General features: G+C 41.1%; 1 protein-coding gene and 1 pseudogene across 1 annotated transcript; one reads left to right on the top strand and one right to left on the bottom strand.

Annotated features, from left to right (window-relative positions):
• Positions 1 to 13,381: 13,381 nt before the first annotated feature.
• On the top strand, positions 13,382 to 16,436 carry LOC129060981 (ribosomal biogenesis factor). The gene is made up of 3 exons (XM_054561562.2): positions 13,382 to 13,517; positions 15,878 to 15,994; positions 16,286 to 16,436. Exons 1-3 carry the CDS (start codon positions 13,404 to 13,406, stop codon positions 16,355 to 16,357), a joined length of 303 nt encoding a protein of 100 aa, XP_054417537.1. The 5' UTR covers positions 13,382 to 13,403; the 3' UTR covers positions 16,358 to 16,436.
• Positions 16,437 to 17,048: 612 nt separating this feature from the next.
• Positions 17,049 to 33,484, bottom strand: LOC129060839 (transcription factor E2F5-like; annotated as a pseudogene).
• Between the last annotated feature and the right edge of the window lie 27,464 nt (positions 33,485 to 60,948).

The raw sequence follows: 60,948 nt of genomic DNA, 5'->3' as shown, positions 1-60,948 counted from the left end.
GCTGCCTGAGAAAATATTAAGAGATTCTGTCAAAGATTATTCAAAAGGATGTTAATTACAGTGTATTTATAACAGAAAAAAGCTCTAGAAACAACAAAAATGATAATGACAAGAAAAGGGTTGAAACAACTTATGTATATCAAAATGATATAATTTTTGAAAGACATTAAATGCCATATTTCCAAACTACTTATTAAACTGTATATATATAGATATATAGATTATAAAATTGTATCTACACAGAAATTTTAATAAGCAATATAGTATATATGCCTAGAAAAAAAAGATTGTAAAGAAATATATCAAAAAAGCTGGGTGCAGTGGCTCACACCTGTAATCTCAGCACTTTGGGAGGCCAAGGCAGGTGGATCACCCGAGGTCTGGAGTTCGAGACCAACCTGGCCAACATGAAGGAATTCCATCTCTACTAAAAATACAAAGTTAGTAGACATGGTGGTGCATGCCTGTAGTCCCAGCTACACAGGAGGCTGAGGCAGGAGAATCACTTGAACCTGGGAGGTGGAGGTTGCAGTGGGTCAAGATCGCACCACTGCACTCCAGCCTGGGCTACAGAGTGAGACTCTGTCTCAAAAATTAATAATAATAATAATAATTAAAGAAAGAAATAATGGGCCTGGTGCAGTGGCTCATGCCTGTAATCTCAGCACTTTGGGAGGCCAAGGCGTGGGGATCATGAGGTCAGGAGATCGAGACCTTCCTGGCTAACGTGGTGAAACCTGTCTCTACTAAAATACAAAAAAATTAGCCGGGTGTGGTGGCAGTCGCCTGTAGTCCCAGCTACTCTGGAGGCTGAGGCAGAGGAATGGCATGAACCCAGGAGGCGGAGCTTGCAGTGAGCCTAGATTGCACCACTGCACTCCAACCTGGGCGACAGAGCAACACTCCATCTCAAAAACAAAAACAAAAAGAAAATAAAAGAAAAGAAATAATGAATTAATGAAAGCAAAGTACTTGCAATGACCTGCAGAACCCTATGTGACCCCCTTCAGCCATGTGCTCTCTGTTCATTAATCATGCATGCTCTCTCCTGCTCTTGGCCTTTCTGCCTGGAGCATCCTCCCCCTAAATATCTGCAAGACACTCTCCTTCACCTCTTTCAAGCATTCTCTCAGTTTTTGACTGTCTGCTTTGGTCTGCGGAAACTCTGAAAATAACACTTTAAACTGAAACACAAAATCATAGTTGAGACTTAGATAGCTGAGAGTTTACATTATCAATTAAACTTGATAATTACAAAGCACTGCATCCTTTCATTTTTTTAAATTTAATAGCACACTGCCTTCTTTGCCTTTGCCAACTTTCTGCATTTTAAATATGCACCTGCTAAATATTTCACAGTTCCTCTAATTTTTAACCATTACTTGCATTTTAACCAAGTATCATAAAGCGTGAAAAAGTATGACGCAAGCCCTTGGAATATTTTTATTCTGTTTGTGACATGTATTTGACCATTCTTAACCCTCGAGTATTTCAACTGCAAGCCCTTCTTTGTGACTATAATTAGTTCAGGTTCAAGATCCCTAGGCATTTGGCCAGGAGATTATTCTAAATCAAATTTGCTTAATTAAATTAATAGTGTACTTGTGGAGCACCTATCACATCCAAGAAGCAGTGCTACAGGAAGACAAAAAGTGTTCTAAGTATATCTTGGCCGTGCTAACAGTGATAGTGCTTTACAATAATTTTTAGTGTAGGGCTACAAACCCTTGCCTATTTTTACATTTCAGGAAGTTTTATTTCATTCAGCAAATGCTTCTTTCACTCCTATGTCACAGAAGTATGTATTCATGAATGGAAATCCAAGGTGACTTTTTTTTCTGGGCCCTGAAAAGAGCATGAGAGAAAAGCGTGCATAAAAGTAACATGGTATTTGAATACAGAAACCATACCATGAAAAGCTAAAGCCTGTGACTCACCTCTTGCAGCTTCAAAGTAATCTACTGATGCGAGTCACTTTTCCTTCACCGCAAAGCATTAACCATCTCTTTTCATTAACAGGTTCTTACCGTCCAGATATTTCCAGGAATATGACCTAGACAGATCATATCTAGGATCCTGTTTATTCTGATGCATTTTCTTATATAGGCTGTGTCACAAATTTTCATTTATAGTCTAGAAATAAATGCTCCTGTCAATAGGGGGTTAAAAAAAATGATTCTCTATTTCCACAGTCAATCATGAAAATGTTCATCTGATTGGTTCCTCATAAGAAATGTAGACTTCTTTTCCTTCTCTCCTTCCTTCCTTCCTTCCTTCCTTCCTTCCTTCCTTCCTTCCTTCCTTCCTTCCCTCCCTCCCTTCCTTCCTTTTTTTCCTTTCATTATTTTGAGGCAGGGTCTTGCTCTGTCACCCACATTGGAGTGCAGTGACACAATCATGGCTTGCTGCTGCCTTGACCTCCCAAGCTCAGCTTCCTCCCACCTCAGCTTCCTGAGGAGCTGAGACTACAGGTGCACACTACCGTGTCCAACTAATTTTGTATTTTTGGTAGAAACAAGGTGTTGATATGTTGCCCAGGCTGGTCTCAAACTCCTGGGCTCAAGTGATCCTCCTGCCTTGGCCTCCAAAATTGCTGGGAATACAGGCATGAGCCACTCTTCCTGGCCAAGAAATAAAAATTTCATTGGAAAGTAGCTCTAATATTTATTTGACCCATGAAGAAACTACACAGAAATGCAGACTGCATATAATTTTTATTGACTGTTTTTCATGCATTGGCTGCTCAGAGGAGCCATAGTGGCTGCACAGTCATCTAAGGATCTCTATCTGCTCGTTAGGCTTCATCACTTATTTCCTGAACCACTGCTCCCCTGCCTGCAACCATTCCTTCTTCTAAGCTACTTTCATGCAGCTAACAAAATTATTCCCTATAATAAGCAATCTCCTGTGTGTTTTGGGGGGGGTGGGGTGTGGAGAGGCGAACAAGTCCTTCATTGCCTATAGAATAAAATTTCAAACTCTGCTATCTGCTTGTCTGCCTCCCTCCCTCTCTCTATTCCTTTTTCCTTCCTTCCTTCTTCAGTCTAAAAGACATTAGGTCTTATAAGGAGGAGAGAGTAGTGCTGTGATCACTTTCTCCCCATCACCCAAAATAGTGTATACTAAATCTAATCATGAGGAAACAATAGAAAGAGAAACATTCTAAAACATTTCAAAAAATGATTGAACAGTTATTTTCAAAAGCATCAAGCCAGGAAAGCCAAGGAAAGATTGAGGTTCTATTCAGGTAAGAGGTACCTAAAGAGACATGACAACCTGATGCAACACTTTATCCTGAATAGGATTCTTTTGTTATAAAAGATGTTATTGGGATAACTGATGGAATCCGAATGACAATTATGGATTAGACAGCAGTAATGTGTCAGTATCCATTTTTTTGAGTTTTGATGGCTGCATTGTGTTTATGAGGGAGAATATCCTTATTTTTTGGAAATACTAAAGTATTTTAAAATACTAAAGTGAAATGAACCCTTCCTGGTTAAGGCCCTTCATTAGTTTATCTTACAGTCTCATCTTCAATAGCATCTCCACAACCCCATCCTCCACCCATATTAGACCTTTCCCACAATCATAGCATGTCCATCTCTGGGTCTAGGGCTTGCTTATGTTATGCTGTATGTATATGTGTATGTACACAGATATATGTATATATCATTTTATTTTTATTTATTTATTGAGATAGAGTTTTGCTCTTGTTGCCCAGGTTGGAGTGCAATGGCATGATCTCAGCTCACTGCAGCCTCTGTCTCCCGGATTCAAGTAATTCTCCTGCCTCAGCCTCCTGAGTAGCTGGGATTACAGTCATGCGCCACCAAGCCTGGCTAATTTTGTATTTTTAGTAGAGATGGGGTTTCTCCATGTTGGTCAGGCTGGTCTTGAACTCCTGACCTCAGGTGATCCGACCGCCTCGGCCTCGGCCTCCCAAGATACTGGGATTACAGGTGTGAGCCACCATGCCCGGCCATATGTATGTATATATACAAAGCCTTACAGCTCCATTTTTGCCAGTTAAAATGCTTGAGTTTAAGAAACATCATTGTGGGGCATGATGTCATGTAATCTCAGCACTTTGGGAGATCAAGGCAGGAGGATTGCTTGAGCCCAGAAGTTCCAGGCCAGCCTGGGCAACATAGTGAGACCTCATCTCTCAAAAAATAAAATTAGCTGGGCATGGTGGCATGCGCCTATAATCTGAGCTACTCAGGAGGAGGGGTGGGAGGATCGCCTGAGCCCAGGAGGCGGAGGTTGCAGTAAGCCTTTGTGTCTCCAAAAAGAGGATCACCATAACACTTCAATACTTGAGTATAAGTATGCTAGAAACATCATAAAACTTAAAATTTTACATAAAATTAAATCTGACTTCGACTCTCCCTTCTTAATTTGGCATAAAAATGTGATCTCAGTCTCAAGTATATGGAAGTGGGTGGCTTACCCATTGCCCAGAAAATAGGAAACTTTCTCTCATCTTCAATTCATCACAGTGGCTGCTGAGATGCTCAATGCCAAAGTCCAGATTACATTTAAAGGCAGAAAGCTCCATCCCTTCTGTGACATTTATTGGTACAAGGATCTTATGCTATTGTTCCTAGGGCTGTGGTAGGGGGTGCCACAGGGATAGTCTCAAGCACTTGCAGAAAGCCCTTAACTGCCCTTTCCCCGATAATTTCTCCAGTCTTATCATCTCCTCTAGGATTAAGCCATTTCCTCTTTCCACTTTCTAAGATGGATCCAGGTGGAAATATCTTCTACATAACTGGGAGCTTCCATTTTTAGCCCGGAAGAATGAAAATTATTGATAACCATCAGATGAAAGGGAACCCAAAGTCGTGACATTAAGATTTTTCTACCTTCTTGAAATGCCGGGAGGAAATATTCATTTAAGCTGCCTGTGTATTTGAGTATAAAACAGCAATATTCTGAATAACACCACCATGCTGCTCAACTCTAATATAGGGATTGGCAATGTTTTAAAATTTTAAATTGGTGGCTGGGTGCAGTGGCTTACACCTGTAACCCCAGAATCTGGGATGCGAAGGAGGGTGGATCACATGATCTCAGGAATGCAAGGCCAGCCTGGGCAACATGGTGAAACCATGTCTCTGCAAAAAATACAAAAATTATCCAAGCATGGTGGTGTGCACCTGTAGTCCCAGCTACTTGGGGGGTTGAGGTGGGAGGATCGCTTGAGTCCGGGAGGTGGAGGCTGCAGTGAGAAGTGCTCGCACCATTGCACTCCAGCATAGGCAACAGAATGAGACCCTGTTTAAAAAAAAAAAAAAATTAGGGCTGGGCGCGGTGGCTCACGCCTGTAATCCCAGCACTTTGGGAGGCTGAGGCGGGTGGATCACATGGGATCGGGAGTTCGAGACCAGCCTGACCAACATGGAGAAACCCCATCTCTACTAAAAATACAAAATTAGCTGGGCATGGTGGCGCATGCCTGTAATCCCAGCTACTCAGGAGGCTGAGGCAGGAGAATCGCTTGATCCAGGGAGGCACAGGTTGTGGTGAGCCAAGATTGAGCCACTGCACTCCAGCCTGGGCAACAAGAGCAAAATTCCGTCTCAAAAAAAAAAAAAATTAAATTGGTCAAGGCCTAGGTAATAAATGTTTTAGGCTTTCCAGGCTATGCGGTTTCTGTCGCAAGTACTCAGCATTATCGTTACAACATGACAGCAGACAGACAAGATGTAAACAAATGAGCATGGCTGTGCTGCAGTGACACTTTGTGGATATAGAAACATGAATTTAATAGAATATGCATGTGTTGCTATGTATCATTCTTATGTTGAGTTTCTCCCCATCTTAAGATGTAACTTCATTCTTAGCTCGTGGGCTATACAAAAATAAGTCGTGGGCTGGATCTGGCCTTTGGACTGAAGTCTGCTGATTTCTGCTCTGAGACAATCAAATAAGAGCTTTAACATGAATGTTTCCGGAATTCGGAATTATCTCCACCCATAAATAGCATATTTTGTGCATTTATCATAGTTCTTACCACTTTCTGTCAAGAATCATTGTTCCCTGTGCATTTACAATCCAGACGATTGCGCCCTGAGAGATAGAAATGTGGTATGTGTTTCCTTTGAGCACCTACAGAGCCTAGGTGTCCAAACTATTTTGACTTAATGAAACTGTGTGGTGGAGAGAAGAGACGGAGGTTGACTAAGCAAGAGAAATTATGGAGTATCATCTATACAAGGCTGGCTGTGTTCCCTTAGAGGACTATAAGTTTTGTTATAGATGGCTTGTAATTTATGTGGTGTTCTCATTTTCTTCTTCTCCTTAATTATCTTTGTTTACTTGTTGAATTGCCTCCAAGACAATTATTTGAGGTCCAGGTCTGTATAAATAACTCTGCATTGCTGAGTCTATCACAGGAAAACCAAGGTTTCTGAAAGATTAGTTTTCTATTTATGATTTTATTCATCTTTAAGATGGTTAGAAAAACTGGAAATTTAATTTTTGCATGTATTTTTAAAGATGAAAAATCTTTAAGCTATTTTCTTTATGTATGATTCATTTGGAACATGTGTAAATATGGCTCTTAGAAAATTAACATAATCCTTTATTTTGTTTTAGTTATACTTTATGCTTTCATGTTTTATATTTCACTAACTCTGCACAATAATCCTGTGAAGTAGGTAGGACAGGAGTGGAGTCAAGACTCTTTCAGGTAAAAGTGACTAAAAAATAAAATAAAAACAACCCAAAGTAGTTTAAGCTCAAAGAAGGTAATATTTTAGCTCAGGTACTTGAAAAATGAAGGGATGGATCTTTCTCCCATCTATGGCTGAATCCAAGGACTCAAATGATCGCATCAGCGTCCTCTGGTCTGTTCAATTCTGTCTTCTTGTGTGTGTTGCTCTCATTGTAGGAAGACTTCTTCCAAGTTGCTGGGGAGATGGCCACTAGTAGCTTTGATTGTATATCATCCCAGCACAAAGACACCAAATGCAAGAGACAGCATTTTCCACCAGCTCTAGCTGGAAAATTCTTAGAGGGGGACTGTAGTTATCAGCCCAACCAGGACCACTTGATGGGAGAAGAGTGGTTATCCAGAAAGGGATGCAGAGCAGATAATCAATGTTCTCTGAAGAGGTTATAATGACCATCTACATGCATATGGGAAAGGGAGGCAGAGAAATGAAGTAATTTTTCCAAGGTCAAACTGTTTGTTGGTGGCAGAGGTAAACCAAAAACCGAGGCCTCCTCACTCAGACCTCTGCTCTTGCCTGAATAACCATGTTATTTCGCCACTTCAAAATAAAAGTGAGACCTACCAGTTTTCATAAACACTGTAATGTCATTCTGTTACATCTATTTCTTTGCCTTCTGTATATACATCAATAGCCTCACATTCAAAGAACCAAATAATTATACCCAACTTATTCACCTCAGTATATGTGAATAACTCTGGCCTATAAAAAAGTCTAACGGTTTTCTGTTTTTGTTTTGCTCTTACACTTTATGGGCATTTTATACCAGCATTTTTAGGTGTTTTTAACAGGTGGATCTTCAGAAAGAATGTAAAAGTTTGAATAAACATACATTGGCAAGCAATTATTCCTCTTCCCTTAGTATATTCTACTCCTTAATTTTTTGTGTGTGATGGGCATAAACATAATTAAGTGATTTATTGCAAAAATTGCTAATCTTTCTGTAAGCAGGCAAGAGCCTGGTTTGTTGGAAAGAGGACTTGACCAAGTGCTAACCAATGTGGATTTGCGAATTATTAAGTTTACAAAAACTTTTTAAAAACTGTTTTAAAAAAATGCTTAGTTTTACAAAACTGTCTGGCTTTGTCAATTTCTAGTTAGTTGTGTGGCTGCCAGCAAATGGCTTAAACTTTGAACCTTAGTAGTATCATCACTTGCAAAAGAGGAGTGGTTTTATCACCCTATTTTGAGCATAGTATAGGCTGAAATCTTTTGTAAGCTACAAAATGGCATATAAATGACAGTTTTACTGACAGAGCAGGAGCACCGTCATCTCGGACAAACACTGCCACTTTTAATTTCCAGCTCCCTTTCTAGCCTCATGAATCTCAAGGAAATCACTTCTCTTCTAATTACAAGCAGATAGAAAGAGCAGTCAGTAAAACACAGATAAGACAGCTCAGGCACAGTGTGAAGTAGGGGGAAAGTCTCTTGGGTAACTACCAAACCTCACCCTCATACAATGGGCCCCAGTGAAACAGTGGGCCTTAATAAGCACATTCCTTTCCCTTCAGGTGTACTAAGATAGGGAAGCTAAAAGCAGACTTTTAGCTGCTGGTATGCCTGCAGCTGCAGAAAGATGTATGGCAATAGACACACAACTCTCCCTCCCAGATAAGCACAGCAAAGAGACACAGAAGCAGTCCAAGCCTCTGTTAAACTCTCCCACCCTGAATCCTTAAAAACTCTTAGTCTGTAAGAGAGTGTGGCTCTGACCTAACTTGGCCAGCCACCAGTCTCAGGTTTATTTAAAATAAACCTGTCCCTGTTGACTATAAAACCACCCTTCGTGCTTCTCTCCTCTATTTAATTCTTACATCTACGTTTGTTTGAAATCCAGTTTTTCCTATGACCTCAACAAAATAAATAGAGGTGAAGGGGTGGGTCGCCCCTCCACACCTGTGGGTGTTTCTCGTTAGGTGGAACGAGAGACTTGGAAAAGAAAAAGACACAGAGACAAAGTATAGAGAAAGAAATAAGGGGACCCAGGGGACCAGCATTCAGCATATGGAGGATCCCTCTGGCTTCTGAGTTCCCTTAGTATTTATTGATTATTTGTCGCTGTTTCTCAGAGAGGGGGATGTGTCATGGTCACAAGACAATAGTGGGGAGAGGGTCAGCAGACAAACACATGAACAAAGGTCTTTGCATCATAGACAAGGTAAAGAATCAAGTGCTGTGCTTTAGATATGCATACACATAAACATCTCAATGCTTTGCTAAGCAGTATTGCTGCCCGCATGTCTCACCTCTAGCCCTAAGGCGGTTTTTCCCTATCTCAGTAGATGGAACGTACAATCGGGTTTTATACCAAAACATTCCATTGTCCAGGGACAGGCAGGAGACAGATGCCTTCCTCTTGTCTCAACTGCAAGAGGCATGCCTTCCTCTTATACTAATCCTCCTCAGCACAGACCCTTTACGGATGTCGGGCTGGGGGACGGTCAGGTCTTTCCCTTCCCACGAGGCCATATTTCAGACTATCACATGGGGAGAAACCTTGGACAATACCTGGCTTTCCTAGGCAGAGATCCCTGTGGCCTTCGCAGTTTTTGTGTCCCTGGGTACTTGAGATTAGAGAGTGGTGATGACTCTTAAGGAGCATGCTGCCTTCAAGCATTTGTTTAACAAAGCACATCTTGCACAATCCTTAATCCATTTAACCCTGAGTATGACACAGCACATGTTTCAGAGAGCATGGGGTTGGGGGTAAGGTCACAGATTAACAGCATCTCAAGGCAGAAGAATTTTTCTTAGTACAGAACAAAATGGAGTCTCTTATGTCCACTTCTTTCTACACAGACATATTAACAACCTGATCTCTCTTGCTTTTCCCCACATTTCCCCCTTCATCTGGTGCCCAACGTGGAGGCTTTTCTCTAGGGTGAAGGTACGCTCGAGCGTGGTCATTGAGGACAAGTCGACGAGAGATCCCGAGTATGTCTACAGTCAGCCTTACGTCTCTCATTCCACCTAACGAGAAACACCCACAGGTGTGGAGGGGCGACCCACCGCTTCACAGAGGCACATGTGAAAATTTAGCTTAAGTAGGGTTTTTCTCTTGGAAGAATTGAGTCAATTTTCTTAAAGCAGAAAAACCTAGATGATGTTATGGGTTGAATGTTTTAAGTTCCTGGTACCTGTTTTATTTGTATGTTTTATACTGTGCCTGGTTTCTTGTGCCTTTGCAGTGCTGTCAAAAATTCTCTTTTTGAAACGTGGAGGCTGCAATGAGAAAAGCATTTCTAACTCGCAGTGCATTACAAATCTTCCTTTCGGAGATTATAGCTCTAGATCTTTTCCAACCTCAAGGTTCCCTCTACCACCAGCCGAACCCAGGAAACCACCCAGAGGTGCACAGCGCCTCCTCCTGGGAGAGTAGCAGAGTTAACCGGGAGTCCGCGGCGGAGCGCTGACCTCCAGTGCCTCGGTCTTCACTGTGCAGTCTCAGAAGCACCTCGGGCAGTTTCTGCACAAGTACCCACGCCAGGAAGTAGAGACTTGGCTGGCTCTATAGCCCCAAACTCGCTTGAGCTGAGGATAAGTCTGCAACACCGCGGAAGACAAGGGATGCTAATGAGACTGAACTTCCGAACCTCGCTCTATGAGTTGGGCTTCGCTTTCTCACTGCACCTTGCTCCTTAGAGTTGGCTCTATGGGCGGGACAATGCCAGGTGGGTGGGAACTCGCCCTATGGGCGGGACTTCCGCCTGTGGACGGGGCTCCATTCAGTGGGTGGAGCTACGGCTCGTGAGTGGAATCCTGACTGGTTCATTCTCCCCGGAACTTCCTAGACGGCGTACGTGCCAGATGGTGTCACCTGGAGCTTAAAAAGCTACACGCAAGTATTAAATTGCTGGTGAGAGTTTAATAAATTAAGTTTTCTGGAGGGCTGGCGTGAAGTTTGCAGGGGTCGGGGTTGGATTGGGCTGGTCTCATACCGCTGTGGCCTGTAGGCACGGTTCCATCGCGCTCTACCTCGGGCAGCCCTACTGGGTAGCAGGCCGGAAACCCCGGTGCTTGTTGGCCTTTCATCTCCTGACGCGGTCCCAGTTTCGGACTGTGTCTTTCATGATCAGTTTCTACGTGGTTTTCAGAGAATTTCCTTCCACTCGCACACCGCCACTGGTGTATTACTTTCTCCAGGAACCTTCCTCAGGTCTACAGCCCTAGTAAACCTCTCCTTCACTTGTAGACTGTCTGTTCATGGTCCATGTGTATATATTATAGGTAGTGTCATGTACAATATACCTATCAAGTTTGTGTATGTTTCGTATATATACTGTCATTATTTATGTTCCATATATATTTTTTGTGTATACCAGGTTTGTGACTACCACACCTGGCATATAGCAATTGATTAATATATACTAGATGAATGATTGGATTTTGGTTACTATTGTAATAATTTAATTTTAATTTTTATTTTTATTGAGACTGAGTCTCAGTCTGTCGCCCAGGCTGGTGTGCAGTGGCGCGGTCTCGGCTCACTGAAACCTCCGCCTCCTCGTGTCTCAGCCTCCCGAGTAGCTGGGATTACAGGCGCGCGTCACCACGCCCGGGTAATTTTTTTTTTTTCGTGGAAACGGGGTTTCATCATGTTGGCCAGGGTGGTCTCGAACTCCTGACCTCAAGTGATCCGTCCGCCTCGGCCTCCGAATGTGCTGGGATTACAGGTATCAGCCACCGCTCCCGGCCTGGAATGATTTTAGATTACTTCATTTGAGGGGTTTTATTATGCATATTTTATTTCTTGCATCTTCTGTAATAACCATGTATTTTCTACTGCATTATTTTTTAAGTAGGAGGAATACTGTTGGGGTTCAAAAGCATTGCTGTTTCGGTTAAGTAGTTCCTTAATTACTTAAAATGTAGTAAGGCTACATTGAAGGAAGATATAAATTTCAGTCAAGGCTACGACTGAGCAAAGGAAAAAAAGGAAGAATGTTCAAGGTGTCTGTGCAGGAGAACAGTTAGACCAGGCTGGCTAGAGCAGAGTTTATAGAGACGTAACAGGAGATATATGTGGCAGATTTAGGGTAGATTCAGCGTGCCAGTAATATGCCAAGCCAAGGCACGTTGCCCCTTATACATTGGGAAAACTGTTGGTTTTTAACAATGGGAAGGTCGATCGCATAGCTTGGTGCCAGATAGCCACTGTGCAGATGGCTTAAGCCAGGGGTTGGCAGACTTTCTGTTAAAGGTCGGACACTAAATATTTTGGACTTTGTGGGTCATAGTTATAGCAGGAAAGCAGCCATATCAGCCCATGATTGAATGGACATAACTGTATTCCAATTAAACTTTATTTTTTAATTAATTAATTTTTTTGAGACAGAGTCTTGCTCTGTCATTCAGGCTGGAGTGCACTGGTGCAGTCTTGGCTCACTGCAACCTCCGCCTTCTGGATTCAAGTGATTCTCCTTCCTCAGTCTCCCGAGTAGCTGGGATCATAGGCATGTGCCGCTACGCCCAGCTAATTTTTGTATTTGTAGTAGAGACAGGGTTTCACCATGGTGAGGCTGGTCTCTGCCTTCGCCTCCCAAAGTGCTAGGATTATAGGTGTGAGCCACCGTGCCTGCACTTGGCTTCCAATGAAACTTTACTTACAAGGAGAGGTGCTTGGCCTGATTTGGTCCATGGGCATAGTTTGACAAACAGTGGTTTGAACAAATGGACCTAGGGACTTCAACAGGAACCCAGTCCTGAACTAAGCAATATTACACCATGTTTTTGTATAGCTTTTATATTTATACATGAAGTGCAATACAACATAACGTTAGCTCTGATCTAGTCTTCCTGGCTGTAAGTCCTGGCATCTCCTGGTTAATGACAGTGTGACATTGGGCAAATTAACTTCTCTTTGTGTCAGTTTTTTAATTTTAATCTTTAAAATGGGGATAATAGTACTTATTACAAAGGGTTGTTGTAAGGAGTAAATGAGTTAAAGCACATTAGTGTAGTGCTTGTACATACAATAAAAGCTCAATACATGTTAACTTAATATTTTAAAAATTATTCCTCATATACATTATTAAAGACAGATCTGAGAGATGTTTTAAGGTAGAATTTACTGGCTTAATTCATCTCTAGCTACGGAGGAAAGACAATATCCAACATTTCAAGGCAAGGGCCATTGACGTAGAGGTAATATGGAAGTCATAAAAGTAAATTAAGGGAGAGAGGGAGGTAGGAAATGGAGGATTAAGGACTGATTTTGATGGGATGCACAGGAGAGAAAGTGGGGAGAGTAAAAAGGAATAAAAAAGAAGTCAAGAAGGAGGCAGAATCAGTCTCTAAAGTATGATAGGAACCAGAATAGCATAGTAGTATATAGACTAACAGAAGGATGGGTGGTGAGGTACTGCTGAGAATAACAGTTATTGTGTTGATGATATTAGTGAATTCAACCAGCAGATATTAATTGGATGCCTCCTATGGGCCCATTACTGGGGATACAGGGAAGAATTAGCTACTCTGTACTCAAAGAGCAGAAAATCTACTAGGAGTGAAAGACATGGAAATAATATATGCACCAACTTTAAAAATAATCAAGAGTAAGATGGAATTTTTTAGATTTAATTGGTACCTTTAAAAAGTTAAAATTGACTTACGGTTCATAAATGTGGGCAATTTAATTGAATTTATTTTCTTTTCTACACAATGGCCAAGAACAAATTAAGAGGGCCGAAGTCCAGGAATGTATTTCACATAGCCAGCCAAAAAAACTTTAAGGCTAAAAACAAAGCAAAACCAGTTACCACTAATCTTAAGAAGGTGAGTATTAGTTAAGTACTCTGACTTTATTGTTTACAAGCAAAGTGTCATTTTAAGCTACTGAACAACTGTGGGCTATGACTTTTTAAAAAGGTTCTTCATTTTTCCTAGAAAGGTAAGGATGGTTTCAAGCATTTGTCTAAAAAAATATATAAAAAAAGGAAGAAAAACAACCTCCCTTTCTTGAAAACAAATGTTGAAAAGAAATAAACATTTTAACTACAAATGTGTGAAGCTTCAATTTAATAATTTACTGAAGCATAGAACTCATTTAAAAACCATAGTATGGGAAACAGTTCTTATCTCTAAACTCAAATACAAGAATGTATTAATAGAGGCAAGACATGGGATGTCAGTGAGCACCCATTCTTTTTCTCCTCAGTAATTCTTGTCTCTTTGAAGACATCTGCAATTCAAACAAAAACTTGTAAAATGAAGATAAAAAATATTTATTGAAATGCACAATTTGAAAGGGGTTTCTTTCTTTTCTTTGTCTATATTTCAAAATACCTGAGAAATTTCTTCAAGATTAACTAGATTCTTTTAAGAAAAATTTTTAAGAAAATGTTTTCAAGTTTCAGTAGTAGATGGAGTCAGCTCTCCAGGACTCAGTTTAATTATAATAATCCTTAGAATTCTAACATTTCATCTTTCAACTTTCATGAGCTAGCTGAGTTAAGCTTTTTGGTTGAATAGTTTTATGATTTTATAAATGCTAGGAATGAAATTAAGCAGATGGTGGGGGTTTTGGGGATGACAGTTTATATAGGACAGTCTTCATAGTTGAAACATTGAAACCAACACTAGAATGATAAAGAGCTAGCAATGCAAAGAGCCAGGAAGTGTTGGGAGTGGTGGGTTCGAGGCAAAGAAAAATAGCCAGTGCAGAGGCCCTGAGCTAGGGAAAAGCTTGGTGTATTTGAGGAAGATTATTTTATTTGGACAGGAGGTACTAGAACTTTTATATATGCCACCAGGTAGAATCTAAGAGAGAGATCTATGGGTAGGCAGCATAAAGTGCATAGGAGGTAAGGGTTTTGAAGGAGAAATTGTTTGGCGGCAGCAGCAGTGAAGAACAAGAGCACCACCCCTACCTCTGTTACACTCAAAAGAGGAGGACTGCAAGGGAAGCTGTCATCAGGGGTCTTCCATTAAGACAAGAAGGTCCAGGAAGGATTCAGAGATGTACTGTTATGTTAGAAGGGACTAAAAGTATTTGATCCAGGTTTCTTCTATAGATGCGGGATGACAGCACTGTAGCCTAGAAAGATTTTGGTCACTATAAGGATACAGGAAAAAAGCAACTCAGTCTCTCTTATTGTCACTCTCATATGGTCACTCAACACTTCTAATACTAGATTTGTGGGGTGGTTTCCCCCACACCTAACAATTCAGCAGATGAATCTTCAGCAGGCAGCAGCTGGGTGTCCTTTAATTGAAATCTGACACTGCTGACCTGGAGATAGCGTCAGATTCCTTGAGTCCTAAGCCTCTTCCCAACTTCCAGTGACAATCACAAGTCCCAGATGTTTTACCTGTGCTTCTCACCAACCAGCTATAAATAAAGGGTCCCATGACCCCCTCCTTGGGTTTGATTAATTTTCTAGAGCAGCTTGCAGAACCCAGGAAAATACTTTTACCAGTTTATTATAAAGGATATTACAAAGGAGACAGATGCGTAGCCAGATGGAAGAAGTGCAGAGAGCAAGGTACATGGGAAGGGGCATGGAGCTTCCCTGCTCTCTCTGGGCATGCCACTTTCTAGGAGCCCTCATGTGTTCAGCTATCCAGAAGCTCTTTGAACCCAGTTCTTCTGTAGATTTACGGAGGCTTCATTATGTAGGCATAATTCATTAAATCATTGGCCATTAGTGATGGGCTTAACCTTTTTCCCAACTCCTCTCTCTGGAGCAGAAAGTCCTAATCCTCCAACCCTGGTTTTTATCTGACTAGCCCTCCTCCTGAGGCTATCTAGAGACTCCCAGCTGCCAGCCATCTCATTAGCATTAAAAAGACACTGTTATGCCTCTTAATACAGTGATTTAAAAAGCTGTATGACGGGAAATGAGGACAAAGACCAAATATATGTATATATCTTATTATGAATCACAGTATCACAGTCACATATCTTGGCCTTCTGTAACATAAGTGTGAGGCATATCCACATAAATCCCATTTTTTAAAAATCAAAACTTTTTGTCTGTAATTTCCCAATAAGACTATAAGAATTTTTGAGTGAATTATTCCTAATTTGTTGGTAAGAGTTTTTAGATTTTAGATTTAATGGGTTAAGGTTGAACATATCTTATCTTTAATGGTTATGAGATCATAGATTAATGCTTTTTTTTCTTTTTTAAAAGATAAACATTATGAATGAGGAAAAAGTTAACAGAGTAAATAAAGCTTTTGTAAATGTACAAAAGGAACTTGCACATTTCTCAAAAAGCACTTCACTTGAACCTCTGCAGAAAGAACTGGTAAGCAGAAATCATTTGCTTTTTTTTATGGCTAACAAATTGAGGCTAGTAAATTAAACTCCAAGTTTTCAAAGCCTGTAAATTGAGTGTCTTTCTTGGTACTGGCTCTCTAGTACTAGGCTCTATAGTATAAATAGCATATTCAGACTCTAAAACATTGTCTGAATATACAGATTTATTGTTCTACTTCCAAAGATATGACTAGAAAAATTAAATTGAATAACAGCTTATATAAGTCATTTGTCTGCTATTGTTGTCTACGTTTTTAAATACAATACTTTCTCCTTTCAGATTCCTCAGCAGCGTCATGAAAGCAAACCTGTTAATGTTGACGAAGCTACAAGATTAATGGCTCTGTTGTAATATAGTGGTGATGCATCTAATTCTTCACAAAGACCAATAAATTAAATGTTTTATACAATTTTATTTTTAAAAATCTTGTTAATGTACAGGCATTGGCACATTTTGAAAACAAACTACATAAACATGTCTTTCCTATAACCTAGGAAAGTGGAATGTCAGAAGTCAACAAAATGTGATAAAGTGCTAAAACAGAAGGCACTTCACAAAATCTGTTCACTGAAACCGTTATATATCCTCGTTTACATCCTTCACTTTACAAGTGGCAGTGAATGTCTGTTTGGATAGAAGGACATACAGAAATACAGGCAGTTTAGTGGCAGTAAAAATATAAGACAAACAAGTAATGAGTCCTTGGCCAACTTGTTTTTGATGACTTGTAGTGTCCTTTAACTTTCCTCTTGTAAGAAGAAAAAACAGAAGGATTCACAATTAGAAGTTGAAATCCAGAATCTAGTTACTTTTGGGAGTGGGGAGGTTTGTGGATATTAAATCATTTATCCCCTAAAGCAATCAGAGCCCTTTGTTTTTATGGTTGAAGTTTTGTGAAGTAAAGAAAGTATTAGGGAAGAACACTTCAGAATCAGTGAACTAAAAGAGGTGTTACATTCATTATTTTAAATACTTAGGTTATTAAGAAGTCTAAAATGTTACACAGTTAGAGGTAGATAACAGTCCCAAGTTTCCATTGAATCTAATAATTTAGTATCTGGACAACAAACAGATCACAAACTCCTTCATTATCAGCTAAATTAAAGTTGTAGTCATCTGCCGGGGTAGGAGAAAGCCTTAAGAGAGGAAACACTGCAAACAAAAAACAAATTCAGTGTTAAAGATGGTTTCTACATACAGTAAATGATCTTTAACAAAATACTCTCAAATACATCATTCCAAATTAAAGACTTGTGTAATGTGTATTTTGAAAGATTCTCATTTAGTAACAATTTATACATTGATTATTGATACTAGATTGAGAAATAGAAGTTAAATTTTTCTTTTTTTCTTTTTTTTTTTTTTTAACATGGAGTCTCCCTGTGTCATCCAGGCTGGAGTGCAGTGGCTTGATCTCGGCTCACTGCAAGCTCCACCTCCCGGGTTCACGCCATTCTCCTGCCTCAGCCTCCCGAGTAGCTGGGACTACAGGCGCCCGCCACCATGCCTGGCTCATTTTTTGTATTTTTTAATAGAGATGGGGTTTCACCATGTTAGCCAGGATGGTCTCTATCTCCTGACCTCGTGATGTGCCCACCTTGGCCTCCCAAAATGCTGGGATTACAGGCGTGAGCCACCGCGCCCGGCCTAGAAGTTAAATTGTTTATTGGTTGAACTTATCACTAAGGTAATATAACTAAAAGGCTCTAATGAGGCCAGGTGCAGTGGCTCATGCCTGTAATCCCAACACTTTGGGAGGCAGAGGCAGGTGGATCACCTGAGGCCAGGAGTTCGAGACCAGCCTGGCCAACATGGTGAAACTCCGTCTCTACTAAAAATACAAAAAGTAGCCATGTGTGGTGGCAGGCGCCTGTCATACCAGCTACTCAGGAGACTGAGCCAGGAGAATCACTTGAACCTGGGAGGTGGAGGTTTCAGTGAGCTGAGATCGTGCCACTGCACTCAGCCTAGATGACACTCCAGCCTGGATGACAGAGGGAGACTCTGCCTAAAAAAAAAACAAACACACAACAGAACACTAATGAAAGTGTTCTGTTTGCCACTTTGCAAACAGAAGAATGAATTGGACTTACAAAGTTTGCTGATGTTCTCTGCTTCTACATATATGTTTAGTACATCTCTAGTTACTATAACATTGCTAACTTAATTGCTACCACTTCGTAGGTTTCTACTATATTTGTTAGGAACTAGGACTCTGATCCAAGAACTTACAGAAGGAGAGAAATTATTAAAGTAATTAGCATATTGTAGCTAACTGATATTTAATAATTTTTCAGGTTAGATGACAACGTGGTTAATATTAATACTAATTCAGTGACTTCACATTGGCAGCTTGAAATTGGCCCGGGTAGGGGTATTTACAAAAGCAGGTGTTCAGATCACTTGCTGATTTAGACAAGTTATTTTACTCTTCTTGGACCAGATCCTTCAGGAGTGGAAAGGGCTAACAGTTTATTTTCAATGAAGGTGAGAAGTATCCCCATATGGATTCCTTTCCCTCAAAATGCAAGCAAAGAGAAATAAATTCTGAAGGATGCCTATTACTTACTGTAAGTGTTAAGGGAGAATTTTCATGAATCTTCATAGTAAAGCAGGTGGCAAATATATGTTCATTTCTTTTAAATTATGTTTCACTTATAAATTCCACAAAAGCATTACTGATATATGAGTTAGTAAAATTCTAACCTACTTACCATCAGAAGACATTAACTCATCAATGATATCTCCACTAATAGATCCTGCTGGAAACAGTAATAAAGTTTTGTTACATTTCTGTTAACAGTAAAAGATACTTATATTTAAACACAAGTAGTCACAGCAGCAGCTTGACTGATGTGCACATTTATATAAAGTACTAGTACTTTGTGGACAGGTTGTTTTCATGAGCACCTACTCTATGCCTGGCATTACTTTTAAACTTCCAAACTCAAGAGGAAGACCAAAAGGCTCATTATCTGCCAGGCATGGTGGCTCATGCTTATAATTCTAGCACTTTGGGAGGCTGAGTGAGGCGGACGGATTGCTTGAGCTCAGGAGTTCAGACCAGCCTGGGCAACATAGTGAAATCCATCTTTACAAAAAATACAAAAAAAATTAGCCAGACATTGGTGGCACGTACCTATGGTCCCAACTACTTGGGAGACTGAGGTGGGAAGGATCACTTGAGCCCAGGAGGTTGAGGCTGCACTGAGCTGAGATCACGCCACTGCATTCCAGCCTGGCTGACAAAGTGAGACCCTGTCAAAAAAAAAACAAAAAACAACAACAACAAAAAATCACCTCAGCATCATTCTACCAAAACTGACTCAGTTTTGGTCAGTAGTTTCATAATTCTCCCAGTTATTGAACCTTAAAACTTCAACATCACTTTCCATTCCTCCTGTTAACTTTATCTCCAGATCTCACACATCAAATGTTATTTTGCCTACAGTGTTTCTCAGATCTGTTCATTATTTCTCTTCCCGATCTCACTGTAATCACTGTTTTAGCCTTTTTATTTATTTATTTATTTTGAGACAGGATCTCTGTCTGTCACTCAGGCTGGTGTACATTACGTGCTGTCATGGCTCACTGTGGCCTTGACCTCCCAGGCTTGCAATCCTCCCACTTTGGCCTCCCTCCCCAGTAGCTGGGACCACAGGCACACGTCACAATGCCTAGCTAATTTTTAATTTTTTTTTTTTTTAGAGATAGGGTCTCACTGTATTGCCCAGGTTGGTCTCAAATTCCTGGGCTCAAGCAGTGTACCTGCCTCGGCCTCCCAAAGTGTTGGGATTACAGGCATGAGCCCCACCACTCTTGGCCCTTGTTTTAGCCCTAATGTTCTCTCAATTGCATAACTGCAAACGTCTAGTTTCCATTGCCTCTGAATTCTGCTTCCCAGGGCCAAAACCATCTTTCCTAATCATATTACTCCTGTGTGCACCATTATAGCTAATTATGCTATTTTCTTGGTCACAGATCTTCACTGGTTTATTGGATAAATATCCTAACTACTCTGAAATTCAAGGCCCGCTCTAATGTGGCCCAAAATTACTTTCCTTAGTTAGGATTTCCAAATATGAAACCATAAAAACAGAATACTCACTTTTTAAAAACACTTTGTTGAAGCCAATGTGTTAATTGTGTCTAAGCTTACCCATGTAAAACCCACGTAAAGCTTGCCTGCTTTATATTCTAATTAGATTGTAAGCTTTTTAAGGACTACATTTTCTTTCTTTCTTTTTTTTTTTCTAAGACGTAGTCTTACTCTGTCGCCCAGACTGGAGTACAGTGGCGCGATCTCGGCTTACTGCAACCTCCAACTCCTGGGTTCAAGCAATTCTCCTGCCTCAGCTTTCCAAGTAGCTGGGACTACAGGTGTGCGCCACCACGCCCAGCTAATTTTTGTATTTTTTAGTAGAGACAGGGCTTCACTATAGGTTGGCCAGGCTGGTCTTGAACCCCTGACCTCAGGTAATCTGCCTGTGTTGGCTTCCCTAATTGCTGGGATTACAGGTGTGAGCCACTGCGCCCAGCCAGGACTACATTTTCTATTGTGCACCCTAATGGCCTATAGTATAGACATATTTATAGGGGAAGGAAAAGAATAGATGCGGGCAAAAAGAAGCTAAAAAACATTCCATGTCCAGTTAGATCTTGTTAGCATCACTTTTAACCTGTGAACTCCCATTTTAGCAATGAGACACATCTTAGAGGTAAAATAAACAATTTGGATTATATACAATATAGTTTTAAATTATCTGCAATATGATATCTATATTGGCACCATTCATTCATTCTGTAGTCAGTGAGAGATTGCCTACCATGGTCCCTTTATTTGGAATCAGTAAGATACTGCCAAATTAAGAGTTGTGCTCTCTACTCCTGATACCCAGTGTGAAATGTTTTAGCTTTTTAAAATTTCATAAATGAAACAACTGAGGAAAGTAAGATTTCCTACATAATTGTAGTTGAGACCATTTATCACTTCTGTAAAACTAAGCTTCCCAAATAAAAAGTATAACAAAGAATATGGAGAAACAAGAGGCGTAAGTCACTATGGTCTATACTTAAAGATAGTTGGAACATATTTCACTAATTTATCCAAGACTTACTAAGAGAGATAAAATAACCTTACCAAGTAAACTCCAGGTAAAAGCTGACATCTATATATGCCACAAATGGAAAATTCCACACCTGACCTTGTGATAGGTTGCAGTCAAGCCACAGTCAATACTTTGTTTCATGCAAAAATTAAAACTATGGTATAAAATTATCTTCAGGCTATTTGAATAAGCTGTGTATGAAACAAATGAATATTGTGTTTAGACTTGGGTCCTATCCCCAAGATATTATGTATATGCAAATATTCCAAAAATTTGAAAGTGCTTGGGACATTTCTGGTCATAATCACTTTGGATAAGAGATAGCCAACCTGTTTTTATGTTTCTCCCTCTCTAATTTACAAAAGAAAGGCTCTGAACCCAATTCTGTGAAGAAAGTCATTGGTAGCTTGATGGGGATGGCATTGAATCTGTAAATTACCTTGGGAAGGATGGCCATTTTCATGATATTGATTCTTCCTACCCATGAGCATGGAATGTTCTTCCATTTGTTTGTATCCTCTTTTATTTCCTTGAGCAGTGGTTTGTAGTTCTCCTTGAAGAGGTCTTTCACATCCCTTGTAAGTTGGATTCCTAGGTATTTTATTCTCTTTGAAGCAATTGTGAATGGGAGTTCACTCATGATTTGGCTCTCTGTTTGTCTGTTATTGATGTATAAGAATGCTTGTGATTTTTGCACATTGATTTTGTATCCTGAGACTTTGCTGAAGTTGCTTATCAGCTTAAGGAGATTTTGGGCTGAGACAATGGGGTTTTCTAGGTATACTATCATGTCATCTGCAAACAGGGACAATTTGACTTCCTCTTTTCCTAATTGAATACCCTTGATTTCCTTCTCCTGCCTAATTGCCCTGGCCAGAACTTCCAACACTATGTTGAATAGAAGTGGTGAGAGAGGGCATCCCTGTCTTGTGCCAGTTTTCAAAGGGAATGCTTCCAGTTTTTGCCCATTCAGTATGATATTGGCTGTGGGTTTGTCATAAATAGCTCTTATTATTTTGAGATATGTCCCATCAATTCCTAATTTATTGAGAGTTTTTAACATGAAGGGTTGTTGAATTTTGTCAAAGGCCTTTTCTGCATCTATTGAGATAATCATGTGGTTTTTGTCTTTCGTTCTGTTTATATGCTGGATTACATTTATTGATTTGCGTATATTGAACCAGCCTTGCATCCCAGGGATGAAGCCCACTTGATCATGGTGGATAAGCTTTTTGATGTGCTGCTGGATTCTGTTTGCCAGTATTTTATTGAGGATTTTTGCATCAATGTTCATCAAGGATATTGGTCTAAAATTCTCTTTTTTTGTTGTGTCTCTGCCAGGCTTTGGTATCAGGATGATGCTGGCCTCATAAAATGAGTTAGGGAGGATTCCCTCTTTTTCTATTGACTGGAATAGTTTCAGAAGGAATGGCACCAGCTCCTCCTTGTACCTCTGGTAGAATTCGGCTGTGAATCCATCTGGACCTGGACTTTTTTTGGTTGGTAAGCTATTGATTATTGCCACAATTTCAGCTCCTGTTATTGGTCTATTCAGAGATTCAACTTCTTCCTGGTTTAGTCTTGGGAGGGTGTATGTGTCGAGGAATTTATCCATTTCTTCTAGATTTTCTAGTTTATTTGCATAGAGGTGTTTGTAATATTCTCTGATGGTAGTTTGTATTTCTGTGGGATCGGTGGTGATATCCCCTTTATCATTTTTTATTGCATCTATTTGATTCTTCTCTCTTTTTTTCTTTATTAATCTTGCTAGCGGTCTATCAATTTTGTTGATCCTTTCAAAAAACCAGCTCCTGGATTCATTTATTTTTTGAAGGGTTTTTTGTGTCTCTATTTCCTTCAGTTCTGCTCTGATTTTAGTTATTTCTTGCCTTCTGCTAGCTTTTGAATGTGTTTGCTCTTGCTTTTCTAGTTCTTTTAATTGTGATGTTAGGGTGTCAATTTGGGATCTTTCCTGCTTTCTCTTGTGGGCATTTAGTGCTATAAATTTCCCTCTACACACTGCTTTGAATGCATCCCAGAGATTCTGGTATGTTGTGTCTTGGTTCTCGTTGGTTTCAAAGAACATCTTTATTTCTGCCTTCATTTCGTTATGTACCCAGTAGTCATTCAGGAGCAGGTTGTTCAGTTTCCACGTAGTTGAGTGGTTTTGAGTGAGATTCTTAATCCTGAGTTCTAGCTTGATTGCACTGTGATCTGAGAGACAGTTTGTTACAATTTCTGTTCTTTTACATTTATTGAGGAGAGCTTTACTTCCAAGTATATGGTCAATTTTGGAATAGGTGTGGTGTGGTGCTGAAAAAAATGTATATTCTGTTGATTTGGGGTGGAGAGTTCTGTAGATGTCTATTAGGTCCGCTTGGTGCAGAGCTGAGTTCAATTCCTGGGTATCCTTGTTGACTTTCTGTCTCGTTGATCTGTCTAATGTTGATAGTGGGGTGTTAAAGTCTCCCATTATTAATGTGTGGGAGTCTAAGTCTCTTTGTAGGTCACTCAGGACTTGCTTTATGAATCTGGGTGCTCCTGTATTGGGTGCATATATATTTAGGATAGTTAGCTCTTCTTGTTGAATTAATCCCTTTACCATTATGTAATGGCCTTCTTTGTCTCTTTTGATCTTTGTTGGTTTAAAATCTGTTTTATCAGAGACTAGGATTGCAACCCCTGCCTTTTTTTGTTTTCCATTTGCTTGGTAGATCTTCCTCCATCCTTTTATTTTGAGCCTATGTGTGTCTCTGCACGTGAGATGGGTTTCCTGAATACAGCACACTGATGGGTCTTGAGTCTTTATCCAGTTTGCCAGTCTGTGTCTTTTAATTGGAGCATTTAGTCCATTTACATTTAAAGTTAATATTGTTATGTGTGAATTTGATCCTGTCATTATGATGTTAGCTGGATATTTTGCTCGTTAGTTGATGCAGTCTCTTCCTAGTCTCGATGTTCTTTACATTTCAGTATGATTTTGCAGTGGCTGGTACTGGTTTTGCCTTTCCATGTTTAGTGCTTCCTTCAGGAGCTCTTTTAGGGCAGGCCTGGTGGTGACAAAATCTCTCAGCATTTGCTTGTCTGTAAAGTATTTTATTTCTCCTTCACTTATGAAGCTTAGTTTGGCAGGATATGAAATTCTGGGTTGAAAATTCTTTTCTTTAAGAATGTTGAATATTGGCCCCCACTCTCTTCTGGCTTGCAGGGTTTCTGCCGAGAGATCCGCTGTTAGTCTGATGGGCTTCCCTTTGATGGTAACCCGACCTTTCTCTCTGGCTGCCCTTAACATTTTTTCCTTCATTTCAACTTTGGTGAATCTGACAATTATGTGTCTTGGAGTTGCTCTTCTCGAGGAGTATCTTTGTGGCGTTCTCTGTATTTCCTGAATCTGAATGTTGGCCTGCCTTGCTAGATTGGGGCAGTTCTCCTGGATAATATCCTACTTTAAAGTTCATATGGAACCAAAAAAGAGCCCGCATCACCAAGTCAATCCTAAGCCAAAAGAACAAAGCTGGAGGCATCACGCTACCTGACTTCAAACTATATTACAAGGCTACAGTAACCAAAACAGCATGGTACTGGTACCAAAACAGAGATATAGATCAATGGAACAGAACAGAGCCGTCAGAAATAATGCCACATATCTACAAGTATCTGATCTTTGACAAACCTCACAAAAACAAGAAATGGGGAAAGGATTCCCTATTTAATAAATGGTGCTGGGAAAACTGGCTAGCCATATGTAGAAAGCTGAAACTGGATCCCTTCCTTACACCTTATACAAAAATCAATTCAAGATGGATTAAAGACTTAAATGTTAGACCTAAAACCATAAAAACCCTAGAAGAAAACCTAGGCATTACCATTCAGGACATAGGCATGGGCAAGGACTTCATGTCTAAAACACCAAAAGCAATGGCAACAAAAGCCAAAATTGACAAATGGGATCTAATTAAACTCAAGAGCTTCTGCACAGCAAAAGAAACTACCATCAGAGTGAACAGGCAACCTACAAAATGGGAGAAAATTTTCGCAACCTACTCATCTGACAAAGGGCTAATATCCAGAATCTACAATGAACTCCAACAAATTTACAAGAAAAAAACAAACAACCCCATCAAAAAGTGGGCGAAGGACATGAACAGACACTTCTCAAAAGAAGACATTTATGCAGCCAAAAAACACATGAAAAAATGCTCACCGTCACTGGCCATCAGAGAAATGCAAATCAAAACCACAATGAGATACCATCTCACACCAGTTAGAATGGCAATCATTAAAAAGTCAGGAAACAACAGGTGCTGGAGAGGATGTGGAGAAATAGGAACACTTTTACACTGTTGGTGGGACTGTAAACTAGTTCAACCCTTGTGGAAGTCAGTGTGGCGATTCCTCAGGGATCTAGAAGTAGAAATTCCATTCGACCCAGCCATTCCATTACTGGATATATACCCAAAGGACTATAAATCATGCTGCTATAAAGACACATGCACACGTATGTTTATTGCCGCATTATTCACAATAGCAAAGACTTGGAACCAACCCAAATGTCCAACAATGATAGACTGGATTAAGAAAATGTGGCACATATACACCATGGAATACTATGCAGCCATAAAAAATGATGAGTTCACGTCCTTTGTAGGGACATGGATGAAATTGGAAATCATCATTCTCAGTAAACTATCACAAGAACAAAAAACCAAACACCGCATATTCTCACTCATAGGTGGGAATTGAACAATGAGAACACATGGACACAGGAAGGGGAACATCACACTCTGGGGACTGTTGTGGGGTGGGGGGAGGGGGGAGGGATAGCATTGGGAGATATACCTAATGCTAGATGACGGGTTGGTGGGTGCAGCGCACCAGCATGGCACATGTATACATATGTAACTTACCTGCACATTGCGCACATGTACCATAAAACCTAAAGTATAATAATAATAATAATAATAAAAAAAAAAAAAAAAAAAAAAAAAGAAAGGCTCTGAACCCACCTGAAGATATATCTGTAGCTGATGTCTGCTGCAGAGCCTGGCTTCTTTCAGATACATGTTGCTCAGGCAGATTTTGAGCTGCCATGCTGGATTTTTGTGGAGTTACTGGAGTCAAGGCCTGGGAGAAAGGCTGTGTGAGGTCATCAGGTGGGGGAACAGGAAAAACCAAGGGCTTAGATGAACTCGACTCTTTATTTATAAGCAGCACATGGATAGGTCCTGAATGAATCTTTAGATTGATCTAGTATTTCTTTTGTCCATTCTGACCCTTTGAAGTTATTGGGTATAAACAAATATACAATTATTAATATTTCTAGCTAACTTAAGACAGTAAAATAAGACAGGCAAAGCTACTAGGGACTTACTAAATTCACATAACACAATAAAGTCATTAAGTCAAAACACAAAAGTAGAGACATAGAGTAGAATGTAATTTTGAGGGCTCTGAACCACTAGTCATCAAAAACTCTCTGGTGTAGATTCTGGCAACTGTCCGATATTACCATGTGTGACTATATAATATGTCAGGGCAAAGCAATGCTCCAGGTATTCCCCATATACAGGAGCTTTATCCCCTGGGGTTGGCCACCACAGATCTGGTCAGTTCAACATGCTTCACAAATCAAATTCTTTTTTTTCCCATCTGCAAGCACAAAGACAACTAATTTCTCCTACTGAGAAATAAATATAACATTCTTCCAGCTGAAAAAGTAATCTGTATCCTGAGGCTTCAGGCTCCAGTAATACAAATGCCTAAATTTAAACTTTTAGAATAAGGGGGTGGGGGAAGGAGGTAGATAATATAGTAATCTTTTTCTACTCCCGTTTTTGGTTATTGCTTTCAAATTAGTTTGTTTTTAAAAATCTGAATCTGAAAATGAAAATCATGGAACTCATTTATAGTCAATAAATGTCTTTGATTTAATAAGCCGGACAATGTTTTGTAAAAGACCTAATTTAAAGGAATTGATTGTTGATATGTACATTGAACTTTTTCCTCAGTGGCAATTTTTATATCAATTGTAGATGTGTTGTTGTTGTTGTTGTTTTGAGACAGAGGTTCACTCTTGTTGCCCAGGCTGGAGTGCAATGGCGCGATTTTGGCTCACTGCAACCGCTGCCTCCTGGCTTGAAACAATTCTCCTGCCTCAGCCTCCCAAGTAGCTGGGTTTACAGGTGTGCACCACCATGCTCGGCTAATTTTGTATTTTTAGTAGAGATGGGGTTTCATCATGTTGGTCAGTCTGGTCTTAAACTCCTGACCTCAAGTGATCCACCTGCCTTGGCCTCCCAAAGTGCTGAGATTACAGGCGTGAGCCACTGCACCCGGCCCAATGTGGTCATTTTAACTGATTTTTATAGATTATTGGCCATATCATTAGTCATTTCTTGACATCTTCTATCTTAAAAAATTCAAATTTAAAATAATTTAATCAAAATGTTAAATCATTTTAAATCATTTGGTTACTTCGGGATAGATATTTTAGGGACAGGACCCAAGTCTAAACACAATATTCATTTGTTTCATACACACCTTATTCACATAGCCTGAAGATAATTTTATACAATAGTTTTAATTTTTGTGTGAAACAAAAATCACTTGATAAAACATTCTGATTACTTTTTAAAAATTGACTTTATTTGAGCTAAATGATATCAATAAATGACTAAGGATATAGCCAATAATCTTTAAAATCATTTATGATTCATTTAGTTCTATAATTTTACCAAGGAATTAAAGACATACAAATTCAGCTATCAACACTTTTAGATAAAAACTTGACTAACTCACAGTGTTTACACAATTAGCTCACATTCAGCTAAAGAAAATATCCTTCTTGAGACAGTAGATTCATTTTTCCCACTTATGTAAATATAAGTTATCCTACATACCATTTCTGGAATGGGTACCTCCAGTTGTGTACCAGAAGGTGCCTGAATGGCCAAAAGTGTATCACCTGGTCAAAAATAAATATAAAGTTACATAAAATACTGTTGATCATGGAATATAGTGGCAAGAATGTGGGCTCTGGAATCAGAATGTTTGGTTCAGTCCCAAACTAGGTGACCTTGAGCTTTGGTTTTCAATTCTATAAAATGGGGGACACACAACCTACTGCATAGATTTATTTTGAGGATTAAATAAGGTAATACATATATCAGTATTATACATGGGTTAGTTGTATGATTCTCATTAACAAATTCAGCTCAAGTTGATTTTGCTTTCACTAAGACTCCTGTAAAGTCTGAGATTCTTAAAACCATTTAGCCTCAAATAACACTGTTCATTGGACTAAGGATAGTGGAGATTAGGTATGAGACAGTGAAATGTTGAGCTTAAATGATTTTATTATTTTTGAAGCCAAATTCTACAACAAATCTCTGTTGAGTTGCAGATTAACAGAAGTCTCAGCAAACTTCCTTAAAAAACTCAGTAAATACAGTGGTAAAATAGAACAATAGGTCCATACGTATTTCCAACATAGTCTTACATAGAAAGTCAGATTCCACTTGATGAGGTACTTGGCAGAATCTTTTTAAATGAGTGGATAATACACATAAATTTAAATATGCACAATTTCATTTTACTTGGGTTGTAATTTTGGGAACACACGTCCCCCCATTTTAGTTATATTAATAACTATAATTATTAACATGATATTGTTATCTTAAGGAGAAAACACAGGGGCAGCAAATTGCATAGGAATAGGTTTCCTGGTTGTAAGATGGATTCACCTAATTCTTTCCTCATGGTTTCTTTGAGTTTCATTTGAGACCAGCATATACTTGCTGCATATAGTTTCATAAACAGTGCTGATGAGAACCATGTTCTAGTTCAAGTTTGGTCACTAACTCTGTGACTGTGTGACAATGAAAGTTGCTTAATCCCGCCCTGATTTAGCTTGCCCTCTGTCCCTGTCCCCTTCCCCTTCCACACACAGTTGATGCCTACCAGTGGAGCTAATGAACTGAATGCTGTGAAAAGCAGCTATTCTCATGAAAACAGAAACAAAAGCAGTCTATGAATACATGGCATGGTGGAGTGAGACACTGTGTCCACAACTTCTGAAAATGACAGGATAAGGGCACAGGGAATTCTAAATCACTCTCCACTGAATCGGTTGATGAGAGGAAGAATGCAAGGAAAAGTCTAATGGTACTTACCATTAAAGAAATTACAGATGTCTTCATGAGTTACATAGGAAAATGTACTGTCATAGGAGTTAAGGAAAAACATTTATATCAAGCCGTAGGCATTTAAATTAAGGTAATACATCTGAATGTCAAAATAACTAAATGACCATAAGCACAGAGGGACTGCCACCCATGGACAGATAAAAAAAGAAATCTACTCTAGAAAGGTAAAGACAATTAAAGGAGTTCCCATCCTTTGCTCTTAGAAGAAGCCATTCTGATTTTTGTGACATTTGAGGACCCTTAGGAGAGAGATGGAAAGCAGTGCACATTCTTCATGGAGGCAAAGGTTTCTGGGGGAAGGGAATGGATGGGGAAAAGGAGGCCAACAGCAACCATATCAGCTTCCACATCAGGAATTTTCTGTGATTGTTGTTTTTTGTTCTTGTATTAAATGGTCAGGTATGGCCACAAGAGGACACAGAGGAAAAGAAAGACTCAGAAAAACAAAGTATTATACTCTTAGGTCCTAGTGACGGGAGGCAGGGCAGGCTACTCAGGGCCACATGGTTAAGACAACAAGGTGGTCAGGAGGCAGAAGACAGGAGCAAGGGGAAAGCATTAGCCCAGAGCTTTTACTGGGGTTTCCTTGGGAAAAGAAATGCAGGGTGGCCGGGCATGGTGGCTCAAGCCACCCAGCACTTTGGGAGGCTGAGGCAGGTGGATCACTTGAGGTCAGGAGTTCAAGACCAGCCTGACCATATGCACAGACGGGCTGCCACACATGGACAGATAAAAAAAGAAGTCTAGTCTGGAAATGGTGAAACCCGTCTCTACTAAAATACAAAACTTAGAAGGGCATGGTGGTGAGCGCCTGTAATCACAGCTACTCTGGAGGCTGAGGCAGAAGAATTGCTTAAACCTGGGAGTAAAGGTTGCAGTGAGCCAAGATTGTGCCACTGCACTCCAGCCTGGGCAACAGAGTGACTCCATCTGAGGAAAAAAAAAAAAAAAATGCAGGGTAGGGAGAACACTGTGATTAGCTAGTTTGGATAATTTTGTTTGGTTTTGTTTTGAGACGGAGTTTGCTCTGTCGCCCAAGCTGAAGTGCAGTAGTGTGATCTTGGCTCACTGCAGCTTCTGCCTCCTGGGTTCAAGCAATTCTCCTATGCTCCCTGGTAGCTGGGATTACAGATGCACGTTGCCATGCCCAGCTAGTTTTTGTACTTTTAGTAGGGACAGGGTTTCACCCTGTTGGCCAGGCTGGTCTCAAACTCCTGATCTCAGGTGATCCGCCAAACTTGGCTTCCAAAAGTGCTGGGATTACAGGTGTGAGCCTCTGCATTTTGCCTAGTTTGGATAATTTTGGTGGGCTCTAAGCTATGCAAGTAGTCCCCTAGTTGTCTGGTACCTGGACCTGGGATGATTAAGGCAGAGGAATATTGCCACCTGGGGTGTATGGACTGGAGAGAGGAGGTCTGGACCTGGACTGATTAGTTTATATATCAAAGGGATTCTCCTAGCTGAGCCCATGCTGTTTCTTTCTTTTTTTTTTTAATTTTATTATTATTATACTTTAAGTTTTAGGGTACACGTGCACAATGTGCAGGTTTGTTACATATGTATACATGTGCCATGTTGGTGTGCTGCACCCATTAACTCATCATTTAGCATTAGGTATGTCTCCTAATGCTATCCCTCTTCCCTCGCCCCACCCCACAACAGTGCCCAGTGTGTGATGTTCCCCTTCCTGTGTCCATGTGTTCTCATTGTTCAATTCCCACCTATGAGTGAGAACATGTGGTGTTTGGTTTTTTGTCCTTGTGATACTTTGCTGAGAATGATGGTTTGCAGCTTCATCCATGTCCCTACAAAGGACATGAGCCCATGCTGTTTCTAAGAAGTGACTAGTCCCAGGATGGGCAGTCTCTCCTCAGCCAGAAAGGTTTGTGGAGATGTCAAAATACCATAAGATACAGAAAACTTTATATATATCACACATAACCATGGTTGGGGCAATGGGAATGGCCAGCATCTTGTAAAGCAGGGCAGCGAAGTCCAAGATAAAATAGATAAATGGCTTTTGAATTTCAGAGCTCCACAGAACACAGCTTGAAAACTCCCATTGTTCTCCAACTGTTAAGGGGCTCTGATCCATTGAAAGGAAATAACAAATGAGATAATGGACTTGTTCACCAAATACAGGAAAATGTGAAAAGTAAATTATATTGTATACATTAGTCAAAATTTCATGAGGTACTACAAGGTAAAATGTGGTTAGTTTTTTTGAGAGTACAGGTAAGTTCCTAAACTAAGAGAATCACAGATATCTAAGAGAAGACAGTGGTAAGAAACACATGGATATGTGTTTTTATATATATATAAAATAATGTTTTTATATATTATATATAAATATATATATTTTGTATATTATATATGATATTATATGTATTATATATAATAACTTTTTGCCCCAATATATATTGGTGATAGGCACACCTGACTTATACCCCTGTTCTCCAGTAGGAACTATTTTGGGGTTCATATTAGGCAGAAAGTATCAAGGATTGATTGTGGACACATGATATCCCATCTTTAAATGAAAAATTTTCAAAACTTTGAGAGCTGCTGAATTTTATACTTCAGAACACTGAACATAATTATTTAAAAATAAATATGTACTTAACAATGGCTTCTAATAGTCACAGATTTCCTAAGCACACTGGCTAGCATACTGCATTCTATCAATAGGTAGACCATAAGTCGACGAATCTCTTTTTCCACCTCAGTGCAACACAGGAATAATGGTAATGGATCTGTACTATATAACTTAAAAAGTTAACATTTAGAAAATATTAGTATATATTATAAGAATATAATAAAATTAAAATGTCATATTTACTTATAAAACTTAACTGTCTAAAAACAAAGTGAATGATCTTCAGACTGAAATAATTTACACATACATATTCCAAAGCTATATGTATATGCATAACTTATTTAAAAGGATACCTATTATTAATGGAATCGTCCATCACATTTTTGATGCTTTGCTGTAGCCACAACTTCTGCTGATCAAGTTCTCTTTCCTTCATTTCTAGACCTTCAATTTCAGCTTTAAGAAATCTTAATCTATCTATGACTTCTTTAGTATTACAGCCAGCACCTACACCTCTTAAAAACATATGAGAATTAATATCCTCAGTATCAGATCTAGGTTAATATCACTTAATTTTTACTGTAATAAAACTGACTTATTTAGTAACATATTCAAGGCAGAAGTCTTTACACTCTTAAAATCAAGCACTAAAATCCTTAAAAATTTTAAACACCATACCTCTTGCTTAGAAAATTTATTGGCAAGAACAACCAAATTTCAAAAATTCTCAATCTTCCCTACAGTGTTTTTTTGTCATCTGGAAGGCCAGACTGGTTGGTGACTAGGTACCAAAAGAGTGTGCTCATCAGTCACACCTAGCAGTCTCAGGATGTGACTGAGTTGCTGGTAAAATAAATTACAATTTTTTAATGTTTTGGTGGAATTTTGGCTAAAACAAAACAAGACAAAAACTGTGGTCAAAGGGGACACATTAGAAGAACAGAAGTTGTTACATTCAAACATAAAACCAGGCCACAATTAATGACAACATGCATTTCAATCAATTACTATTTACAAAGTACAAATTCCTATGAAAGTAGTTCTTGCTCTCAAGGATGGGTAAAGAGTTAGGAAGAGATTAACACAAGACAGTATGCAATGTGTGCCAAATGAGTAATAGCTTGAGGGAGAAAGTAAGATTTGAACTTTAAGAGTGAAAACCCAACATCCAAGAGAGCAAGGGAACACCCCACACAGGAGTGACAAAGAGGCCCAGAGAGGTGTGTTCAGGGAAAGCTGAGGGGCCTGACTGAAATAGAGGATTTGGGAGAGAGAAACACCAGGAAGTTCAAATTTTACAGAGCATTGAGAAGAAAAATAAAGGTTTGAGAAGAGGGTGCTGGTTTGTAACTTACTTCCACTGGATACTGTTTTTTGACTTTTTTTCAATCAAGTCAATTCCCTCTAAGACATTGGTGATATCATAAATTCTCCTTTTTTGCCTCACAGACAAAGTGTCAGCAGCCTGTTTAGGAAAGACAATGAGAACAGTGAAATAAAGGGCAAGTCATATTTTAAAGCCAAAAAGGGTTGATTATTAAGTCCACAGCAAGTCCAATCTCAAATTTGACCCAGTCAGTTGTTTGCGGACAATAGCTGAGCATGTTCAAAGCATCTCCCAAACACTGCAAATACCAAAGAAATTATTCCATTTAAAAGCTAGCAGATGTTGGAACAGAAAAAGAAATTAAGGTCATGACACAAAGCCTGCAAAAATAAAAGAACACAATAAGAATACTTTGTGTCACTTTATGGAGTAATCCTGAGGAGGAGCTACTAATTGCCTATCCATGTCACCTCCTATCTTATTTCTCTGTTCATGAACAGTCTCATCTAAAGACGTGTTACTTATTTTTTAAAATCTTAAAGAATTACATCTCAGCAGTTTATTTTGGTAGTTAAGACACTTGGAAATTCTGAACTATATGCACATTTATAATACCTTGAAATAAATATCTACATTTTTAGATTCATAATGAAAATAGAGGAATGAATCATGCCATCCTAACGCAAAGCATAAAATCAGCAAGAAATCAGAATCAATAGCTCAAGATTGCACTAGCAACTATTATACAAAAACTTGATAGTTGCATTCACATTAGATAAGATCAACAAAACAATATAAGCTATCATGTTATGAATTCAACAAACAATTCCTCTGATTAGTTCCAATTCACGTTTTTGATGTTTGTTCCCAAAAGAACAAAGAGAACCTCAAAGAAGTTTTCAGAGTGGATTAGACAATAGCATATTTTGAATGTGGAGCCACATTTTAAGATTCATGGTAGTTACAAATATTTGTGTCTCTACTGGCAATTTTCAGCACATTATCTAAAATATCTAAATGAACAGGTTTTAGCTTCGCATAATTGCTAACAGCTCTCCCAGCTTCGCATAATTGCTAACAGCTCTCCCAGAGAGCATTACTACTTTCTTTATTCTGTAAAAACCTAGCTCAGCACAGTGCTTGCAATCTGGACCTACCTTCCCCCTGGAGAAGGTACCACTGACAACTATACTGACTGTACAGGCATTTGAGATCTTAAGAGAAATGTCAGTTCTCTCAGACACATTTTTTTGTATGGGCCACCAAAACCCCCAGGTTACTACTGTCCCATCATTCAGGTCTTCCTCAGGAAGGGGATTCATGCCTCAGTGGACCAGGAGAATAAGCAGGATGTGGCAGAAGAAGGAAAAGCAGGAGAGTGGGGCTCTTTGTTCCCCAACTCTAACTTGGCACTGTCCCTTCTAGAGAACCAGAAAATTAACAGCAGGACTAGCCATGGTTTGTTTCATTGATATCTTCTTCCCTTGTACTTAGCAATTCCCTTCTTTTTTTATCTACCTTCATAGAATTTTCACTCTTGACTTCGAAGCTGTTTTTATGAAGAGCAATACATGACTGCAAAGTTAACGGTACAAATCTGAAGCTGTTTCATTTCTCACTTTCCTCTCTCTAGAGAAGTAACTCAGAGAACTCCAAGCCATGGCTCTGTGTTATTGGTATCTTTGTACTCACACACAAAAGCATTCACAGCCATAGCAACAGCACACTGGTTTTGGTATCAGAACATGTTTGTATGAACCAGACCACAAGATCTAGCTTAGGTCATTAGGCAAAGTGCCATGAGATTTGAATTTTAGCTCAAAGTTTTAAAAAGGTGTCTTATCATTTATATTTATTACTGCTTACCAATCACAACATTTAACTCCTAGTTTCTAAAACTAAACATTATTTCTCAAATACTTTACTATTCAAGTATGTAAACATATAAATGACCAACATGTACAGATCATATGTAAAAGAATCTCCAGGAGGCTTTTATTTTAGAAAGTCCCATCATTCTTTTTTTTTTCTCAGACAGAGTCTCCCTGTCTTGCCCAAGCTGGAGTGCAGTAGTGTGATCCTGGCTCACTGCAACCTCCACCACCTTGGTTCAAGTGATTCTCCTGCCTCAGCCTCCCAAGTAGCTGGGACTACAGGTGTGTACCACCACGCCTGGCTAATTTTTGCATTTTTAGTAGAGACGGGTTTTCACCATGTTGGCCAGGCTGGTCTCGAGCTCGTGACCTCAGATGATCCACCCACCTCGACCTCCCAAAGTGCTGAGATTACAGGCATGAGCCATGGCACCCAGCCAGTCCCATCATTCTTAAGAAGTTCTGAAGCTAAACACACTGAGATCCAATCCCAGGGCTGCCACTTCCTATCTTCAGCTGGCCTCATTGTAAGCTCACTAAGCCTCATTTCCTTTTTCATAAAATGGTATAACATATACTGAAAGGAGTATTGTGGGAATTAAACTGGATGATCTTACCACAATGTCTACTGCATAGTGATTACTTGAATGTTGGCTAGTCAGCCTCATCATCAAATACAGGTTGAAATGGATCATGAGTAAGACTGTGTTTAAGATTGGTTAAAGTTTGTGTGTATACAGACTTACCTTGTTTTATATAGTGTTTGAAAAAGTTGTGTGTGAATTCTTTAAAAACTAATTTGAGGCTTCAATACCTAGCAGAATAATACCATGAATCTCCACCACCACCACCACCACTATCACCACTACCTTCCTCCATTCATTTAACACCAAAATGTTCCAGGCTTGGTTCTGGGTCTTAAAGATATAAATGTGACAGAACAAAGTCCCTGCCCTCAAAGAAGAGAGGGAAGTTAATAATATACATATAATTATGTTTGGAGAGAATGCAGGCAAGAGGAAGGTGCTATATCAAACAGGATTTTCAGGGAAAGAGCTCTCTGACAAGGTGACATTCGAACATTTGAATGGAGTAGGAGACCCCTGTGAATGTTTGGTGGTAGAGCATTCTGGGCAGAGGAAGCAGCAAGCATGAAGGCTCTGAAGTGTGAAGGATGCTTAGCTTCTTCAAGGAGAGGCAGGCAGGCCAGTGCGGCAGAATAATGAGAGGGAAAATGGAAAAAGGAGATAAAGACAGGAAAGGAGACCAACAAGAAGGTGATGGCAATAATCCATGCCGGAGATGGTAGTGGCTTGGATGGAGGGGTAGCTATGAAGATGGTGAAAAATGGTAAGATTCTGGATATATTTTGAAGGTATGGCAAGCAGCAGGTCCCTAGAGAGGAATCAGAAATGACTTCAGTTTTTGATAAGAGCAATTACAGATAAGGTATACTACAGAAGGAACCAGTTTGGGGCAATGGAAATAAAGAAACTGGCCTTGGACCTTCTGACATCCACAAGGAGAAATCAAGACCACTGGGCACGAGAGTGTGTGGCTTAAGGGAGAGATCTAAGCTAGAGATATAAATTCAGTAGTCTTCAGCAAATAGACATTTTATACCACAAGATGGAATCCACTAGTTTGACATAGGAGGTGAGCATATAAGGGAAGGTTAAGAACCAACTCTGGGGAAGCTTAAGGTCCAGGAAATGAGGGAACAACCTGACACTGAAGTCAGAAGAAAATCAGAAAGTGTGGGGTCTTGGAATCCAAGGGAAGAGAGTGTAAGAAAGTGTGACCATATCAAGTACTGCTGTCAGAGCAAGTTAGTGAGAACCTATCAGTGATTTGCCTTTGGAAAGATCATGGGTGACTTTGATCAGAGCTGTTTTGGCAGAGAGGTGGGGCTGAAAGTCTTAATGGAGAAATTTCAAGAAAGAATGGAAAGAAAGCTAGAGCAGACAACTCTTGAAGAGTTCTGCTGCAAAGAGGTAAGGAGAAATGGGGCAATATTTTTAGGGAACTGTGGGGTCTCCAGGAAGTTTTTTTTCCTTTTAAAGATGGGAGCTATTTCAAAATGTGAGTATGCTGATAGGAATAATCTGGTAAAGAACGAAGAGGAATCATTAACAATGCAGAAGAGAGAAGGGATGACTGCTAGAGATGGCCATAAGTAGGCAAGGCAGGATGTGAATTCAATAAGTGAGGATTGTCCTTAGATAATAACAGGGCATATTAATAACTGAAGTCCAGCAGAGTACCTGGGTACAGGCATAGGTACATTAGTAGACCAGGTAGGGAGAAAGATTAGACATTTCCTTCTGGTTGATTTTTATTCTCTCATCAGCATTGGGATGGGGGAGAAAGGAAAGGAGCTATTAATGGTTGAGAGGAGAGAAGAAAGTGCAAAATACTTATGTACAAAAGCAAGACAATAGGTAGCATGGAAGGAATGCTGGACAGCACTACTGGCCCCTTTGTAGTTGGTGATCATGAATATAAAGTGAGACCTATCAGCATTATTTTGCATTTTCCTCCAGCCCTGGACAGCTGCCTGGGTACAGACAAGGGGTAGGTGGAGAGCAAAGCAAGTCACCATTCCCAACCCATGCTTGCCACTGTAACTGTTGAATAAGTAGATGCATTTCTTAATCACATTTACTTTAAAAGGCTACATTTACTCTCATAGGATTTTACCTATACAGCCATAAAGGAAGCATCTAACTGTATCACATTAACTGAATTTACAGAAAAAAACAAACAAAAATATTCCTCTGAAAGAATTAGATCTCCCCTCCAAATGTTAAATCCTGTTCTAAAAATATGATAACCAAAGGTGAACAAAGCAATGTCTATAGGTGGAACAAAATTAAAGTTTGCAATGCTGCTAAGAGGTGCTCAAGACTAATGAACCAGGAAAGCTGAGATAGGTAGTCCATAAGTGCTAAAAACAGCTTTAATAATCATGAGGCCACATCTCTTCATTTGAACAAACGAGTCCACTAAGACCCGGTGTTAACTGTGGAAAGGGAGAGACATTATGTGGTAGCTTTATTTGAGTTAGGATTAGCTGAGGCTCATTGGCTCAGGGTTGTTCTTCTGATGGACCCTGATGTTGTATTAAAAAGGCTAATATCAAAGCAATAATAGGAAACATCCTGTCTTTCAGGTTCTTCACCTGCAAAGCAGGTACTTTATTTGCTGTCTTTCAAAATCACAGAAGTCAATACATGTGCACTCAATAGTTTAGCTACTGTGATTCAGAAACGAACACTACGATGAAGCAGGCCAGAATCCCAAAATAAAAAATGTACAACAGAAGTACTATATAAAACCAATCAGTTCCACTTGAAAATAAGATGGGAAGGACCCCAACTGATGCTCCAAAATTGCCTATAGAGTATTTTAATGAGAATTAAAATAAAAACTGAAAGAACTTGTTTTCAACTGAGCCACATGGTACTTTATGTTGATCTATTTCATGATGAGGTTTAGACTAATTATTATCTAATTTTAAACACTGTTAAAGATAATTTATATCTTTAGTTGTTAATGCAGAATGTTTTATTTCAATCCACAATTAAGAGGAACCTTTTATAAGCCAGTAACAGGATAATTGTGTAATAGAATCTTACAGAGACATTATCTAATTTAGTGCTCATGGCAGCTTTAGTGTTCTCCCTGTTATATTGGAAAGAGATTCACAAAGCTAATGAATGATCAAGGTGGAATTTAGCATTAACTGCATATTCATAAATACATTTGTGGTAAAACACTTTCAAATGGACTTATATAATTTCAAACAACTTTAAATAAATTTGGTGCACAGCCAAAAGTTTCCAAGTTATATAACTGCATTGAAGAAGCAATTCAAATAACAATGGTCTACAGGAAGTTTCATATAAAGTGTATAAAATGGCCTGAAAAAACAGAAAGATCTTAATTTCCATTTATTATTGAAAAATAATAAACAGTAACAAAAAATTGCATACATGTCTAAAGCTCTGGGATTGTGACCAACACTTTATAGAATGAGGTTTAAAAAATGAAACAGTACCTAAAATAGACAAAATATTATAAGAGATAGAAAAATGAGAGATTACTTAAGGTGGGAGCAAACAGGAAATAGTTCCTGGAAGAGGCCACTATGTGTTTTCATGGGTCTGTAGGGGCTACCAAATCAATAAGGAAATTAAATATAGAATAATAAATAACTTACTTTAAAGACACAAAGTGCTCCCTCCAGAAGCCGCATGTTTCAATTCCCAGTCACTACTCTACCACAAGGAAATCTCACCTTAAAAAATCTTCAGGGGTCATCTTGTCACTCCAAACTAACTGCTACTGTATTGGATATTTTTGAAATGCATAAGCTTTAAATTTTTTAAAAAAATTTTAATAAACTTTGTATAAACTTTTAAAAAAGGAAATTCATTTCTATTGTCGTTTACCAATAGAAATCATCAAAGATGACTCAAATGAAAAAAAGATATTTGATAAAGTGCCTATTTAACTAGGACAACAATGCTGAACCTCAGAAACCTATAAATTATTAAGATCTAGAGACTGCTTGCCTACATTTTCAATTGCATACTTTGAAAATTTTCTTGGCTGATGCAGTGGCTCAAGCCTGTAATCCTAGCACTTTGAGAGGCTGAGGTGTGAGGATTGCTTGAGTCCAGTAGTTTGAGACCAGTCTGGATAAAAGAGAGAGCTCCCCATCTCTACAAAAAAAAATTTGAAAAATTAGCCAGACAAGTTGGTACGTGCCTGCAGTCCCAGCTATTTGGGAGGCTAAAGTCGAAGAATCACTGGAACCCAGGAGGTTGAGGATGCAGTGGGCCATGACTGCCCCACTGCACTGTAGCCTGGGTGACAGAGAGAGACCCCGTCTCAAAAAGGAAAAAAAAGAAAAAATAAATAATAATTCTTTTAAGTATTAACTTCCTAAAACAGGAGAAAGATTAAGTGTGAATCTGCTATTCTACTACTGAGATTTGCACCTACTTTTTTTTGTTTTTTGAGACAGAGTCTTGCTCTGTTGTTCAAGCTGGAGTGCAGTGGCATAATCTTGGCTCACTGCAACCTCCGCCTCCTGGGTGCAAGCAATTCTCCTGCCTCAGCCTCCTGAGTAGCTGGGACTACAGGCGCATGCCACCACACCTGGCTAATTTTTGTATTTTTAGTAGAGAGGGGGTTTCACTATGTTGGCCAAGCTGGTCTCGAAATCCTGACCTCATGATCCACCCTCCTCGGCCTCCCAAATTGCTGGGATTACAGACATAAGCCACAGTGTCCGGCCTCCATATTTTAACCTCACCCTGTCAGCAACACAGCATAAAGCTTAGGAACATGGGCTCTGAGGGAGACCCCACTTATTAGCTGTGTGGCCTTTGGCAAGCTACTTAGCCTCAAATTCCTCATCTGTAAGATAACTATGAAGATATTGTTGCTGTGAGGATTAAATGAGTATAATATTTGAAATAGAAGAGTGTCTGGCATAGCCGGGCGTGGTATTAAATTCTACAAAAATTTTAAAAATTAAAAAGATAATAATAATAATAAATAACAGGGCCAGGCACGGTGGCTCATGCCTGTAATCCCAGCACTTTGGGAGGCCGAGGAGGGTGGATCATGAGGTCAGGAGTTGAAGACCAGCCTGGCCAAGATGGTGAAACCCTGTCTCTACTAAAACTACAAAAATTAGCCATGCGTGGTGGCAGGCACTTGTAATCCCAGCTAATCAGGAGGCTGAGGCAGGAGAATCACTTGAGCCTGGGTGGCAGAGGTTGCAGTGAGCCGAGATCACACCACTGCACTCCAGCCTGTGTGACAGCGTGAGATTCTGTCTCAAGGAAAAAAAAAAAAAAAAAGAAAAACAAACAAGCAACAAAGAGATAAACCTAAGCTAATCAGAAAACTAAGTTATACACAAGATTTCATTGCCTAAAGGATAACAAATGGTGTCAGGAACCTAGATTTATCATATTCAAGAAAAATTTACTAGACAGAATCTACTAGAATGTACATGGGTTTTAAAATAATCTAAAAAATCCTGAATTATAGTGAATATGAACTATGACTTGAGTTTACCCCAACTTTCATGTTAGCTGTCTTTGTAACTGCCCAATAGCCCATTCTCAAAACTGATTAAAACTCCCAAAATTACTGAGCACACACATACACAAACATACATGCATATACAGCAAAATGTCAAAAATTTCCTTCATGGGAACTTATAAATGTTACACATATGGAAGAAATAAAAATGATTTGACTATCTCAATAATTAAAACATATAAAAGAAAACATAAAACCACAAAATAAAACACGGACAAAAGATACAACTCATAAAACCCAAAAAAGTTAACATTCTTGAAAAAGTTTTCAAACTTTTAATGAGTTAATAAAGGAATAACAAATGAATACACATTAAAACAATAAAAATGTGTCTATATGAAGGCTTATACATGAATTCGCAGCAGTATTCATAACAACCAAAACTATACATTTAGTAGAGTAAATGTATTCATAAGCAAAGTGTGGTACATCCATAAAACAAAATACCACTCGGGGAGTGGAAGGAATGAACCATTGGTACATGCAACAATACGAATGAATCTCAAAAACATGCCAAGTGAAAGAAGCTAAGCACAGAGTACAACTTCACTGACATGAAACTCTAGAAAAGAGTATTCTAATTCACAGGAAAGAAAGCAGAGCAATGGTTGCTTGGGATTGAGGATGAAGTTGAGGGCTGACTGGGAGGAGGCAAAAGGGAACTGTTTGGGGTGATGGGAATGTTCCACAACTGGTTGAGGTGATGATCATTCAGGTACAAGTATTTATCAAAACTAATTTAACTGTTTGCTTAAAATAGGAGCATTTTATTGATTGATTGATTGATTGATTGATTGAGATGGAGTATCTCTCTGTCACCCAGGCTGGAGTGCAGTGGCGTGATCTCCACTCACTGCAACCTTCACCTCCTGGGTCCAAGCAATTCTCCTGCCTAAGCCTCCCGAGTAGCTGGATTACAGGCACCCACCACCAGGAACAGCTAATTTTTTTATTTTTAGTAGAGATGGGGTTTCACCATGTTGGCCAGGCTGGTCTCGAACTCCTGACCTCAAGTGATCTGCCCGCTTGGCCTCCCAAAGTGCTGGGAGTACAGGCATGAGCCACTGCACCTGGCCAGGAACATTTTAATGTATGTCAAGTATATATATAAAGTTGACTGAAAAAAAATACTATTCATTACTTTTCAAATTTGCAAAATACAAAAAAAAATAGAATACCCAACATTTATTTTATGTATGTATGTATGTATACAAGTATGTATCCATCTCTCTATGTATCTGTCAGTTATCCAACAAACACTTCAATGTAGCATTTACTATGTGCCAGATGCTGTTTAAGTGCTTTAAAAGTAAAAACTCATTTTGATAACTTCTTTAAACATAACCATCTGAGGTAGGTAATATTATTGTCCCATTTTTGCAAAAGAGGAAACCAAGGCTGAGTAACTTGCCCAAGGGCACTAAATATTATAAAGTCAGGACGTAAACTCAGAGATGCCATGCTACTTCTGATGCTGTGAGATGGTTGGTCACAATCATATGCTGCTATTGGACTGAAAACTAATTTCATCTTTTTGTAATTTGACAACATTAAGTAAAGGACTTAAAAACGATTATTATACTCTGCTCCAGTAATTCTTTAGTATAAACTGTCTAAAAGCCCAAAATGTTTTCTGGAACATTAATTACCTCTGTTACTAAAACCAGTGGACACTATTAAGTCCTGTTGCATCCTCTGTAGCACTGGACACTGGTTGGCCACTCCCTCTTCCCTTAAACATCATTCTCTAGTCTTGGTGTTACCATACCCTCAGGCTTTTCTCTTGTCTTATTTTCCCTTTCTTCTGCCGTCTGCTACTGAACTACTAGTGTTTCAGAGTTCCATTCTTGTTCCTCTTTCTGCTAAAAACCATTTTCCTTACATAAACTTCATAAATCAACCATATCCAAGTCAAACAGGAAGCCCTCAACTTTATCTTGGGTTCCAAACTTATAATTCTGACAGGCTGCCAGAGACCTACCCTAGGATGTCCCACAGGCATCTTCTTCATGTCCAGAATTGAATTTACCATTCATCTCAATTCTTTCTCCCTTTTGATAACTTCTAAGTGAAAATCACCACTATCTACTCCATTTACCAAGCCAGCAATATGGCAGTCATTGCTAATTTTTCCTATTCCCATAGACTCAGCACCAGGTTCTGTCACTTCCACAATGTGAAGTCACCAGAATCTCTCCATTTCTTATTGTCCCTGCCTCTAACCTAGTTTAGGCCTGTAAATCTGCTTGCAATCCAATATTCTGTTCATACAACAGTCATCTGATTTATAGCCTCTCAAATGTACCCACATGTTTCTCTGCCTCTTGGCTCTGACATACACTGTCTTGCTGACTAGGAATGTCCTCTCACTTAACTCAAAACTAATAGCTATTTGTTGAAAGCTTATAATGGACTGGCTGGGTCAGCACTGGTAACACAGAAGACAGTCCCTGGCCTAGAGTGAAACATGGGCAAACAAAGGAACAAATAATTCCATATTGTGATAAAGGATAGTAAGGCAAAAACCCAGGTTGCTGAGAAGCACAATAAGCAGGAACCTACTTCAGTCACTTTAGATTAAGGAAAGAGTCAGGACAAGCATCTGTATGCACTGCATTCCCTTAGTTTCCGTTGCTAACTGTCGCAAATGACCAGAAATGTAGTTGCTTAAGACAAATCAAATTTTTTAAATAAAATTGGTAATTAAAAATTTTATATATTTATTGTTTACAAAATGTTGTTTTTAAATATGTATACATTGTGGAATAGCTAAATCAAGCCAGTTAACATGCATTATCTCACATACTGGTCATTTTTTTTTTGTGATGAGAACACTCAAATTCTGTTTTCTTAGCAATTTTCAAGAAGGCAAATACGTTGTTATTAACTATAGTCACCACGATGCATATTAGAGCTCTCAAATTTATTCTTGTCTAACTGAAATTTTGTATCCTTTGACCAACATCTCCCCAAGCTCCTGGTAACCACCATCCCACTCTTAGATTCTATGAATTTGACAATTTTAGATTCTATGTATGAGATTATGTGTCTTTCTGTGCCTGGCTTATTTGCTTAGCAAAATATCTTCCAGGTTCATCTATGGTGTCAAAAACTGACAGGATTTCCTTTTTTTTATGATTGAATAGTAGCACAAATTTATTATCTCATAGTTCTATAGATCAGAAGTCCAAAATGGATCTCACTGAGCTAAAATCAAAATATTGATAAGGCTGTGCTCCTTCTAGATGCTCCAAGGAAGAATCAATTTCTTTGCAGTTCCAGGTTCCAGAGGCTATCACACTTCTTGGCTCATGACCCCTTCTTCCAACAGCAGAAAGGTCATTTTCAAGCTTTCACCTCCTTGGTTCTCACTCTCTTCTACCTTCTTCCACTTTGAAGAACTTTTTGATTACAACAGGCACAGCAAGATATTCCAGGAAAAATCTCCACATCTTGGCTGGGCATGGTGGCTCATGCCTGTAATCCCAGCATTTTAGGAGGCCGAGGTGGGCAGATCACTTGAGATCAGGAGTTTGAGACCAGCCCGACCAATACGGTGAAACCTTGTCTCTACTAAAAATACAAAAATTACCTGGGCATGGTGGTGGGCACCTTTAGTCCCAGCTACTAGGGAGGCTGAAACAGGAGAATTGCTTGAACCCAGGAGGCGGAGGTTGCAGTGAGCCAAGATCATACCACTGCACTTCAACCTGGGTGACAGAGAGAGATGCCGTCTCAAAAAAAAAAAAAAAAAAAAAAAAAGAGAAAAATCTCCCCATCTTAAAATCAGCAGATTAGCAACTTTGACCTTAGTTCCCCTTTCCTATGTAACTGAACATATTCACAGGTCCTAGGAATCAGGACATGAACATCTTTGAGGGACTACTGTTCTGCCTACAAAAACATCTAAAAGAAGGAAAAAAAAACTGAGACCAGTCGGTTTGGAGAAGTGGCCAGTTGTGTGTTTGTGTATGCGTGGTGCAGTGGTGGTGGTGGTGTGTGTGCGTGTGTGTTCACACACGTGCAGAAGTCCATTTCAGGCAGCAGGAAACGCCTGTGCAGCAGCCCTGAGGTGGGAGGAGAGGTCATGTGAGAGTGCTGAAGGAGAGTCAGTGAGACTGGAGTCATCTAAGAGGGAGTGTGTAGACGAGGTGGCAGAGGAAGGAGGGCCAGACTAGGCAGGGTCTTGTGGGTGTCCGAACGTTGTTCTAAGTAGAGGTGTAATATAACCATAAATTCTTAAATTTTATATATATTGATGACATCTGACATTTGAGTCCCGGAGTTCCTAGGTCAGCTCCCAGCTACTCCCTGAAGCCTTTTATGGCTTTTGTATCACCAATCCTCAAGGCTCAGGTAGGTGCTCCCAAACACTCCTCACAGTGTTAAAAGTGTGGAAGTGCCCATTTCTCTGACTTTTTCTGGTAACTATAATCTGGAAGCTACTAAAATAAAGAACAATGGGGCACACATTTGTGAACAAATTATTTGTTGTGTGAAATAGGAAAAAAACATAAAAACTTATATACCTACTAATAAGAATGGTTAATTCTGGGTAATATGATAGATCAAAATTATGAAGACATTATAAATCATGTTTACAATTTGGAAAAATAGGTTGGGTGCAGTGGCTAACGCCTATAATCACAGCAATTTCAGAGCCTGAGGTGGGCGGATCACTTGGGGCCATGACTTCAAAACCAGCCTGGCCAACACGACGAAACCCCATCTCTACCAAAATACAAAAATTACCCAGGCGTGGTAGTTCATGCCTATAATTCCAGCTACTTGGGTGGCTGAGGCAGGAGACTCGATTGAGCCTGGGTGGTGGAGGTTGCAGTAAGCCAAGATCTCACCACTGCATTCCAGCCTGGGTGACAGAGACTCTGCCTCAATAATAATAATAATATTAATAAGTAGGAATAATAAGCATTTGATCTCAGCTATAAAAAGTTGCAAGAAATGGGAAATACTAAAAATTGTTGACAGTGGTTCTCTGTGAGTGGTTGCATACTGGGCAAGTTTTACTCTAGACTATGTTAACCTTTTCCCCTAATCTTTCTACTATTTGTATGTTACTTCAGTAATTGTATTTTAGGTTGGAAAAGGAACATCAGAAAGTATATCCTCACTTTCACAAAAATATTAAGATGTAAGAGGAAACTTATGGACTCATAATTGAGGACAGTCAGTCTTTACTGGTGAAATTAAAACAATGATTTATTTAGGAGGTGATGGAGCAAGATGGCAGAGTAGGACTCTTCAGCAATTTTCCTCAGCAGAAACGTCAATTTGAACAAGTATGCATACTATAACGTACCTTCACAAGAGCTAAACAAGCCACATGAGAGATCACACTGTCTGGTTGCAGCACAATAATAAGAAAAGTCACATCGAAGAGGGTAAGAAGGGCAGTTTTATATTACTCCATCATCCCTCCCTCAACCCTAGGAAGCACAGCAAGGAGAGACACACCATCCCTTTAGCTCCAATGCTAGGATTGCCAAAGTAAAACCCAACACTGGTGAGACCACCACAACCCCATGTTCCAGGCTAGTACCCATGGGCTGAAGCTCTAGATCCAGCCTGGTGCCAAGCAGGACAACATAACCCCAGGCTTCAGGCTTTCAAGGCAAACTCAATCTCTGGGCTGCACCAATGCCAGGCTGATGTCAGCAGTTCAGGGCTCTGGACAACTCAGAACACCAGGGATATCTCAGTGAGCTTTTGCTTCAGAATGCACCACTCTTGTGCTGGCCACATCTGCCCCAAGCTTCTGGCCTGCCTCAGTACTCAAAGTGCTGAAAGAAACCCTGCCAGCCAAGAATATCAAACCCCACAAAGCTGTCCTTCAGAAATGAAGAAGAGATAAAGCCTGTTCCAGAAAAACAGAAGATGAGGGAGTTCATGACTACCAGAACTGTTTTACAAGAAATGGTAAAGGGAAGCCTTCAAGCTCAAAACAAACAAACAAACAAAAAAGGATGCTAAGGAAAAACACAAAACAATCTGAAAGTCTAAAACTTGCTTAAAAGTAAGTACACTGACTAAAGATATAAGCAATTCATGCGGCATCATCACAGAATTAAAGTATTCTGGATTTCTTGTAAAAGTTAAAAGACAAAACTATTAAAAATCATAATAGCTGCAATAATTTTAAGCAATAGACGACATAAAAAGATAAAATTTGTGACATCAAATATTCAAAATGTGAGGAGGGGACTGGAATAAAAGCGTAGAGGCTTTTTTGTTGTTAGGTTTCTGTTTGTTTGTTTGTTTTTGGATCAAAGTTGTTATCAGCTTAAAATACCGCACTGTAAGATTTTTTTTGTAAGCCTCATGGTAACAACAAAGCAAAAACCTATAGCAGATACATAAAAAGGCAAGGAATCAAAACATACCACTAGACAACATAATTTAGCAACAAAAGAAGATAGAAAGGAAGAAAGGAAGAAAATATCTCCAAACAACTAGAAAACAAAAAAATGACAGTATTAACTACCTTTCCTGGAGAACCTGCCGCAGCCCCTGGCGCCTGTGCAATCCCTCTGCCCCTCCCAGACCTCTGTCCTTCCACCACTAGCCTCCCGCAGGCCACGAGGACTTCCCTGGCCTCTGACAACAAGGCAAGCCCCCAGTCCCACCAGCCTCCTGATAGTCTTCGTTCCTGGGCCTATTGCCTTCTGAGGGATTTCTGAACCTCCCCTCCCCCACCCGATTTTTCCTCGCCCCCCGGGAAGGCGCAGAATAAATGTTTGCATGAATTTAAAAATTAAAAATAAAAAAAAGTTAAAAGCAACTGAAAGGCCTTTACTTCTGAATGTGTGCTTACCTGGCTTTCTCTAGAGGTACCACAGTGAGACGGGTGAAGCTCTTAGGCTCTGGAGTTAGACATCTGGGCACAAATTCAAATTCCACCACTTACTAGCTTTGTCATATTGGACGCATAAGTTTTTTGCGCTTCTACTTCTTGATGTTTAAAGTGTCATCAAAAGACAATTAGACTCCCACACAAAAATAATGGGAGATTTTAACACCCCACGGTCAACATGAAACAGATCAACGAGACAGAAAGTTGAAAAGGATATCCAGGAACTGAACTTAGCTCTGCACCAAGCAGACCGAATAGACATCTACATTAACTCTCCACCCCAAATCAACAGAATATACATTCTTCTCAGCACCACATCACACTTATTCCAAAATTGACCACATACTTGGAAGCAAAGCATTCCTCAGCAAATGCAAAAGAACAGAAATTACAACAAACGGTCTCTCAGACCACAGTGCAGTCAAACTGGACCTCAGGATGAAGAAACTCACTCAAAACCGCTCAACTACACGGAAACGGAGCAATCTGCTCCTGAATGACTACTGGGTACATAGCGAAATGAAGACAGAATAAAGATGTTCTTTGAAACCAATGAGAACAAAGACACAACATACCAGAATCTCTGGGATACATTGAAAGCAGTGTGTAGAGGGAAACATAGCATTAAATGCCCACAAGAGAAAGCAGGAAAGATCTAAAATGGACACCCTAACGTCACAATTAAAAGAACCAAGGATGCAAGAGCAAACACAATGTCTGAATCAGTCAGTCAACTTCCAACAGGGCTCCAAGAGAGAATGAACCACCATGCCTCTCTAAATTCACGTTTCTATTTGGAATCGTCAATGAGAGATGAGACACTAAGCAGCTAGTTTTGGTGGAATGGCTGATTTTGTAAATGTTTTCGGTGTGTGAGTGTGTTTGTGCATGTGTATATAACTAAATTAAACTGATAATTTGGATGCTTACATTTCCATTAATTTAATTTGTGTATGTGGGCCCACGCACACGTATATACACACACACTAACACTTCCAGAACACTGACTTAGTGAAGAACTGGATTTTCACTGTGTCAGACAAATTTCAGAAAGCGCTGAAGTAGGGCATTTCTGATTGATTTTACCGTTCCTGGAATTTTATTTTCCTTTATAACTTAGAGTCCTTTACTGGAGATTTAATAAGTAAAAGTCTTTTTTAGTGCATGTTATTTCATTTTATTTTTATAATTTATTTAAATTTTCATTTTAAATTGACAAATAAAAATGATATATATTTATGGTGTACAACATGAAGTTCCATATATGTATACATTGTGGAATGACAAAAAATAAAGCTAAATAACAAACCCTTTTCCTCACATTCTGATTTTATGGTGATGAGAATTTGTTTAAAATCTACACTTATAGCACTTTTCAAGTATACAATACATAGTAATTCACTGTAGTTGCCATGCTGTTCAACAGATCTCTGAAATTTTGTATCATTAGACTAACATCTCCCAATCCGTCCCCGGCCCCTGCCTCGGGTAACCAACGTTCTGCTCTCTAAGACTCTGAGTTCCTCTTTTTAGATTGCACATAGAAGTGAGATCGTACAGTATTTGTCTTTCTCTGGTTGCTTTTTAAAACTTTATGATGTATTTATTTATTTTTTGGGACAGGGTCTGAGTCTGTCACCCAGGCTGGAGCCCAGTGACACAAACAAAACTCACCACGGCCTCCACCTCTCGGGGTTAAGAGATCCTCCCACTTCAGCCTCCTGAGTAGCTAGGACTACAGGCGTCCAAAACCACACCTGGATAATTTTTGTATTTTTTGTAGAGATGGTTGATCTCCAGCTCCTGCGTTCAACTCTTCCACCTGCCTTGACCTCCCAAGGCCCTGAGATTACAGGCCTGAGCCACTGTGTCTGGCCTTTGCTTTATTGCACACAGTATAACATCCTCTAGGCTCATTCATGTTGCAAATGTTAAGACTTCTTTCTGTTTGAAGGCTGAATAGGATTCTATTGGATATATGTACATATATATATATATATATATTTTTTTTTTTTTTTTTTTTTTTTGAGCCAGGGTTTTGCTCGTGTCACCCAGGCTGGAGTGCACGGGCATGATTTCAGTTCACTACAACCTCTGCCTCCCTGGCTGAAGTGATTTTCCTGCCTCAGCTGAGATTAAAGGCATGGACCACCATGTCAGGCTAATTTTGTGTTTCTAGTAGAGATGGGGTTTCACCATGTTGGCCAGGCTGGTCTTGAACTCCAACAATTCTACTTCAGCTATTTATTTTATACATACATTTATGTGTGAGAAACAGTATTTTCAAGAGTGAAAGATTTAAATACTACTTAATTGTACATCAGCAAGAGGCTGGCTAACTAAATCAGAGTACGTTCATCCTTACAGAAGAATACTATGCAGCTAAAACAAAACCAAATGGAGGAAACTCTTCAAAATCTTAACTTTGAATGATGTTCAAGACTTATTGTAAAATAAGTTTATAGTAAGGTGTAAGGTACCTTATGGCAAAATTCTATCAGAAATTTACGTGTGGATTTAAAGTCATCCCAGTCCTAGAGTATTGTGCTCCTTAGAGATGCCGTACCTGTTTTTCCCTTTGTAATATCAAAGCAGTAATATCTTCTCTGGAGTCTTGTTGGGTGAATTTAATGGAAGAAAGTTAAGTAGGAACCAGAACCATTGCTGATTTCCCTCCATAGCCCTGCCACCCACTAAAGAAAGTTTGATGAGATTACTTAATGTTTTCCCATTAAGTTGTATTTCCAAATATCATTATTTCCATTTGAAAGTAATTGGTATGGAGCTTCGTGAGTGTGTGCTTCGTTTATTATGCATGACGTTCAGCTCCTTGTTATTTGCCCCCTAGTTATCATAGTAAAACTCTACTCCTCTACTCCGAGGAGGCCTTACCATCCATAACGTCACTTTCCAGCCCAGCGCTCTTCATGCTCGTTCATTTAAAGCATTTAACATTGTGTAAATGAATCTTGGAAGGCAAAAGCTACTGAATTTAGCGAGTTTGTGGAGGCGTTCCCACAAGTCAGCCAGGTGGAATTTCACAAAACCGATGACTGCACAACTCCTATAAGGCAGCAATATGCTGCAAACACAGATGGCCACCCTTCTCACCCCTGGTCCCTTTGCTGTTCTGGATAATGAGGTCAATAGTCACCTAGGCAACTGCAAAACTAACTGAAATGGAGAAAGGCCTTCCGGCTGGTGACTAGCCGAGGTCCACCTGGCCCCCATAAGCTGCTGAACAAGAAGGGCTGCCATTAATTTCCCACTAGGGAATTTGGTGGAGATGAAGACCTGCTCACTGGACAATGGTTCCTCCCAGGATACCCCCAAGCTGAAGAAGCGGGCTCTGAGCCACCCCCTTTCACCCTCCTTTTCCCCACCCTGGCCTGGTGAAGGTGCGCGTCAGGATGTGGACTACTGAGCCCTAAAGAAATAAGTCCTTCCACTTTGACCCCACGGAGGATTGCCTGTGAGGATCTTCAACGAGTCTACCAGTGTCTAGACACGGGAGAAGGTCTGTCTGGCACAGCAGCTCCCTCAAGGAAGACAAGAGTGAGGAGAAAGGAAACTCAAGTCTGACCATTCCGTCCTGGGAGAGAAGAGCAGGATCTCATCTCTCATCTTTCCAAGCAAGGCAAGGAGACTTTCTCTCATCTTTCCAAGCAACGCAAGAAGACTTTTATAATTAGGAAACAAAAAGAAGTTGGAATGAACGAAAGCAGCCGTAAGATGAATTCCTAAGGACTGCCCATTGAAACTGTCAAAATGGTCCTTGTTTGCTGAGAGGAATGAGCAGAGCATTGATGGTGTCAAAAGGTACTCGAGTGAGACTTTCCCAGCAAGTTTCTACCAAAGCTTTGTCTAACTTTCTCAAAACACTCTCCTAATAAGCAGATGTTTGGCTCTACAGAAAGTAAACAAGCAAAGTGTCTTGAGCGTCCCAAAACACTGATGCCATGATGTTGCCTTTTAACTGGCCTCCTTTTCTTTGGCTGGACCATGGCCACCTCTTGGTAGAAATCGCTTTGATGACGCTTTGTCTTCGGGATCCTATTGACAAAGCCATGTTCCAACTTCCGGTTACAATTTGTCAAAGAGACGCCTCAAGTTCGTGATCCCTCCTGTTGAAAATTTTAAATGATTGCTCTGATCGTAACTGCAGCTGATCTGGGCACAATGGTTTTCACAGCCACTGCAGGATTCATCTTCCACATCTTCTCAACTCTCCTTGAAACAAGCTATACATTCGTAAAGAGTTGATTTCTTTGGGCTAGTGTCCTTATGAGCTTTACTTAAAACATCAATGATTTCTTCATTCGTACACCGAAGCTTCACCGTAAATTGGATGTTTACGCTTGCTGCAATTTTAGCAGAATACCTGTTCCTCTGACAGGAGGCCTTTTCAGTGGATGTCTCATCCTTCTTAACACCTCCAAATAGATCCAGTTCAGAAAGGTTGTAAGAAGTTAGTACAAGTTTATTTTAGTGAAAACAAATTGAAATCCATGCATAGGTTTCTCAACATGTATATTTTCTACGAACTTTTGGAAGACCCCCTGTACTGAACATTGCCCAAATACTGGGAGAGAAGCGGATGCGGTCCACTTCCTATCCTCAGTTTGCCCACAGTGGAGGAGTGCACAGAGCAGGGAAAGGCAACCCCAGAGAGAGGCATGCCCTCCAGCGTGCAGGAGACTGCTTGCCCAGTCCTGGCTCCATGGGTTGCTGCGTGGCCCCAGCAAGTTGACCAACTTCCTTGAACCTTAAGTTAATCCTAGGTAGAAAAATTAAAGTCACCATTATAGGATTGCTGTGCAGGGACAGTCAATTAACTTAAGAAAAAGAACCTAGCTCCAAGGTTGGCAACCGGGAACTCCAGTTGATTCCATTGGCGGACCCCCTGAGGAATTCCCAAGCTGAAGTCTCGTGGAAGATGAGGTTCAGTGTGACTAGACTGAAGCACCAGTCCAATGAAGGGGAAGTCCCACCCACTCTGCCCTGTGCCTATATAAAGGTGACGCGTGGCGGCGGCGCCACTCATTGAAGCCGCCAGTTGGGAGAGGAGCAGAGCCAGGCCGGTGCTCCCGAAGGCAGCAAGATGTTGCGAGCCACAGCTCCCTGCTCGTTCCCACCTGCATACCCAGAAGCTAAGAAGGTGGCCGACGAGGCGGCCCACGAGGCAAGCCGCCATTTGGGAGAGGAGCAGAGCCAGGTCGGTGTTCCCGAAGGCAGCAAGATGTTGCGAGCCACAGCTCCCTGCTGGTTCCCACCTGCATACCCAGAAGCCAAGAAGGTGGCCGAGGAGGCGGCCCTCGAGGCTCCAGAATTCCCACTGCCCTCTCATCAGCCTTCCCAGAGCTTCGGGCTCTGCGTGCCCCAGATGCACAACCAGGCCTCAGCACTCATGGACATCCGGGCGGAGCCCCAGAATAGGGGTCCGGCGGTGCCCCCAGCGTGGCCCAAGATGGCGACGGAGGCGTGGTACTTCCCCGCGCAGAGGGGGTCGGCCTGCTGCTTGCCAGCCGCCCCAAGGCTGACAGAGAGGCCCTGTGGAGTCCGCATCTCAGCCCCCAGGGAGAGGAAGAGGACCGCCCACTTTCCCAGCCCCTGCTTGGTCGCAGGACGAACCGATGCCAAGAGAACCCGGGTGGCCGGCAGCAGCCAACGCTCCAATGGCTCCAGGGTAGGCACACAGGCACGGAAGACTGGTCACAACAGGTCGGGGAGGGCATGCAAGACCTCCACCACACTCAGCTCTAAGCGAATCGTCCGTCGTCCATCCTTACCGACTTGGAAGAAACCCATTATCCTCCGAAGGTCTCGCTGCCACGTCCCCACCGTCATCCGCCGAGGCTATCTCCAACTGTTCACCAAAGAGTGTCTCAAGTTCTGCGCCTCCAAGCAGGAGGCCGAGGAGAAGGCGCTGAACGAGGAGAAGGTGGCCTACGACTGCAGCCCCAACAAGAACATGTACCTGAATGTGGTCCTGAACACCCTCAAGAGACTGAAGGGCCTGATCCCCAGCTCCATGCCGGGCCTCAGCAGGGCCGCCCTGTACAGCCGCCTCCAGGAGTTCCTGCTCACCCAGGACCAGCTCAAGGAGAACGGCTACCCCTTCCCGCACCCCGAGCGGCCCGGAGGCGCCGTCCTCTTCACTGGCCAGGGGAAGGGGCCCGGCGACTCCTCCTGCAGGGTCTGCTGCCGTTGTGGCACCGACTACCTGGTGTCCTCCTCGGGCCGCTGTCTACGCGACCAGTTGTGTTATTATCACTGGGTGCGGGTCCGCTCCAGCCAAGTGGCTGGAGGCCGGGTTAGCCAGTACACCTGCTGTGCAGCTGCTCCTGGCTCAGTGGGCTGCCAGGTGGCAAAGCAGCATGTGCGGGACGGCCGCAAGGAGAGCCTCCATGGCTTCGTGAAGACCTTCAAGAAAGAGTTTTCCACAGACGCTTATCCAGGAATCTACGCCTTGGACTGTGAGATGTGCTACACCACGCATGGCCTGGAGCTGACGCGCGTCACCGTGGTGGACGCCGACATGCAAGTGGTGTACGACACCTTCGTCAAGCCCGACAACGAGATCGTGGACTACAACACCAGGTTTTCCGGAGTGACCGAGGCCGACGTCGCCAAGACGAGCGTCACGTTGCCCGAAGTCCAAGCCATCCTGCTGAGCTTTTTCAGCGCCCAAACCATCCTCATCGGGCACAGCCTGGAGAGCGATCTGCTGGCCCTCAAGCTGATCCACAGCACCGTGATGGACACGGCCGTGCTCTTCCCGCACTACCTGGGTTTCCCCTACAAGCGTTCCCTCAGGAATCTCGCGGCCGACTACCTGGGACAGATCATCCAGGACAGCCAGGACGGCCACAACTCCAGCGAGGACGCAAACGCCTGCCTGCAGCTGGCGATGTGGAAGGTTCGACAGCGTGCCCAGATCCAGCCACGCCACCGATCCGCCTCTCCCGCCGCCCTGGCCTGTCCTGAGCCCCAGGCCTCTTCCCAAACTGCCATCGATCCCGAGAGCTAGCCCTGTCCACCTCGCCGCAAAGCGAAAGAAACTGGAGCAGCCGGCGGCAGGAGAGGGCCAAAAGCCAAGACTAACCCCGACCCCGGACTCCCAGTCCCCCGGAGACCCTGCCGCGGGCTGTCGTCCCTGTCCCCATCCCTCTGCCCCTCCGAGACTTCTGTCCTTCCACCAATGGGCTCCCCGAGCCCCCAGCCGCCACTCCCAGTCCCCGAAGACCCTGCCGCCCCCCCTGGCGCCTGTGCCCATCCCTCTGACCCTCCCAGACCTCTGTCCTTCCACCACTAGCCTCCCACAGCCCACCTGGACTTCCCCGGCCTCTGACAACAAGGCCAGCCCCCAGGCCCACCAGCCTCCTGATCGTCTTCGTTCTTGGGCCTCTTCCCCTTCTGTGGGACTGTCTGAACCTCCCTTCCGCCACCCGATCTTTTCCCCGCCCACGGGGCAGGCGCAGAATAAATGTCAGAATTTAAAAATTAAAAATAAAAAAAAAGATAAAAACAACTGAAAGTCCTTTGCTTTTGAATGTGCGCTTACCTGGTTTTCTCTAGAGGCACCACTGTGAGGTGGCTCAAGCGCTTAGGCTCTGGAGTTAGACATCTGGGTTCCCATTAAAATTCCACCACTCACTAGCTTTGTCATATTGGACGCATAACTTTTTTGCGCTTCTACTTCTTCATCTTTCAAGTGTCATCAGAAGATAATTAGACACCCGCACAACAGCAATGGGAGATTTTAACACCCCACCGTCAACATGAAACAGATCAACGAGACAGAAAGTTGAAAAGGATATCCAGGAACTGAACTTAGCTCTGCACCCAGCAGACCGAATAGACATCTACATTAACTCTCCACCCCAAATCAACAGAATATACATTCTTCTCAGCACCACATCACACTTATTTCAAAACTGACCACACAGTTGGAAGAAAAGCACTCCTCCGCAAATGCAAAAGAACAGAAATTACAACCAACTGTCTCTCAGACCACAGGGCAGTCAAACGGGACCTCAGGATGAAGAAACTCACTCAAAACCGCTCAACTACACGGAAACGGAGCAATCTGCTCCTGAATGACTACTGGGTACATAGCAAAATGAAGACAGAATAAAGATGTTCTCTGAAACCAATGAGAACAAAGACACAACATACCAGAATCTCTGGGATACATTGAAAGCAGTGTGTAGAGGGAAACATAGCATTAAATGCCCACAAGAGAAAGCAGGAAAGATCTAAAATTGACACCCTCACGTCCCAATTCAAAGAACCAGGGAAGCAAGAGCAAATACAATGTCTGAATCAGTCAGTCAACTTCCAACAGGGCTCCAAGAGAGAATGAACCACGATGCCTCTTTAAATCCACGTTTCTATTTGGAATCTTCAATGAGAGATGAGACACTAAGCAGCTAGTTTTGGTGGAATGGCTGATTTTGTCAATGTTTTCGGTGTGTGAGTGTGTGTGTGTGTATGTATAGATAACTAAATTAAACTGATCATTTGGATGCTTACATTTCCATTCATTTAATTTGTGTATGTGAGCCCACGCACACGTATATACACACACACTAACACTTCCAGAACACTGACTTAGTGAAGAACTGGATTTCCAGTGTGTCAGACAAATTTCAGAAAGCGCTGAAGAAGGGCATTTCTGATGGATTTCACCGTTCCTGGAATTTTATTTTCCTTTATAACTTGGAGTTCTTCTCTGGAGATTTGTTAGATAAAAGTCTTTTGCAGTGTACGTTATTTCATTTGATTTTTAGAATTTATTTAAATTGTCATTTTAAATTGACAAATAAAAATGATATAGATTTATGGTGTACAACATGATGTTTCATATATGTATACATTGTGGAATGACACAAAAATCAAGCTAATTAACACATTCGTTTCCTCACATACTGATTTTATGGTGATGAGAACATGTTTCCAATCTACTCTTATAGCACATTTCAAGTATACAGTACATAGTTACCCACTGTAGTTGCCATGCTGTTCAACATATCTCTAGGACTATTCGTATCTGAAATTTTGTATCATTAGACTAACATCTCCCAATCCCTCCCCGGCCCCTGCCTCGGGTAAGCAGCGTTCTGCTCTCTACGACTCTGAGTTCCTCTTTTTTACATTGCACATAGAAGTGAGATCGTGCAGTATTTGTATTTCTGTGTTTGCTTTTTAAAGCTTTATGATGTATTGATGTATTTTTTCAGACAGTGTCGGAGTCTGTCACCAAGGCTGGAGTACAGTGACACAAACACGGCTCACCACGGCCTCCACCTCCCGGGGTCAAGAGATCCTCCCACTTCAGCCTCCTGAGTAGCTAGGACTACAGGCGTCCAACACCACACCTGGCTAATTTTTGTATTTTTGGTAGAGATGGTTGATCTCCAACTCCTGGGCTCAACTCTTCCTCCTCCCTTCTCCTCCCAAAGTCCTGGGATTACAGGCCTGAGCCACTGTGTCTGGCCTTTGCTTTATTTCACTCAGTAGAACATCCTCTAGGCTCATTCACGTTGCAAATGATAAGATTTCTTTCTTTTTCAAGGCTGAATAGGATTCTATTGGATATATGTACCTATATATATATAGATATAGATATATTTATTATTATTTTTTGGGGGGGATATCGTTTCGCTCGTGTTGCCCAGGCTGGAGTGCAGTGGCATGATTTCGGCTCACTACAACCTCTGCCTCCCAGGCTGAAGTGATTCTCCTGCCTCAGCTGAGATTAAAGGCATGTCCCATCATGTGCGGCTAATTTTGTGTTTCTAGGAGAGATGGGTTTTCACCATGTTGGCCAGGCTGGTCTCGAACTCCAACAATTCTACTTCAACTATTGATTGGATACAAATATTTATGTGTGAGAAACAAGATTTTCAAGAGTGAAAGATTAAAAAACGACTTAATTGTACATCAGTAAGAGGCTGGCTAACTAAATCAGAGTACGTTCATCCTTACAGAAGAATACTATGCAGCTAGAACAAAACCAAATGGAGGAAACTCTTCCAAATGGTAACTTGGAATGATGTTCAAGACTTATTGTAAAAGAAGTTTACAGTAAGGTGTAAGGTACCTTATGGCAAAATTCTCTCAAAAATGTGTGTGTGTGGATTTCAAGTCATCCCAGTCCTAGAACATTGTGCTCCTTAGAGATGCCATACCTGTTTTTCCCTTTGTAATATCAAAGCAGTAATATCTTCTCTGGAGGCTTGTTGGGTGAATTTAATGTAAGAAAGTTAAGTAGGTACAAGAACCATTGCTGTTTCCCCTCCGTAGCCCTGCCACCCACTAAAGAAAGTTGGATGAGTTTACTTAAAGGTTTACCATTAAGTTGTATCTCCAAGTATCACGATTACCATTTTAATGTAGTTGGTATGGAGCTTCGGGAGTGTGTGCTTCGTTTATTATGCATCACGTTCAGCTCCTTGTTATTTGCCTCCTAGTTATCATAGTAAAACTCTACTCCTCTACTCCGAGGAGCCCCTACCATCCATATCGTCACTTTCTGGCCCAGTACTCTTCATGCTCGTTCGTTTAAAGCATTCTACATTGTGTAAATGAATCTTGGAAGGCAAAAGCTACTGAATTTAGCGAGTTTGTGGAGGCGTTCCCACCGGTCAGCCAGGTGGAGTTTCGCACACCCCATGACTGCACAACTCCTATACGGCAGCAATATGCTGCAAACCCAGACGGCCACTCTTCTCACCCCTCGTCCCTTTGCTGTTCTGGATAATGAGGTCAATAGTCACCTAGGCAACTTGCAAAACTAACTGAAATGGAGAAAGGCCTTCCGGCTGGTGACTAGCCGAGGTCCACCTGGCCCCAGTAAGCTGCTGAACAAGAAGGGCTGCCAGAAATTTCCCCCTAGGGAATTTGGTGGAGAAGAAGACCTGCTCACTGGACAACGGTTCCTCCCAGGATACCCCCAAGCTGAAGAAGCGGGCTCTGAGCCACCCCCTTTCACCCTCCTTTTCCCCACCCTGGCCTGCTGAAGGTGCGCGTCAGGATGTGGACTACTGAGCCCTTAAGAAATAAGTCCTTCCACTTTGACCCCACGGAGGATTGCCTGTGCGGATCTTCAACGAGTCTACCAGTGTCTAGACACGGGAGAAGTTCTGTCTGGCACATCAGCTCCCTCAAGGAAGGCAAGAGTGAGGAGAAAGGAAACTCAAGTCTGACGATTCTGTCCTGGGAGACAAGAGGAGGTTCTCATCTCTCATCTTTCCAAGCAAGGCAACGAGACTTTCTCTCATCTTTCCAAGCAAGGCAAGGAGACTTTTTCTCATGAGGAAACAAAAAGAAGTTGGAAGGAACAAAACCAGCCTGGAAGGTGAATTCCTAAGGATTGCCCATTGAAACTGACAAAATGGCCCTTGTTTGATGAGAGGAATGAGCAGAGCATTGATGTGGTCAAAAAGGACTCGAGTGAGACTTTCCCAGCATGTTTCTACCAAAGCTTTGTCTAAGTTTCGCAAAACACTCTCCTAATAAGCAGATGTTTGGCTCTTCAGAAAGTCAACAAGCAAAATGCCTTGAGCGTCCCATAACACTGATGCCATGATGTTGCCTTTGGTCTGCCCTCCTTTTCCTTTGACTGGACCACTGCCATCTCTTGGTAGCCATCGCTTTGATGACGCTTTGTCTTCAGGATCATATTGGCAAAGCCATGTTCCAAATTCCGGTTACAATTTGTCAAAGAGATGCCCCAGGATCGTGATCCCTCCTGTTGAAAATTTCCACTGATAGCTCTCGTCGTCACTGCAGCTGATCTGGGCACAATGGTTTTCACAGCCACTGCAGGATTCATCTTCCACATCTTCTCATCTCTTCTTGAAACAAGCCATACCTCCGTAAAGAGTTGATTTCTTTGGGCTAGTGTCCTTAGAAGCTTTTCTTCAAACATCAATGATTTCTTCATTCTTCCACCCAAGCTTCACCGTCAATTGGATGTTTGCTCTTGCTGCAATTTTAGCGGAATTCAAGTTGCACTGATAGGAGGCCTTTTCAGTGGATGTCTCATCCTTCTTAGTGCCTCCAATGAGATCCAGTTCAGAAAGGTTGTAAGAATTTAGTACATGTTTATTTTAGTGAAAACGAATTGAAATCCATGCATAGATTTCTCACCATGTACATTTTCTATGAACTTTCGGAAGACCCCCTGTACTGAATATTGCCCAAATCCTGGGAGAGAAGTGGATGCGGTCCACTTCCTGTCTTCAGTTTGCCCACAGTGGAGGAGTGCACAGAGCAGGGAAAGGCAACCCCAGAGGGAGGCATGCCCTCCAGCATGCAGCAGACTGCTGGCCCAGTCCTGGCTCCATGGGTTGCTGTGTGGGCCCAGCAAGCTGACCAACCTCCCTGATCCTTAATTTAATCCTAGGTAGCCCAATTCCACTCGCTATTATAGGACTGCTGTGCAGGGACAGTCAATTAACTTAAGAAAAGGAACCTAGCTCCAAGGTTGGCAACCGGGAATTCCAGTTGATTCCATGGGCGGACCCCCTGAGGAATTCCCAAGCTGAAGTCTCGTGGAAGATGAGGTTCAGTGTGACTAGACTGAAGCACCAATCCAATGAAGGGGAAGTCCCACCCACTCTGCCCTGTGCCTGTATAAAAGTGAGGCGGGGCGGCCGCGTCACTCATTGAAGCCGCCAGTTGGGAGAGGAGCAGAGCCAGGCCGGTGCTCCCGAAGGCAGCAAGATGTTGCGAGCCACAGCTCCCTGCTGGTTCCCACCTGCATACCCAGAAGCTAAGAAGGTGGCCGAGGAGGCGGCCCACGAGGCAAGCCGCCATTTGGGAGAGGAGCA

Source organism: Pongo abelii, chromosome 7, assembly GCF_028885655.2.
Source record: "Pongo abelii isolate AG06213 chromosome 7, NHGRI_mPonAbe1-v2.0_pri, whole genome shotgun sequence".
NCBI classification, from domain to species: Eukaryota; Metazoa; Chordata; class Mammalia; order Primates; family Hominidae; genus Pongo; species Pongo abelii.
The sequence above is the reverse complement of the archived record's forward strand: the minus strand, read 5'-3'. Positions and strand labels throughout refer to the sequence as shown.

Excerpts from the sequence above, each read along its gene's own strand:
- LOC129060981 (XM_054561562.2), top strand. The coding sequence starts at position 13,404 with ATGGCCAAGAACAAATTAAGAGGGCCGAAGTCCAGGAATGTATTTCAC. Across the intron at positions 13,518-15,877 it reads TTACCACTAATCTTAAGAAG|ATAAACATTATGAATGAGGA; the intron begins GTGAGTATTAGT and ends CTTTTTTAAAAG. Across the intron at positions 15,995-16,285 it reads AACCTCTGCAGAAAGAACTG|ATTCCTCAGCAGCGTCATGA; the intron begins GTAAGCAGAAAT and ends TTCTCCTTTCAG.